At 35.5% G+C, this 72,089-nt stretch overlaps 3 protein-coding genes across 3 annotated transcripts; 2 read left to right on the top strand and 1 right to left on the bottom strand.

The window, feature by feature from the left end:
• Positions 1-16,987: 16,987 nt before the first annotated feature.
• On the bottom strand, positions 16,988-31,787 carry mfsd14ba (major facilitator superfamily domain containing 14Ba). The gene is made up of 12 exons (XM_052607628.1): positions 31,438-31,787; positions 28,472-28,570; positions 27,812-27,874; positions 27,599-27,726; positions 26,495-26,609; positions 26,127-26,345; positions 24,893-25,006; positions 24,269-24,340; positions 22,327-22,439; positions 22,075-22,172; positions 20,781-20,935; positions 16,988-19,676 (listed from the first exon to the last, which is right to left on the bottom strand). Exons 1-12 carry the CDS (start codon positions 31,552-31,554, stop codon positions 19,461-19,463), a joined length of 1,509 nt encoding a protein of 502 aa, XP_052463588.1. The 5' UTR covers positions 31,555-31,787; the 3' UTR covers positions 16,988-19,460.
• Positions 31,788-44,434: 12,647 nt separating this feature from the next.
• Positions 44,435-53,438, top strand: zmp:0000001301 (uncharacterized). The gene is made up of 18 exons (XM_052607627.1): positions 44,435-44,813; positions 44,876-44,948; positions 45,050-45,092; positions 45,183-45,261; positions 46,167-46,255; positions 46,345-46,491; positions 47,151-47,202; positions 47,385-47,485; positions 47,554-47,639; positions 49,214-49,295; positions 49,388-49,473; positions 50,641-50,728; positions 50,800-50,848; positions 50,951-51,038; positions 51,537-51,637; positions 51,728-51,812; positions 51,913-52,017; positions 53,127-53,438. The coding sequence occupies exons 1-18, from the start codon at positions 44,752-44,754 to the stop codon at positions 53,229-53,231; spliced, it is 1,521 nt and encodes a 506-aa protein (XP_052463587.1). The 5' UTR covers positions 44,435-44,751; the 3' UTR covers positions 53,232-53,438.
• A 990-nt stretch (positions 53,439-54,428) lies between these two features.
• On the top strand, positions 54,429-69,551 carry LOC128020868 (spindlin-Z). Its single transcript, XM_052607629.1, has 6 exons — positions 54,429-54,592; positions 60,429-60,758; positions 60,847-60,895; positions 62,154-62,407; positions 63,764-63,997; positions 64,956-69,551. The coding sequence occupies exons 2-6, from the start codon at positions 60,707-60,709 to the stop codon at positions 65,153-65,155; spliced, it is 789 nt and encodes a 262-aa protein (XP_052463589.1). The 5' UTR covers positions 54,429-54,592; positions 60,429-60,706; the 3' UTR covers positions 65,156-69,551.
• Positions 69,552-72,089: the final 2,538 nt, after the last annotated feature.

The raw sequence follows: 72,089 nt of genomic DNA, 5'->3' as shown, positions 1-72,089 counted from the left end.
TACTATATAGCAAATGTTAGAAGCACGTAACAAAATAGTAGTAATACTACTTTAATAATACTATAACTAAAATAAAATGTAATCCTATATAGCCATTTCATAAAAGCTAATAAATATGATAAAAGCACACAAACAATTACTTTACTATTTAAATCAAAATACAGAAAATAAGCCCTTAATTCTAAATATTAATTGAAAAAATGTATTAATTGAAATAAATATGTACTGAAACTAAATAGAACATAAAAAACAAAATAAAATAAAAACAAAATTACAACAACTTTATCTGAATATAAATGAAAATATAAAAATAAATACTATTTCAAAATATGAATAAAAAACTAAATTATTTGAAATAAATTAACTAAAATAAAATTTAATTTAATCTTGTTACCAATAAGCCATCTTTTACACCATTTACTTGATGTAATGCAATAAGAGTAAAACAGAAATAAATAATAATGCTATAGCCATTTTAAAAAAAAAATTATAAAAAATTAAAGATAATAACATTTACAATAGCATGCAACAATATTACTAAAATTGTTCATGAATGTAAATTAAAATATACAAATAAAAAATGATAAATAATAATAATATATTAATAAAAAAGAAAATAGCATCTCAGAAACTGTTTTATATTCCCACAGGTGAAAATGGTGCATCCGACCACTTAGTGAATTAAATCTCCTCAGCAACACTCATGATTAGAGGAAACACCATTAATTAATGACACTGACAAAGTTCACGTGTTAATTTTCTTTCATTGTCTTGTCTTTTAATAACTTGTTTAACCCGTACTGTGTATCTTGTGTCATTGTTTCCTCTTTACTCATCTGTTTCAGTTGTTGCATGACTCAGTTTCTATACAACAAAGTTCCCAGGAGTCTCATTAGAGACAGAAGTGTTTGGCATCATCTGGGAAAGTAATTAACGGCGTGAGTTTAACACGTTCTTGCCGTCTGCCGAGCACCGGGACGTTTCCTGCAGTATCACTGTCCCAAATCCCCACGCAGACGCTTCGCCAGCGACCCCCGACAGACTGCAGATGTCAGTGATAAAGGTAAATGTACTCAAAGACAACAGTTTAACATCACATACTGCACATTCTCATGGCTTGTTTGAGTGTGTGTGAGTCAAACACTCAGTCCTGCTACACTGTTTTGATTCCCATTGACTTCTGTTATATTGGACAAAAAATACAATGGAAGTCAGTGGGAACTAAAGCTGTTTGGTTAACAACAGGGGCGGCGTTAGGGGTGGGCTAAGGGGGCTGGAGCCCCGAATGTTTTTATTACCACCATGCCATCTATGAGTTTTCATGCCCAATAAAGTAATTTATATTATAATTTAAATAAATAAATAAATATCTCTCGACTCAAGTCCACAGTGTCTGTAAATTTACCCAAGTAAGTACGCGTTTTATTCACATCCGACGAAAACCGCCCACTTGATTCTAGTGCTTTTAACTGACATGTAAACTGGCCAACCATCGATGAGCGTCTGTACGATCCAGCCAATGAAGTGAGATCTTTTGGAGGCAGGCGGTTTGTTGGCGTGTAGTATTTTACTAGATCAATTTATTCGAAAATTAAAATGGATATTTCAAAATTAATCATCTTCTTCTTAAAAAAAGGAAGTAAAACCCCCCAGCCAAAACACTTGAATGCCAAGATACAACAGCTTACTTCAGGTATCTGTAACTTTTATATTTATTTTTCGGTTTAAAATTGTCAAAAATGTCTGATTTAAGGTCACATTTTGAACATCGAACAGTTAACGGTTGCGCAGCACAGTCTGTAGGACACATACACACACACACACACTTTTTTTCTGAATAAATCATCCGTTTCTAACGACTCCATTGATTAAATGACTGACCGACTCACTCATTAAGGCAGTGGCATGCCGCCACCTAGTGGCAAAGTACCATTCTAATTTTTTTTCATAATTTCATATTTCTGTAGCCTATTCGAAATTGTATATTTGATACATTATCCTTCTTATGATTATTTATGCAATTTGTAAGTGCTGTGTAAGTCCTCCTTCAAAAATATAAGTGTATAGAGCCCTGCTTTTATAATTATACTTGGCTTTAAACACAGAGATAAAGTCCTTTGACCGGTATATCTTTGTAGAGTAAGAGTATGTCAGTGCACTGCTTCATGTTTGCTTCTTATCCCTGTTCTACCAGGACGAGTGTAGCCAGTCAGGCTTGATTGGAAAATAAAATAAAACAGAGACAGAGACAAAAAAAAGAAAAAAAGAAAAGTGAGATCAGTGAGAACATCAGCATATGTGTCAGGATACAAGGGATAAACTTTAAATAAAATGTTTTAAATTAGTTTTTATTGTTTTTGTATATTTTAAACTAGGTAAATCTTTCTGATTTATTAAAATAAAAAGTCACATACATGGATCTCCACTCACCCTAGAACCAACCCTGCTTATGACAACAAACTGTTAGAAGAAAGGGATCATTGGGGTTCTACATAGAACCATAGGGTTCTTTACTCAACTCCAAAGAACCTTTCATGCTAAAAAGTTTCTATAATGACAAGAAAGAACCCTTTTGGCACAAAGGGTTCATATCTTGAATTTTGTGATCATTCACATGCATTCATAAATTAATTTGAATACACCGAATAATGCAGTGAAAGAACGCGCTTAAAATGCACACGCGCACTAGTATGACTTCATCATGTAACTTTATATTAGCCTAGATGCATGCACTTTTTACGCACGATTTGTTTAGTTTTTGAATATACTTGATACTGTTAAAAGGCACATCATTAAAACAAAAAATACGAGTTCACATATCACACCTAAACATGCGTGGAAAATGTTATTATAACTAGATACTAAATTAGTTACAAATGCCTATCCATATACAGCTATGATTTACGATCCCGATCTCAGGCCCGTCGTCAAGGGGGGGCATTGGGGTGTGGGCAGTGCCCCCCCAAATGACTTTTTGTGCCCCCCTAAACGTAACGCACAGAACAATTAACCAAACTTGGATTACTGTGCATTCACACCGCCGGCGTCGAGAGCGTCAAAGTGGCCGGAAGTCATTCATTTTCAATGTAAACCAGCGGCGAGGAGCGGCGCGGCGCGACTTTGCCTTTGAGAGCGTCGAGCAGAGTTTAAATCAAGGCAACTCTATGGTAATGAGCTATGACGCGGTTGGGCAGCAACCAATCGGAACGTAAAAGTCAACCGCTTGAGAGGATTCCAGAGGACGCAGCTCCGATCACATTAGTTCCCAAGCAAAATAGAGGACAGGTTGATTATTGCTGTTTCGCGTTTTCAGTAATCTATGATGTGTCCCTGTTTGCGTACAGGGACATAAGAAAATAATTAAAAGTGATACGTGGACCAAGGTGTCTGAGATCGTTCATTTTAAGTAAAGGATCTTAATATTTCGTCCACAACAACATTTAATGAGATCAACTTATAACGTTAACCTCCTTGTGGTTTGTCTGCATAAGATCAACAAGTCTGTTTGCTTTGCAGCCACTTTTATTACAAAATAAGAATTCGGTCTACGTGACTACGTCAGAGCATCTGAGCGCTCACGTCTCTTTCTGCAGTAGTGTCGCGAACAGTACAGCAAGGGCGATTTTTCACGCTCCCGACGCCGCCGGTGTGAACGTGCAGATAGATGTTTAATGTAGAATGTTATTGATTTAGATCATTGCCCTAATAACGTTGTTTTAGCAGAACTTGGATCACACGAACAGTAATCACTACAACGGTAACACTAGAAATGCATAACACATTACCTTCAGAAATGATTCAGAAGATTCATTATTCAACGCATTATTACACAGAACATAATTTTAAATATAATTATATTCATAAATGACTGTTAAAACATCCCAAAACAGCACCCAAACCTTGCAAAGACCTACCTCATTAATTATTAAAATACAACAGCCAATGGCAAGTCTCCAGCAGCAGACCTTTCAATATGTTATTTTTGTGTTAGTAGTTTTATTAATTCAAATTACAATATGCAGTTTGTGTGTAAGTATATGTATATGTATATATAAATCATGCAATTCATTTAGTTAAGCATACAGTATTGTATTGTTTATACGCAATTCCTTTGCGCAGCTGAGCTGCGCGTTGCATGCGATCTCAGAATAAATTTTTGGCGGTTTTGGAAATAAACAGAGACGTTGAGATCAAACGGTGAAGTATTTTATTTGAATAATTGAACAAAACAAGACTAGTGTGGTATATTTTAGTTATAGCCTAATATGGGTTTATGTTATGGTCTGTCTCAGATCATTAAAAAAAGTGTGCCCCCCTATGAAAATTAAATGCCCCCCCATTTGGTTTGTTCTGGCGACGGCCCTGCCCGAACTGATTCAAATGATTCGCGATCCTCAAACTGACAAATGATTCGCGAACCCGCTACGAACTCCCGAACTGACTCAAATGATTCGTGATCCTCAAAATGACTCAAATGATTCGCGATCCCGCTACGAACTCCCGAACTTATTCAAATGATTCGCGATCCCGCTCCAACTCCCAAACTGGAGTCAGATGACTCAAATGATTCGCGATCCCGCTACGCACTCCCGAACTGTTTCAAATAATTTGCGACCCCCAAACTTATTCAAATGATTCGCGATCCCCAAATTGACTCAAATGATTCGCGATCCCGCTACGAACTCCCGAACTTATTCAAATGATTCGCGATCCCCAAATTGACTCGAATGATTCGCGATCCCGCTATGAACTCCCGAACTTATTCAAATGAATCGCGATCCCGCTAAGAACTCCCGAACTTATTCAAATGATTCGCGATCCCCAAATTGACTCAAATGATTCGCGATCCCGCTACGAACTCCCGAACTTATTCAAATGATTCGCGATCCCCAAATTGACTCAAATGATTCGCGATCCCGCTACGAACTCCCGAACTTATTCAAATGAATCGCGATCCCGCTAAGAACTCCCGAACTGACTCAAATGATTTGCGATCCCAATACACATAATGCTATAAAAGTGAGCACATCCAGAGAAATAAACAGCAGATGTTCATGTTAACAACTTCTTTAACTTGAGCAAACGCTGCTAATACACATACATGTTAATAAAGTAAATAAAACAAAAAATGAATGTTTTAATGCTACTGAATAAAAATAAACGATACAGTCGAAAGTCTCTGCTCATCATGACAGGACCTGGATCAGTGAGCTGCATCTCGGGCCGATGACGTCACTTCCATGGAGTCATGTTGTACACGCCCCGTCCATTGACTCCGCCCCCACGTCAAAAACGGTGCCACAAAGAGTGACGTGCAGAAAAGTGAAGCGCAAAGGAAAAATGGTATTGCAAGCTCAAACTAGACTCACACACAAAATAAAAGCAGTGTTGCAAATAAATTAATAGATATGACCATGGAAAATATGTATTGCTAAATCATTGCTTTCGCGCCGTTTCATTTGTTTTGCAATTCTTAATTTTTGTTTGCAAAAAGCAAATGTATTTTCCTCAATACTTTAAATAAAATGTTTTAAATTTGTTTTTGTTTTTATTGTTTTTGTATATTTTAAATAAGGTAAATCTTTCTGATTTATTAAAATAAAAAGTCACATACATGGATTTTTCTGGGCTAAGCCCCGGATCTTCACTCACCCTAGAACCACCCCTGGTAAACAACATTAACATTAAAAAAGAATTTCATACCTTTTGTGGTGGACGGTTCCTGAAGTAGTATTGCACGTTTTAACTTGTGTAGAAACTTAGATTGATCTAATTTGAGACCGAAAGGTAAGACTAAGCACCCTTAGACTAATTGTTAGTTGGTCAGACTAGTCATTAACATGATGACTGCTGAAGCAACTCACCACGTCTGAGCAAAACTGTGTCCATTCCAATCATATAATCCATCCATCCATCATTCTATCAGTCTGTCCATCCATCCATCAATCCATCAGTCTATCTATTCATCCATCCATCCATCATTCTATCAGTCTGTCCATCCATCCATCAATCCATCAGTCTATCTATTCATCCATCCATCCATCATTCTATCAGTCTGTCCATCCATCCTTCAGTCTATATATTCATCCATCCATCCATCCATCCATCATTCTATCAGTCTGTCCATCCATCCTTCAGTCTATATATTCATCCATCCATCCATCCATCATTCTATCAGTCTGTCCATCCATCCATCCATCAGTCTATCTATTCATCCATCCATCCATCATTCTATCAGTCTGTCCATCCATCCATCCATCAGCCTATCTATTCATCCATCCATCCATCATTCTATCAGTCTGTCCATCCATCCATCCATCATTCTATCAGTCTGTCCATCCATCAGTCTATCTATTCATCCATCCATCCACCATTCTATCAGTCTGTCCATCCATCCATCCATCAGTCCATCTATTCATCCATCCATCCATCATTCTATCAGTCTGTCCATCCATCCATCCATCAGTCTATATATTCATCCATCCATCCATCCATCCATCATTCTATCAGTCTGTCCATCCATCCATCCATCAGTCTATCTATTCATCCATCCATCCATCATTCTATCAGTCTGTCCATCCATCCATCCATCATTTTATCAGTCTGTCCATCCATCCGTCAGTCTATCTATTCATCCATCCATCCATCATTCTATCAGTCTGTCCATCCATCCATCCATCAGTCTATATATTCATCCATCCATCATTTTATCAGTCTGTCCATCCATCCATCCATCCATCCATCATTCTATCAGTCTGTCCATCCATCCATCCATCAGTCTATATATTCATCCATCCATCATTTTATCAGTCTGTCCATCCATCCATCCATCCATCCATCATTCTATCAGTCTGTCCATCCATCCATCCATCAGTCTATATATTCATCCATCCATCATTTTATCAGTCTGTCCATCCATCCATCCATCAGCCTATCTATTCATCCATCCATCCATCATTCTATCAGTCTGTCTATTCATCCATCCATCATTCTAATAGTCTTTCCATCCATCCATCATTCTATCAGTCTATCTATTCATCCATCCATTCATCCTTCCATCCATAATTCTATCAGTCTGTCCATCCATCCATCCATCATTCTATCAGTCTGTCTATTCATCCACCCATCATTCTATGTCTGTCCATCCATCCATCAGTCTGTTTATTCATCCATCCATCCATTCATTCATCCCTCCATCCATAATTCTATCAGTCTGTCCATCCATCCATCCATCCATCATTCTATCAGTCTGTCTATCCATCCATCCATCATTCTATCAGTCGGTCTATACATCCCTCCATCCATCATTCTAGCAGTCTGTCTATCCATCCATTCATTCATCATTCATCTATCAATCTGTCCATCTATCTATCTATCTATCTATCTATCTATCTATCTTTCTGTCCATTCATCCATCATTCTATCAGTCTGTCCATCCATCCATCTGCCAGTCTGTCTATTCATCCATTGATCATTCTATATGTCCATCCTTCATTCTATCCATCCATCATTCTATCTGTCTGTCTATACATCCATCCATCGGTCATTCTATCTGTCTATTCCATCATTCTATCCATCCTTCTATCATTCCGTCTATCCATCCATGCATCCATCCATTATCCATCATTCCGTCCATCCATTCATCATCATTCTATCCATCATCCATCCATCCATCAATCATTCTATCCATCTGCCCATCCATCCATCCATCCATCCATCCATCATTCTATCCATACTTCATTCCGTCCATCCATTCATCATCATTCTATCCATCATCCATCCATCCATCAGTCAATCATTCTATCCATCTGTCCATCCATCCATCATTCTATCCATACTTCATTCCGTCCATCCATTCATCATCATTCTATCCATCATCCATCCATCCATCAGTCAATCATTCTATCCATCTGTCCATCCATCCATCATTCTATCCATACTTCATTCCGTCCATCCATTCATCATCATTCTATTCATCATCCATCCATCCATCAGTCAATCATTCTATCCATCTGTCCATCCATCCATCATTCTATCCATACTTCATTCCGTCCATCCATTCATCATCATTCTATCCATCATCCATCCATCCATCAGTCAATCATTCTATCCATCTGTCCATCCATCCATCATTCTATCCATACTTCATTCCATCCATCCATTCATCCATCATTCTATCCATCCATTATTCCATCCATCATTTTATCTATCCATCATTCATCCATCCATCCATCCATTCATCCATCCATCCATCCATCCATCCATCATTCTATCCATCTGTCTGTCCTTCTATTAATCCATCAGTCCGTTCATCCATCATTTCTTTCATGTGCAATTCTACCTTCTTTACATTCAAACTGTTATTACAGCACATTTATTTAATCAGCTGTTAGACAGAGCCTTACAACAACATTAACGTGTCTAAAGGTGCAATTTAAGGCTGAAGCAGAGAAAACTAGAAAGAACAAAGGGTTGACAGCGTGGATGAGACTGTAAACGCATCACTTCCTCTCCTTGGATGTGCTGTGATGTGTTTCTGTAGGTGGAAGAGAGTCGTCTTTTATCCTGCACTTACCTCACAGAGGAAGATGTTTCAAGAGCAGTATAGTTAAACTTTACTATGCCTTGACAATGCAGCCTGTTCATTATCAAAATAAAATACAGTCAGTCAAACATGAAAAAAAAAATGTGTTCAAAAATATGTATTAAAATCTGTTAAGCTGTTAAGTGTCACCGCTGTGACGAAAACATTTAGTTTTACTTTGAACGCGAGTGAAGTACATAATAAATAATATTTTCCATTCAAATACATGGCGAATACGGAAACATTTGATTTTGTGTCGAGTGAGAGACCCAACGTTGCTTTCAGTTTCGTTTTAGCCTAAATTAGTTGGTTTTGGCTCGTCATTTATATTGCTATAAGAAACTCTTGAAACTATCATGAATATATATTAAATATAACATTAATAATTCTAAATCTTGACAGAAGTGATTTAATATAATATAAAATATATTTTTTAATTTAATTACAATATTATTATATTTTATTTAATATAAAAAATATATATTTCATTAATATTTATTACATTTATTACTTTAAATATTATAAATTGAAACATAAAATAATATAAATACTGAACTATATTATAATTCTATTCAATATCTAATTTGAAATCAAATATTTTAGCCAATCAGTTTCAGGGACTGCTGTGACACACATCAGCCGTGTAGGAAAACAGTGAAGGCCTTTGATCCATGTGTGTCACTGAACCAATTATATTCCCATCTGCCGTCAAACGCTGTCAGAAAGGTCACGATCAGCGCTAAGAGACACTTCAGATCTTTTTAAACCATTTGATGGAGCAGAAAAAGAGCGTGTTAACGGCTCTCCAGGCTCTGAAGTCCTTCAGGATTATCCGTCGATTATCAGTCTGCTTTTCAGGTCCACGTTAACTTCTGCACATGACCCACAAAAGATATTTATAATAACCAAGTCAACGCTAAAACTGCACAATGGTTCCCGCGAGTCTGAACTCTGCTGCTGCAAGCAAAACAGTTTATAGATGTAAAATGAAGATTAAAAATGATGTTTTCTCCTGCACAGCTGGTGTAAAACTCTCTGAATGAAGGTGAAACTCCCTGATCTCTTCATTCGACCCACCGCAATTAATTTAGTTTCCCACAAACGTACGGCGCTAATGAACACTGGCTACATTAAAACACTGACTCCACAGCTTAGCAGGAAGCTAGTGCTGCTTAATGTTGAGCCACGCTAGCACTTCAATTCAAGTTGTGCAGCGTTGTAAAATACTTCTGCTCAATAAAAAGAAGAGTTTAAAGGATCCAGAGATTGAACATTTTAACATCTTTGTCCATGTTTCTTCATTTAGACTCCTGCAGCCACTGGATTGATATTAGATATTTTTTCTTTCAATTTCCAAGATCTGGTTTTGACCCGGGTTCATTTTCATTTTTTATTATATATTAAATATAAAATATTTATTTTGTGCATTAGATATAAAAGTAATATTTTATTATTTTTTAATATATAAAAAAAATAATATGTAATATTCAATAGCATATAAAATATAATATTGAGTAAGATATATTGTAAATAAATAACACATTTATTAAATAACTAATATAATCACACAAAAAAACGTGAAAATATACCATTAATAACAATAATCTTTTTAAATATAAAACTAATATAATGTGTTATTTTTAATAGATTGTATTGAATATGAATTTATATATTAAATTATATTATAATTATATTCAATGTCACTCGAATACTATTTTTTTATATATTTTTTTACTTAATATACAATATTGGATATTATATATTATATTTTTAAATAAAATCTAGCAAAAAAACAGGCAATGAAGTATATATATATATATGTATATATATATATATATATATATATATATATATATATATATATATATATATAAAAACTACAATGAATATATAGTAAGGATAATATTAATAATAGAGAAAAGATTAAATATCATATTAAACATATATCATATTAAATATAAAATGTTATATTTAATATATGGTATTAAATATATATTAGATATTTTAATATAATATTAATTTTAATATATTAAACAACTGGCAGTGAGGTCAACTAAAATTATCAAAAAAATATTGAAATTATCATAAATATTTAATGAGGATAATAATACTACGAATAATAATAATAATAATACATTTTGACAGATATTATTCAATATCATGTTAAATATATAAAACAATACTTTATATATTTAATATATTAATTTAAATATTATATATTATTTAAAGAATGAGGTAAACCCGTGAAGTAAACAAAAATCATTTAATAATTCTTAAAACTAGTCTAGTGGGCATAATATTACATTAAAAAAAATCCCAATCCTTTATAGAAACATTTTCAATTAAGTGCGTTTGTAAATATATGCTGAACTTTAAATATTAAGCTATTTCTTAGGTCCATTAATGTTTTGGCGGCTAAATATTGAAGTAATAACATCTAATGATAATAATAACAGCTGGCAGCTTTTTAAAATGTATTTATTTATTTATTTAGATGTAATAATATGCTCGTCAGTGTGCTTTGTAAATTCCTTGTTACAGCACAGAAGTGTGTTTTGATAATGCATGTGTTCAACATGATTTAACACATACTGTAAAAAGCAATGAAAAGTGATGCATTTTCCAGTGTTCGATATCTAGTACTTTTCTCTCTCATGTTCATGTAGATGTAGTTCAATGGCAGCTGTGTTAAAAACCTGCTGTAGGCTCTGCTGTCATCCCATATGAAATCTAGGTTTTGTGGTATCAGCACTCCTCTGTAGGCTTGCTCTTTAAAGCGGGTCAGTCTCATGCCTGTATCTTCCTCCAGCCGACAGACGCGAACGACTGCTGCCGTTTCCACAGCTGAAATCACCTGTGCTGCCCTGACAACGCAGATAAGCTCAGGCTTTTAGGAAATAGCGAGAGGGCTTCATCTGCTCAGCTTTAAGACAACACAAACAAAACTCCTTCATTCCTCCCAGAATGCACTGCACATGCTATCAAACATACTGCAGACCCTCACTGTCCTTCACAGACATTAAAGCAGCTCAAATGTGAACGTTTGTGTCATCATTTACTCCCCCTCGTGTCATTCCAAACCTATATGAGTTTCTTCTGCTCATGCTGCTCTTTCCATGTTATTAGTCTATATGACTCCAAGTCTTCTGAAAACACACAGTAATTTAAATTATTGGTCAATTAGCATCCTGTCAATATCTGATTTTTTAGATAAATAAAAGTCTGTCTCAAATTTACTGAGCAAAAATGTGTGCCTGTCAAGTACATCTGTAAGATGTCTGTTAAAGATCTGGAAAGCATCTTATGTATGCAAACATCTGAAAGCATCTGCTGTTACGAACATCTGATGGATGTCTGCAAGATGTCCTTTAAAGATCTGGAAAGCATCTGCTGTGTGCAAACATCTGATAGACGTCTGTAAGATGTCTTTTAAAGATCTGGAAAGCATCTTATGTATGCAAACATCTGAAAACATTTGCTGTGTGCAAACATCTGATAGACGTCTGCAAGATGTCCTTTAAAGATCTGGAAAGCATCTGCTGTATGCAAACATCTAAAATGCACCTGCTGTGTGCAAACATCTGATAGACGTCTGCAAAATGTCTGTTAAAGATCTGGAAAGCATCTGCTGTATGCAAACATCTGAAATGCATCTGCTGTGTGCAAACATCTGATAGACGTCTGCAATATGTCTGTTAAAGATCTGGAAAGCATCTGCTGTGTGCAAACATCTGATAGACGTCTGCAAGATTTCTGTTAAAGATCTGGAAAGCATCTGCTGTGTACAAACATCTGATACACGTCTGCAAGATGTCTGTTAAAGATCTGGAAAGCATCTGCTGTGTGCAAACATCTGATAGACGTCTGCAAGATGTCTGTTAAAGATCTGGAAAGCATCTGCTGTGTACAAACATCTGATAGACGTCTGCAAGATGTCTGTTAAAGATCTGGAAAGCATCTGTTGTATGCAAACATCTGATAGACGTCTGCAAGATGTCTGTTAAAGATCTGGAAAGCATCTGCTGTGTGCAAACATCTGATACACGTCTGCAAGATGTCTGTTAAAGATCTGGAAAGCATCTGCTGTGTGCAAACATCTGATACACGTCTGCAAGATGTCTGTTAAAGATCTGGAAAGCATCTGCTGTGTGCAAACATCTGATAGACGTCTGTAAGATGTCTTTTAAAGATCTGGAAAGCATCTTATGTATGCAAACATCTGAAAACATTTGCTGTGTGCAAACATCTGATAGACGTCTGCAATATGTCTGTTAAAGATCTGGAAAGCATCTGCTGTGTGCAAACATCTGATAGACGTCTGCAAGATTTCTGTTAAAGATCTGGAAAGCATCTGCTGTGTACAAACATCTGATACACGTCTGCAAGATGTCTGTTAAAGATCTGGAAAGCATCTGCTGTGTGCAAACATCTGATAGATGTCTGCAAGATGTCTGTTAAAGATCTGGAAAGCATCTGCTGTGTACAAACATCTGATAGACGTCTGCAAGATGTCTGTTAAAGATCTGGAAAGCATCTGTTGTATGCAAACATCTGATAGACGTCTGCAAGATGTCTGTTAAAGATCTGGAAAGCATCTGCTGTGTGCAAACATCTGATAGACGTCTGCAAGATGTCTGTTAAAGATCTGGAAAGCATCTGCTGTGTACAAACATCTGATACACGTCTGCAAGATGTCTGTTAAAGATCTGGAAAGCATCTGCTGTGTACAAACATCTGATAGACGTCTGCAAGATGTCTGTTAAAGATCTGGAAAGCATCTGTTGTATGCAAACATCTGAAATGCATCTGCTGTGTGCAAACATCTCATAGACATCTGTAAGATGTCTGTTAAAGATCTGGAAAGCATCTGCTGTGTACAAACATCTGATAGACGTCTGTAAGATGTATTTTAATGATCTGGAAAGCATCTGCTGTGTACAAACATCTGATAGACGTCTGTAAGATGTATTTTAAAGATCTGGAAAGCATCTGCTGTATACAAACATCTGATAGACATCTGTAAGATGTCAGTTTTAAATATATTCTAAATCATAAACATCTTAAAGACATCTTCTAAATGTCTATTTGACATCTGATAAAAAAAACGCCCTATAGATGTATTGAAGATTAGCAAAACTATAAAAAATTGTTTAGCAAAAGTCAAATAGATGTTATGTATGTGTGCTATCAGGGATCGGTTTCTGATATTTACTGTAGATCACCTCTCAAAAGAAGAAAACTTCTTTAAAAAACTGAAATTCTAAAAGGTTTAACATGAAAAAAATTTAATGTAGCCTAAAAGACAAGACTAGATTAAAAAAAATCTACTTTGGTATTAAGTTCAGTTCAAAATATGGATGTGATCCACTAAATTGCATATTAACCCAGTGCATGTACATCTGCAGGATATCGGTTAAAGATCTGGAAAGTATCTGCTGTGTAAAAACATCTGATAGATGTCTGTAAGATGTCAGTTTTAAATACATTCTAATCATAAACATCTTAAAGACATCTACTAAATGTCTATTTGACATCTACAGTACTAGGAAAAGTTTGTGTATGTCTTGTATGATGTATATATCTTACAGTAAAATGAAGTAAATGTCATGCTTTCAGGAAAGTATTGTCTTTATGATGAGTTTCTTTGGGAAAACAGTTAACATGTTGGTTTGTGCGGTGTGTTTATATTCTGTAAGTATATGTTTTATTAATAGCCTATAACAAATTTGGTCCACCCTATAGCACCATCTTAATGCATTAAACCACATTAAGAATTTTCTTTATAATTGTTTTCTATAAGGAAATGCTTACTGTGCGCACATTTCTTCTCATGAAGAAATTCATCTGTTTGTTTGTACGTAGCATGCTTTATTAATACTTTATATGGTCTTCTATTATCACTGTCTAATGCATTAATTAAATGCACTTAAACGTATGTTTATCTAAAGAGTTATAACTAATAATTTGGGTTTAACTCATATTTGTAGTCAGTCTATTTTCATTGTTGGTCTGTTTAAAAGAATGTTACGTTCTGTTGTTAAATCAATTCTGCTAAAGTTCTCTTTTTGTGTTTGACAGAAGAATGAAAGTCATGCAGGTTTGGAATGATGTGATGGTGAGTAAATGATGGCACAATAATCATTTTTGGCTAAACTAACCCTTTAACCTCTCATATAGTGTAAAAGACCATCATAAACTGGTGGAACCAAAATATACTCGGACAGGATGTGATTCAGTCTTGGATGGACCATAAAGGTGCTGTGAAGTGTAATTGCATGGTCAGAACTGAGAATTCCATTCACTATAGTGTGCACAAGTGAGAATGTTCTCCTCAAGTAACACATTGATATAACTCTGCTTTGGAGACATGCAGTTGATGCATAAAAATAAATGATGTAATCAATTCACTGCTCCCATGAGAGAGAGAGGACATGTCAAAACTACAACTATAAATATTTATGAACTACACAGATGCACTGTACAATGTCAAAATATGTTGCAAACTTGCCACATTGATTAAATTGACAACTATAGCAATATGGCATGGCCTTTAGTCCCTCAAAAGTAGATGGTGTGTCACATCACACTATTTTATGTGTTTTAGCACCACTTTAAAACTGCACCGAGCACTTCAAATTATATATTTTAGGATTGGCCAATAGATATTGCAAGACAGAAAGCTGTGGCAAATGGGAAAATTTCAGAGAATGATTTGTCAAATAAAGCATTGTATGACTTCACACTCTCAAAAACGTCTGTGAAAAAACAGTGTGCTGCATTAATATGAAGGATTTTTTTCCCGTATTGATTTTTCACAGGTGTTTTTGCTGTACATGGAGTTTTTTCATTGCACTGTTATGTCTGTAAACTAAACAAAAGAGTCCAAATGTATATTTATCTATTTATCTATTTGAGATGCAGAAAACTCAAAGGCCCTGTCACACTATAACTATAAAGTTTAAATAAATAATTATTTTCTATATGAATAGCAGGTTTAATGAAAGATATTTCGATTTGTCATAATGACTTTTTCCAGCTGATAAACAATAAAACTGGCAGCTGGTCAGAATCAATCCTGCTTTAACGAGCTTGATCTTTTGTAGTGGCAGACAACAAAACTGCAGTTTGTGATTATAATAATAAATGGTATTGTTATGTTTTAAGTTATGGTTCTTGGTGTAAACAGACCATTAGAATATAGTGTACTGTATATATAGACATACTGTACTATGTTTTGATGCACTGCCATTCACTGCCATTACATGGAGAATGAACATTTTACATATAATGATAATCAACTGAATAAATGCAAGTAAGTAAACAAGTTAATTAATTCATTTGTATGTGCATTGTTCATTTAGGTGGGTACAACACTGATGCAATCAATAGTAACGGCAGTGCTAATAATCTATCAAATTGAAAACTAAACCAATAGAGTTTTACTGGTATTTTCCTAATGAAACCATGTGTTTTTAATTCTATTTTGCACAGCTGAGGAAATTTTTGTAGCATCAGTAAACTGAACTGTATTAGAGGCATTTAGATACTGTGCTGAGGTTATTCTGATGAGATCAGACATCTCGGATACATCAACACTGCCATCCAGAGGAGATCTGAGGACTAGAGAAGAGAATGAGAGTGTTTCACATGCATTGAAACAAGGAAGGCTTGATGACTTTGCATCTGTTAATACATTGAGTTTTATTGATCAGGAATTTGTTGCATGTTGATTGGTTAATATTCTGAAATGAACTCCCAGTGTGCTTTACAATGAATGATCATGCATTTGGAATATTTACAGGTATTATTTCTATGCATGGTGCCAGTAATTTCCTCTGAACCATTTTTTATTTTACACATCATTGAAATGTTTGTGGTTAAAAGACTGCAAACTAGTTAACTGTGTAGCACTAAAAAAGAATAGCTATGATATGATATACCTGGGTTCTTTTAGATATTTCATGGTACTGATTATGGTATTCATGCACCATGCAGCACACCTAGATGTCTGTTAAAGATCTGGAAAGCATCTAATGTGTGCAAACATCTGATAGCCGTCTGTAAGATGTCAGTTTTAAATACATTCCAAATCAAAAACATCTTAAAGACATCTACTAAACGTCTGTGACATCTGAAAGACGTCCTATAGATGTATTGCATATAGGCAAACTCTTAAAAAAAAACATAATTAAAAAATACAACTTGCAGATGTAAATGCAGACGTCAAATAAACGTGTTGTACATCTGCTATTAGGGACAAAAACGAGGTAATGCGAAGTCATTGTTAATGTGCTTAGAAATCCCCCTACCTATAGCACAGCACTGCCATCAATTGGTCAAGAGAAATACTGATTACTTTAAGTGCTGAAATACTGATGAAATGCTAAGAAACACATCACGCCATGACTCCTAGTGCTCTTTATTAATTTGCACCTATTTAATAGATTCCCACAATACATGACAATAAATACATAAAGGTCCCTGTACATTTCATCTTCATCAGCTGCTCAATGTAATCGTTATTTACAATCAGACATGTTTTACACTTCAGGCACCGTGTGTATCCCATTGAAAGACACACAAATACTTGACAAGTTCAGAAAGAAAAGGTTAAAGATATTCTCGTGAACGCGCGCGTTGACGATCCATTGAACTTATTTGGAGCAGCACTGTTCCAACATTTACAGGTCTGGCAACATGTAAAAGTTTTTCTGTAATACTATTCAATACAAATACAATACTTTACAATCCTAAAATAATTAATATGACCGTCGCTATTTTACATTTTAATTAAACTGCCGTTACAAGCTGTTCGCGAATATATTCAAAACCCAAAAGCGCGGGAACTACGGCTGAGCCGTTACACACTTTTGAACGTCACGTTCCGGAATCGCACACACAAGCTTAAAGTTTCACATGGTTATAAATATGGAATAAATTATACAAACACATGGAAAAAGTGTCAAAGGTTGGAGAATAAATGACGGGAAACAAATATTCAGATTCTGTTTATGATCTCTGCTCGATTCACAGGTCACCAGAACTGTTCTGAATGGAATATCTGCCAAATTTGTATGGAATACTGGAGGAATTGATAAGCATGTGGAACAGGAAATGAGCACAGGTCAGTCAAACGATGACCTCAAACTCTAATGAGATGCTACACAAACAGTGTTCTACACACTAAAAAAAAAAAAAAACAGACAGAAGCCTCTGGGACACAAAACGCATTGTTCAGGAAATTCATTCTTTGCATACATTCGTTCATGCAAAAAAAAAAAAAAAAAAAAAAAAAAACATCAGCTTGGAAAACAATAATTGTATGATAAAATACAGAATTCATGAACAGACCAGTTCAATTATTATTTAATTCTAATGAATCTTTGAAGAATCCAAAATCTCATATTGAAAATGGAATGTGGCTAAAAAAAAGAAGATGCAGATAAAAATATAGTTAGAGCGAATCTCACTTCATTTCACAAAATCATTGAAACCTCCAAAAATGAGGTAGCTGGTAAATAGATGTTGGCTGATTTTTAAAAACACTAATTATCCTTAATGAAATATATAAATATTGTTGAGTAAAATAGTTTAATAAATGCACATTTCCAATTTTTTGCTTTAAAAGTACAAATGAAGATAAAATTTCACTTATATTTTAAGCAATACTGTGATTTTTAACCCATGTTTCTCAACATGAAATGGCATTCGCAACCCATTTTTGTTTTAAATTTAATGCCATTTTTTTTTATCACTACTGCATAGAACCTTGACACACACACACACACACACACACACACACTTCAAGAACTTCACAATCAAGCCATGTCCGAAACATCTAGCTAGTCTAAAAGAACTACATTATAATCAGTAACTACACCAAACCGCTGGTGCACTAGTGTTTCGGGTTTGGTTAACATCGCCACAAATACTGTTCATGCAACCGGATGCATCTCTGATCTATTAAACCTTGTCAGATGCCACAGGATATGTGACTTTAAGGCTTGCGTAAGGAAACTTCATCCAATTGCTCAAGAATAAAAATACTGTTGGGTGAATCTCATGAAATCGGTTTAAAATCACAAGATATTTGTTTTTTCTTAATGCAAATAAAGCCTGTTTTTAGCAGGGAGAAAATATGTTTGAAAATAATGAGGACAATATTTGACTGAGAAACAACTATTTTAAAATCGGGAATCTGAGGGTGCCTAAAAATCGAAATATAGAGAAAATCGCCCTCTAAAGTTGTCCAAATGAATTATTATCAATGCATATTACTGATCATAAATTAAGTTTTGATATACTTACACTAGGAAAAAAAAAAAAACATTGAATATGATCTTTACTTAATATACTAATGATTTTTGGCATAAAAGAAAATCAATAGTTTGACCCATATGTTGTAGTTTTGTATATATTGTGTATATTGCTACAAAAATACCCCAGCGACAAATAGGCTGCTTCTTTTTCTTCTTCAGGTTGTAATGACCTAAACCATGATTTCATGAAATTCACCCAGTTTATCTTCAATCTCACGACATGTTAATCTTCAAGCCACCACAAGCTCCGCATACAGTACAATACATTTTACTGCACTTTGCCCAAATATCTATATACATGAAGAGCTTTGCAATCAAACCCAACGCATACGATCCCACTGATCGAGCCCTTAGTGTGTTGATTCATTTAAACACAGAATGTCAAACGCTGTAAAAACGCTTCATAAAAAAGCCTCTGAGTTTAAAACCAATAACCGTTTCGGCATGATCAACAACAAAAAAACACACTAAATAAATACTGCACGCTCTCAAAGGTCAGGGGTTTGCGATGTGTTGACACCCTTTGAATTTTTTCCCAATGTGATTTAGTTTCAGAGTCAGACATTGCTGTCCTCGAGCAGCGGTTCGAAGTCCTCGTCGCTCCCGGGGAGTGGTGTGTTGGTGTGAGCTCCAGCCAGACTCGTGTTGCTCTTACTGGTTTGGCAGGGTGTCGCTGGAGGTGTTGGGTGATCAGGGATGAAAAGAGCCACTATGAACGCCACCACCACTGTACAGGCGCCCAGGAGGAACGGAGGACCGGGAATTAAGCTCTTCTACACAGAAAAATAGGCAGAAGGTGAGTGGCATTGGCACAATCATCATCACGGATTTATTACACTCTTAAAGCTACAATTGAGAATTCACTCCAATGTAGAAACAAAGCTGAGCTATATATAGATAATATACAGTATATATTGAATATATCAAGTGATGTGTGGCCAAGTATTATATTATGTATTAAATATAATAATATATACTGTATTCTCCACAATATGTCTAATTTTTGACAAACTATGTTTATTTGTATAGCGCATTTCCCACATGCTAGTAGATTGTTTTAATAGATGTTTATAAGAAATGTTGCTTATAATCAATGCCACTATAAATAATGTTTGTTTTTACACTTATATTTTTAATTCCTGTTCTGATTAACATACTATTTAAAGGGTCTGCTTTGGAGTGAAGGAAAATAAAATACATGTTTATAGTGCTTATAAAATACATGTTTATAGTGCTTATAAACATTTCGTTTTGTTTACTGGTATTTTACATTCCATATGATTGTAATAACATTCTACTTATAAGCAGATGATAAACTATATTATTATTTATTAATTGTAATTGATAAATATTAAAAATAAACACTGAAAATGCCATGCAGGGAGCACTTTTGAGTGAGGAAGATGAAAATTAATGATTGAATTAAAATGTTTTTATGCAAAATAATGTAGTTAAATATTTTTATTAAAATATATAAAATTTTTACACCATAAAGCAAAAGATTTGTGCAAATTAAATAATACATAGCAATATCATTTTTATTTTATATTATTTAAAAAAATATTAATAATAATTTTTTAATTGGTTATATTTTGTATATATTGATTTATATACATAAACATTTATATTTTTATTATTATTTTTATTATTATTATTATTTATTTATTTGCTCTTAAGTCACCTTAAAACTTCATTTTTAATTAATAAGTCATTGCAGCCAAATAGATTCAATAATTGCATTAATTTAAACAAACACATTTTAAGCATTAAAAATGCCATGCAGGGGTGCCTTTGAGTGATGATGTAAATGAATCACTGAATCCATGTTTGATCACTGAAGCAATTTCAGATAATAACAGACAGATTGATGCATGTACCTCTGTGGAGGGCTGTAGATGGATGGCATAGTCAGGCTGGATGGTGGTGATCCCACTCAACTCCACATTAAAGAGAAAGAAAACGAAGCCGTACAGTGCTGGACCCAGACCATTACAGAGCCCCCGGATCCCTGTTATCATGCCCTGAACCAGACCTGAGATAATGCAACACACACCAATTGATAAACAGCTCATATGCACAACATAAACTCCTAATACTTTAGTACAGTGGTCGCCAACCAATAAAACATCATGTCTGAGTCTGTAAACGGCCGTAAAAAGAGGCCAGAGTCGCTGAATATGGACACAAAGAGGAGAAAATATTGTAGTAGGCAGAGCAAACTCAGAAAATATGAATATCAAATTGGGGGTAAATGTATCACCGAAGGAAGCTTCAGAAAACTTTTGATGGCAATGGCATATTTTTTCCTCTTATCTCCATATTAAGTAGCATTTCTAAATGCAGCGCTAGTTTACAGCAGTCCCTGCTGTCAGAGATGTTCTCAATCAGCACATCTGCTGGTTTTGTTTAATGCAGATGCTTTATGCAGAATAATTTCATAAAGAGAAAGTCAGAGCGTCCTGTTCTTGCTTTAAATCATGAAATTATACAATCTAATTTAAATAAAAATAACTACTCATGATACATGTGTGTAGCATTTTGTGATTGGCTACAGATATTTATGCATTTAGTAGATGCTTTTATTCAAAGCAACTTAGGCTAATATTTAATTTTATTTTTCTACCTAACTTGTGTTCCCTGGGAACCGAACCCACAACCTTTTGCGCTGCTAATGCAATGCTCTACCATTGAGTCACGCATATTTTTGTTAAAGATATTTTTGTTGAAGACAAGTTTGCTTGTTATTTAGGAGAAAAAAACAATACATAAATGTGAATAGTTAAATAAATAAATTGGTAACAACTTTTGGAATCGTCCGAAAATATAAAATAAATCAGAATCCGGTTTGACCATGATAAGGGCATCAGTAATCTCAATACTAAATAAATGTATGCATTTATCCAAAGGAACTTACATTCAGGCTATACATTTTTTTTATTTTTTTTACCTAACATGTGTTTCCTGGGAATCGAACCCACAACCTTGCGCTGCTAATGCACTGAGCCACAGGAACGCTGTGTAAATACAAGGCCTCAGATTGGTAGTACAATCTAGAATGTCTCAATCAGTTCTTCCATAGGTAGGTCTTAGGTTAAGGATCTTGTAAAGTCAAGAGAGGTTGGTGACCACTGCGTTAGAAGAAACCAACATGAAATGCATGTAAGAGTTTACCCTGTTTATCTGGATCCGCGCTGCGTGACACTAAAGCGCTCACTGCAGGGAAGGTTATGCTGGACATGGCTGCCACCGCGCCGGCTGCCCACATCATCCTAAACCAGAACAAAAATAACATCAGCATAAACGCCAGTCGCTTCTGAACATAACAAGCATCAAACAGAAGAGACCAGCTCTTCTTAAACCATACGGTTGGTTTGTTTTATTCACATAAGCAGGGAATTTCTCCTGATCTAGATGTTAACTCACCACGGCTCAGACCCCAAACCGTACCAGGCCAGCTGGAGAATCTGGAAACCCAGACCCAGAAGAACCGTGTTCTTGTTCCCGATGGTCCTCATCAGTAAAGTCAGAAAAAGCGTCTGGCGGAAACAGGACAGAATGAATCTTTACATTGGCCTGCATCATATTTGCTGAACGAATACTTGTTTCGGACTAACTTTGGGTGCTGATTCCAAAAAAAGTGCACAATTTCTCACAAAACATGATGCATTTTGTAGCGTTTGTGTGTCTAATTGCAAATGCAGAAAATCTTAAATTCGTACTAATGGCTTTAAATGTTGCATGCACTGCAAAAAAATAATAATATCACATCTTCCTCAGTGTTGAAAAATAAAACTAAGAACAAATATCTGTCAATGGGGAACTAAAACTTATTTTTCCTTTGAATTAAGTTGATTTTTGTTCAACATAACAATCACTTTAAAACAAGGCAAACACTTTTTTGCAGAAAAAAGGATATTTCCATCATAGATGAGCTTTTTTTTGTAAAATGAATCAAAGAGTCTGTAGGAGGTTGTATTTTCAAACTCTGAAGTCTTGCTAATACAGCTCATTGTGCTTCCTAGACATTTGCATTTAAAGATCATATTGACAAATGATGATCCCTATAATTTATTCATTAAAAGTCTGTCTTTAAAAGGTCTTAAATTTATCTTCATAAAGCTTGCAGAAACTCTGCTGTGCAATTCTCAGCCCATTTTCACATGTATGACATTAATTCATGCCTATTCCTGGTTTTAAGGTTAGAAATAAAGCCAGTGACTAGAAAATGCAAACGTGAACATGTATTTTACTCAAAACAATGACTGACAATTACAGATTTCATGGGGGAAAAAAGCTTATTTAATCATAAACCTGTTTATGTAAAGTTCTGTGACTATTTGAATATATTTTTACACTCTTGCACATTGCAAGTTAAATTAAACATGTTAGATACTTGTTTTTATCATTAAAACCAAAGCATTTAACATTCAACAGCTTTTGTTATTTTGATAAGTGCATTAAACCTGATACATAAATGTGAACCTGTCTAAAGTCTCTGGGGTATATTTGTAGCAATAACCAAAAATACATTGTATGGGTCAAAATTATCCATTTCTATTTTATGCCAAAAATCATTAGGATATTATGTAAAGATCATGTTCCATGAAGATGTTTTGTAAATGTCTTACTGTAAATATATCAAAACTTAATTTTTGATTAGTAATATGCATTGCTAATAACTACATTTGGACAGCTTTAAAGATGATTTTATCATTATTTAGATTTTCTTTATACCCTCAGATTCCAGATTTTCAAACAGTTGTATCTAAGAAAATTTATTATCAATAGAAAAATTATATACTCAGCTTTCAGATGATGCATTAATCTCAATTTCAAAACATTTACTCTTAAGACGGTGGTTTTGTGGTATATATCACATATATAATCCGATTTTGTGAAAAAATATGATTTATTATTTTATATTTTAATTTATTATGTGATATTTATTTTTTATATTCATATATATAAATATATATATTATTAAACACCGCATCATCACTTAGGTAAAATAAGCCCTTTTTTTTGCAAATCAGCAGACATTTTTTTCCTACACGCAGGGCTGTGTAATTATTATTAAACTGAAACATGATTTTGTTCTCATTGCTGTGTCATATTGCATCAGAGCAAAGCTGCTAGAATTCACCTTGCTTATTGCAGGGCTGAAAATAAACCCCTCCACTTAAACAAACTAGCTAACACCATGCTATCTGCTCATTACAGCCCTGCCTATATATCATTACATTTACCGTTGAACCTTTAAAGGAATTCAATTTAATTAGAAAGCGTCTGCGAGAGCCACTTTCCTGAGACGGCTCGACGACACGAGTAATAAGGCAGAGCGAAGAATATTGCCTCAATTAAATACCTGCGCCAGGATGGAGAGGATTCCCACCACACCGATGAACACCGCGATCGTTTTGGGCGAGAAGTTAATGACCTGAAAGACACAGAGAAAGAGTGGCGTCATTATTCGTCTGCACCAGCACGCACGGATCCAATGAGCTCTGTTATGTCCAGTAATGAACGGTCACTGAACTCAACTCAACACTCAGACAGGATGCCACTAACAATCCAGAGAAGCTGAGAAGCTGAGTGTGACTCAGAATTCCGTAGAATGCAACAATGTTTCAAACTGCAGCTTGCTACATTCTTATCACAGGAACTTGTTACATTCCATGTTTAATCAAGCATGGGGAATCTAGCTATTACAATAAATCATTACAAAACTATCATCATGGAAAGAAAAATGAAAAAAATAATACCTTTATTCCACGAGGGCGCATTAACTTCATTCATTTCAAATAAATGCTGTTCTTTTGACATATAGAAGCTACTGTCTTTGTTTAGTTAATTAAAAGCGTATTGCTGCTAAAACCCTTTCAGTCTATCTGAGCTAAAGAATCATGGGACTGTTGAAAACACGAGGGAACATTCAATCTAGAATCTTTAACTTTTATTTTTATTAAAAACAGAGAAATAAACCGCTTACCTGTCGCAGGTAGAGGAAGAAGCTGGAGTACTGACCGGCCTCGGGCAGATAGGACAGAAACACTGTGATACAGATGAGCAGAACGGTCGTGTCCTGCCCAACTTTACGCAGAGACTGTGAAGAAACACAAGAAGCATCCAGTAAAAACCTTCAGTAAACCATGAAAGGAGTTTTGGATATTATACAGTTTATTTTTATCATCAGTACTAGTCTGATTAGGCCAGTATTGTAAGCAAGTTAGAGTTAGATTTATAAATACTGAACACTACAGATGGAGAACATGAATAAATACATAGTTATGAACAAACCAGTTATATTTAAATAACATTTACACTGCCATTCAAAAGATTTTAAATGTTTTTTAAAGAAGTCTCTTCTGCTCACTAAGCCTGGAGATATTTAATCCAAAATAAGCAGAAATATTGTGAAATATTTTTATTATTTAAAATAACTGCTTTCTATTCCAATATACTTTAAACTGTAATTTATTCCTGTGATCAAAGTTGAATTTTCAGCATCATTACTCCAGTCTAAACCTTCAGAAATCATTCTAATATGATGATTTGCTGCACATTTATTATTATTATTATTATCAATATTTAAAACAGTTGAGTTCATTTTTTAAGAATTCTTTGATGAATAGAAAGATCAGTATTTATCTGAAATAATAAGCTTTTGTAACATTATATGCTATACCATTCAAAAACATTTTCTTTTTTTTCGGGAAATAATTTATAGAAATTACTCACTTTATTTAGCTGATAAATAAAATATTTTTATTTGATGATAAAGACATTTATAATGTTGCAAAAGATTTCTATTTCAAATAAATGAAATGCTTCTGAAAATTCTATTCATCAAAGACACCTGAAAGAAATTCTACTCAACATAATAATAAAAATAAATGTTTCTTGAGCAGTATATTAGAATTATTTCTGAAGATCATGTGACACTGAAGACTGGAGGAATGATGCTGAAAATGTATCTTTGATCACAGAAATAAATTACATTTTAAAATATATTCAAACAGAAAACAGTTATTTTAAATAGTAAAAATATTTCACATTATTACTGCTTTTTCTGTATTTCTGATCAAATAAATGCAAGCTTGGTGAACAAAATAGACTTCTTTAAAAACATTAAAAATCTTACTGATCAAAAACCTTTGACTAGTAGTGTAAATATCCTAATAATGATAAAAAAATATACTGGAGAGCCTCCTTTAGTTCCTTACGGTGAAGGGGTCGGCCTGCTCCCAGGAGATGGGCGCTCCCCATGTGTTGGGCTTCATCTTGTCGGGCAGTGACTCTGGGACGGCCAGAAGGATGAAGCAGATGTCAGCCAGAGCGATGACCGTCGCCAGCAGCACCACCAGATTATCTCCGTAGCTGGCCGACAGGTACGCACCGATGGCCGGACTCGTGACCAGACTCGCTGCGAACGTCGCCGAAACCTGGAGGCGGACAGAAATAGATCTCATCTATCCAGCTGAGTCCAGGTCACGCAGGAGAACCTTGGACATAGAAATCTCCTTAAACAGCTCCACTGAGACTCTGAGATCCGTCCAAGATGCTGTTGATGTTTAATAAACGAGCCACTTACGAGTCCGTACGCCGTACTCCTCTCACGCACATCCGTGACGTCAGCGATGTACGCGAAGATGACGGAGAAAGTGACGGAGAAAGCGCCAGACACCGATATCATGGCGAAGTACCACCTGAACACAAGTGAAACTGGATTTAAACATATTAAGATGTTGATTTAAGAACAGAGAACACATCTTTCAGTTGATTTGTGATTGTTGGATAGAACATTTCAATCCCATCACGACGGACCGGAAAATCAAAGTTGAGTTTAACTAAAAAAAATTATTATATTGTTTATTAAATAACACTCATACATACACACACATATTTAATTTATATCATTTTGTCAATTTAAAAAAATATATTATATCAACATAATTCTTAACACTATATGATGTTATATGAAATATTATATTAAATATAATAAAAATTAATATTGTTCATTCACTTAATACATATGTAATTTTGTAAAAGTATTTAATATAAAAATATCAATTAGTTATGTATATGTATGCGTGAATCATTATATTACTTGTATAATAATAATTCTAACATTATATATCCATATCTTTCTATCTATATGCGCATATATATATATATATATATATATATATATATATATATATATATATATATATATAAATATTTATTACAGATATACTAAATATTATACAATCAAAATTATTAACTGTATTGTTGCCAATTGTTATATAAAATATTATTTTAAATATAAATATATTATAATTATATATTTATGAATGAATATATATATATATATATATATATATATATATATATATATATATATATAAAGGTTTATGTTTTTTAAGTATTTAAGTAATAAATAATAAATTGTTACAAATAGTATATTAATTATCATAATAATAAAAAATGTATACAAAGAAAAAAGGATAAATATTAAAATAATATATAATCATAATTATTAAGATTATGTAATGTAAAAAAAAAATTATATATTTTTTTAAATAATTAAATATACATAACATAACATAAATATTAACTCTCTCTCTCTCTCTCTCTATCTCTCTCTGTCCCTCTCTCTCTCTCTCTCTCTATCTATTTATATATAATTGTTATCTTCATGTCAGTGTGGTCTCACCATGGACTGAGTCTCATGAGGGGGATGGGCGCACACGTGAAGAACACAGTAACCAATAGAAACGATCGTCTGCCCCAAACGTCTGACAGAGCGCCGATTAACGGCGCGCTCATAAACGACAGCAGACCCTGACGAACCAAAGCAGAAACATCAGCGAGACAATAAAACCAAGACAGATGAACCAACCAGTCCAAGACATCCAAGAGCACGCACCTTCACTCCCTGAATCAGGCCGTTTATTAAGAACGTGTGTCTGGGGAACGTTTCATGCAAAACCTACAGATGAAAAATGCACATCTCAATAGACAGAACAAATACAATACAATTTAGATTTCATAATGACGTTATTTAATGTGTATTTTTCACTGGTGTAATTTGCCTTCCCAAACAGTCAGAGACTAGAGATGGCATTGACCTGTGTTATTGTAATATTATTCATGAACTACAATTTCATATATTTATCATTATTATGAATTTGCTTATATTTTTATATTTTACATTTAACATTTTGTTGTTATTTTGTTATTTTGTTGTTTTAATCAATTTTTTTATATTTTTAAATTTATTTATATTTAGTTTTAATTTTAGATCTTATTTTTAGTTGTCATTTCTTTTAATAATTTTTTTTTATTTTTGTTTCAGTCCATTTCAAATTATTTCATTTAACTGTCAAAGCAACATTTATTTATTTGTTTAGTTCAAGATGCATATATATATATATACACACACACTTTTTTTTTAAGGTTTAATTCTTTGAGAAGTTCCAGAAAAAAAAAAACTAGATAATGAAAAACAACAAATAGCACCTACAATAGAATCTTTTATCCTGATAAACGTGAACTATAAACAGGAATGAGCATTAAAGAAACTCACGGTGAGCATCGGTGTGGTCAGGAGACCCCAGGCGAAAAACTCCAGGAAGATGACCACGACAGCATGATAGACGCTCGGCTTCCCGATGCCCTGCTGGACCTGGAGCATCACACACATCCACAGCTCTTTATTAATAATGCTAATTATTATCGTGAAGGTGGCACATTTCCAGAATTCTCAGCTTTCAATGGGACTCGTCTCATTACTATTCCTCCGGGACGTTTGGACACACAAAAGACCCAAGAAATTCAAGGCTCTGTGAGCACTTCTAGTGTAATGTGATATAAGAGTTTCATATATATATATATATATATATATATATATATATATATATATATATATATATATATATATATATATATATATATATATATATATATCAATAATACAGTATAAACAAAGCACAAAGTGTTATGTGAGTTTCATGTATGAATTGATAACGTGCTGGTATATACAGTATTGTTCAAAATAATAGCAGTACAATGTGACTAACCAGAATAATCAAGGTTTTTAGTATATTTTTTATTGCTACGTGGCAAACAAGTTACCAGTAGGTTCAGTAGATTGTCAGAAAACAAACAAGACCCAGCATTCATGATATGCACGCTCTTAAGGCTGTGCAATTGGGCAATTAGTTGAAAGGGGTGTGTTCAAAAAAATAGCAGTGTCTACCTTTGACTGTACAAACTCAAAACTATTTTGTACAAACATTTTTTTTTCTGGGATTTAGCAATCCTGTGAATCACTAAACTAATATTTAGTTGTATGACCACAGTTTTTTAAAACTGCTTGACATCTGTGTGGCATGGAGTCAACCAACTTGTGGCACCTCTCAGCTGTTATTCCACTCCATGATTCTTTAACAACATTCCACAATTCATTCACATTTCTTGGTTTTGCTTCAGAAACAGCATTTTTTATATCACCCCACAAGTTCTCAATTGGATTAAGGTCTGGAGATTGGGCTGGCCACTCCATAACATTAATTTTGTTGGTTTGGAACCAAGACTTTGCCCGTTTACTAGTGTGTTTTGGGTCATTGTCTTGTTGAAACAACCATTTCAAGGGCATGTCCTCTTCAGCATAGGGCAACATGACCTCTTCAAGTATTTTAACATATGCAAACTGATCCATGATCCCTGGTATGCGATAAATAGGCCCAACACCATAGTAGGAGAAACATGCCCATATCATGATGCTTGCACCTCCATGCTTCACTGTCTTCACTGTGTACTGTGGCTTGAATTCAGAGTTTGGGGGTCGTCTCACAAACTGCCTGTGGCCCTTGGACCCAAAAAGAACAATTTTACTCTCATCAGTCCACAAAATGTTCCTCCATTTCTCTTTAGGCCAGTTGATGTGTTCTTTGGCAAATTGTAACCTCTTCTGCACATGCCTTTTTTTTAACAGAGGGACTTTGCGGGGGATTCTTGAAAATAGATTAGCTTCACACAGACGTCTTCTAACTGTCACAGTACTTACAGGTAACTCCAGACTGTCTTTGATCATCCTGGAGGTGATCATTGGCTGAGCCTTTGCCATTCTGGTTATTCTTCTATCCATTTTGATGGTTGTCTTCCGTTTTCTTCCACGTCTCTCTGGTTTTGCTCTCCATTTTAAGGCATTGGAGATCATTTAAGCTGAACAGCCTATCATTTTTTGCACCTCTTTATAGGTTTTCCCCTCTCTAATCAACTTTTTAATCAAAGTACGCTGTTCTTCTGAACAATGTCTTGAACGACCCATTTTCCTCAGCTTTCAAATGCATGTTCAACAAGTGTTGGCTTCATCCTTAAATAGGGGCCACCTGATTCACACCTGTTTCTTCACAAAATTTATGACCTCAGTGATTGAATGCCACACTGCTATTTTTTTGAACACACCCCTTTCAACTAATTCAACTAATTGCCCAATTGCACAGCCTTAAGAGCGTGCATATCATGAATGCTGGGTCTTGTTTGTTTTCTGAGAATCTACTGAACCTACTGGTAACTTGTTTGCCACGTAGCAATAAAAAAATATACGAAAAACCTTGATTATTCTGGTTAGTCACATTGTACTGCTATTATTTTGAACAATACTGTATATATATATATATATATATATATATATATATATATATATATATATATATATATATATATATATATATTTAATTCTTTAATTATTCTGCAGTGAAGTATTTTACATGACCATATGTTTAAAAAAAATGTGGAAAAGTATGGTATTTCCAAGTTAAATTCAATTTATTATTAAAAAAATAGACAACATGCATTTATAATAAAATCTAAAATACATCTATATAACTATTTAACTTTAAATACACATTCATCATTTATAGTAAAATAGAAAATATTAAGTTAATATATATATATATATATATATATATATATATATATATATATTAATATTTTATATTTTACTATAAATGCATGATGCATATGTGTACTTAAATTTAAATATTTTATGTATATTTCAATAAATTTTTATATGTAACAGACACCCACATATATAATACATGTATTACATATATAAAACGGTTTTTATACACAAAATTGTAGAAAATTATAAACAATCATATAATTTAAAAAAAAATATTTTATATAAAATACCTACACAATGTATAGCTAAATAAAACATCAAATTAGTCAATTAATATCCGTCTTATTAATAAATATACTAAATGCCTTATTGGAAGAATTCCCTTTTTGTCTTCAGATCAACAGGATGCGCAAATGACATCACAGACACGAAGTAATTCATTAATTAATGAGGATTTCGTCGTCCCCATATAGGCTAAAACAGACCTCGCGCGTGCGTCTGCGTCAGATAGGTGTCGTGCGCGCGCGTTTGCGTTAGTTACGTAACAACCGACAGCGGCGCTTCAATCGGCCCAATGTAACAAAGAGTGTGTCTCAATGGCATACTGATTTTGATACGTTTGTGTTAGGTATTTTTATTCTTACCGGAGTGTCATGCTTCATTATGATCCTCTTGACCAGTACAACTTGGCTGGTGTGTTTCGGCTCTTTCTCCCCTTGGGCCATCATCATCTTCTTCATCATCATTTCATCACATCTCATGTGAGCGATGTACAATCCGTCTTGCTGCGTGCATATCTGCGCTTCCAGCTTTACCGACGAGTTCAGCCGTGCGTGCAACCGGCCGAAAACGAGCTCCGATCGGTTGTTTAGGTCAACATCCAGTAATAAACAGACCGTACCGATGAAATGGTGCCGTTCTTGTCAAATCCCCGTTACGTGATCGCAGCGGAGCAGCTGTTCCTGGAGCAGCCTCGCGTGACGCAGCGGATTGACGCGCGGCGGAGGATGCTGGTCTCGACTGATCTGGAGTCAGGATGATGGTTCGGTTTCTCACTGGGCGAGCGACAGAGACGCGTCACGCTCTTTACCTTATCAGAGGATGTTACTAAGGCGCAAACCAATAGATCACTGTGGAGGATGACGCTTCACTATTATTACAGGGGACTATAAATAACTCTAATTAATCAATGATGTGATTTCACATGTAGCCTACAGTACTGAAATAATTGCGATTTTTTTTAATGTTTTTGCAAGAAATTTAACCAAAGCTGCATTTATGCAATTAAAAAACACAGTAGGCTATTGTGGAATAATATAACAGTGTGCTCTATTTGAATAGATTTTTAAATGTTATCTATATCTGTATTGGCAATGCTAAATTTGCTTAAAGTTATTGAAATTTGGAAAATGTTCCTGTGGCTGAGTGGTAGAGCATTGCATTACAAACACAAAAGGTTGTGGTTTCGATTCCCAGGGAAAACACATGTTAGGAAATAAATGTTAGCCTGAATGCACTGTAACTCTAGCTCTGCTAAATGCATACATTTTATTAAATATATATGTGCACATTATTGTTTTCTTAAAGGTATAGTTCACCCAAAATGAAAATTACCCCATGTTTTATGTACCCTCTAAAGCCATTCTAGATGTATTTGACTTTTTGATTTCAGACTACGATCTGAGTTATATTAAAAATGTCTTGGGTCTTCTGAGCTTTATAATGGCAGTGAATGGGTGTTGGGATTTTTAAGTTAAATAAAGTGCATCCGTCCATCATAAAAGTGCTCCACATGGCTCCTTGTCATAATGTTCACCTTGGAGATTGAAAATGTTTCTTTTTTGAGACTCCAGGAGCCCAAATTCAGACCCAGAACAATAAAACCCACAGAAGAGGTGGGAGTTCAAAGGAGGAGTCTTTATTATTACCAAACTGCAGGAAGAGGAAGAGTAGATATAAGTCATGATCTGCAAGATTAACCACAATCTGATGTGATCTGACCACCTCAGAGATCTGACCACCTGTTGAGCTGCTGCAAGAGCTTTTGGAGCACAGCAGCTGTGGTCAAAGAGTTCCCGTGTGTTCTGATTGGTGGATGATGATGATGAGTGGATAAAAACTAGAGCAATCAAATAGTGAGAGAGTGATCTGCTCACCTGGTTATGTTCGTGGATGTTTCAACGTGGAAAGCAGTTCAGAATGGAAATATTGATATTTTATTTGTTAACAACATACTTTTCGTACCTTAAATTCAGTAAATGTTATGAAATTAGAGAACTAAGCCAATGGCAGTTCAGAGCGTGAATCATTTGAATCAGTTCGGGGGTTCGGAGCGGGTTCGTGAATCATTTGATTCAGTTCGAGAGTTCGGAGCGGCGAATCATTTGAGTCAGTTCGGGAGTTCGGAGCGTGAATCATTTTAATCAATTCGGGAGTTCGGAGCGGCTTCGCGGATCATTTGAATCAGTTCGTGAGTTCGGAGCGGCTTCGCGGATCATTTGAGTCAGTTTGTCCAGTGTTGGGCAGTAACGGGTTATTGGTAACCTGTTTGCAGCAACGCATTTGTAGGATTGGTGGATGCCAACCACTGTAAACACGAAGACGCACTGTGGGCGTGTTTCCGTTTATTCAAGTAGCTATGCGGCAGTCATGGCGAGAGTAACACGAGTTTCTCAAAGTGGAAATATGCTCATTATTTCACTTTAGTTGAGCATAAAGACAAAAACCTTTTAGTCAAATGTAAGCTGTGTCTTTCTGGTTCGAATGTCCTATCCTAGCCCACGAATTTCCAATCCAAACCCTTGCGCTAAGGTTTTGTAAACCGTAACCTCAGTTTTTGAATCTGTACCCACAAATTCATAATCTACACGTTCACAATCCGTTCCCATGGATTTGGAAACTGTAGCCTTCTCACGGATTCATGCAGCAAGCTCCTATGTGTTAACATACAGTTTTAATGAATATTATATATAGAGAGACACTGAGAGAGTGATCTGCTCACCTGGTTATGTTCGTGGATGTTTTGACGTGGAAAGCAGTTCAGAATGGAAATATTGATATTTTATTTGTTGACAACATACTTTTCGTACCTTAAATTCAGTAAATGTTATGAAATTAGAGAACTAAGCCAATGGCAGTTCGGAGCGTGAATCATTTGAGTCAGTTCGGGAGTTCAGAGCGTGAATCATTTTAATCAATTCGGGGGTTCGGAGCGGGTTCGCGAATCATTTGATTCAGTTCGAGAGTTCGGAGCGGTGAATCATTTGAGTCAGTTCGGGAGTTCGGAGCGTGAATCATTTTAATCAATTCGGGAGTTCGGAGCGGCTTCGCGGATCATTTGAATCAGTTCGTGAGTTCGGAGCGGCGAATCATTTGAGTCAGTTTGGGAGTTCGGAGCGGCGAATCATTTGAGTCAGTTTGGGAGTTCGGGGCGGGATCGCGAATCATTTGAATCAGTTCGAGAGTTTGTAGCTAGTTCGCGAATCATTTGAGTCAATTCGGGAGTTCGGAGCGGCTTCGTGGATCATTTGAATCAGTTCGTGAGTTCGGAGCGGCGAATCATTTGAGTCAGTTCGGGAGTTCGGAGCGGGATCGCGAATCATTTGAGTCAGTTTGTCCGGTATTGGGCAGTAACGGGTTATTGGTAACCTGTTTGCAGCAACGCATTTGTAGGATTGGTGGATGCCAACCACTGTAAACACGAAGACGCACTGTTGGCGTGTTTCCGTTTATTCAAGTAGCTATGCGGCAGTCATGGCGAGAGTAACACGAGTTTCTCAAAGTGGAAATATGCTCATTATTTCACTTTAGTTGAGCATAAAGACAAAAACCTTTTAGTCAAATGTAAGCTGTGTCTTTCTGGTTCGAATGTCCTATCCTAGCCCACGAATTTCCAATCCAAACCCTTGCGCTAAGGTTTTGTAGACCGTACCCTCAGTTTTTGAATCTGTACTCACGAATTCATAATCTACACGTTCACAATCCGTTCCCATGGATTTGGAAACTGTAGCCTTCTCACGGATTCATGCAGCAAGCTCCTATGTGTTAACATACAGTTTTAATTAATATTATTAAATTATTATGATCGTAACATGAGGGTGAGAAAATTATGACAATTTTCATTTTTGTGTGAAAAATCCCTTAAACACATTACAGTTGTTTGGCTCATTTCTTGTAACCTCCACCCTCAGCTCTTCCTGGAGCGAGCTTCAGGTGTTCTGCCATCGCTGCATCCACTTCAGAGTCTCCACCTCTTCACAGTAGCTGAGGGAAGAGAATACATTTCTTTTTAAAATAAATAAAATAAAAAATTTGAGATATATGACATGCACTTATTTTCAAAATATCTTTATGGTCTACAGCTAAAAAAAAAAAAAAACTTGGAACAAGATGAATGAATCATGAATGAAACATTAGAAAAAGGTAATCAACATGCATTAGATTGTATTTTTATCGTATAAAAGATGTTATGCTTTAATGTGACGCCCTTGAGAGGTGTGTAACTGTGAGAAAGTGAACAGGACACTTCTGATAAGACAATTGGGATGTGATGTCCCCTGAATAATTAATTAAAGCGTACCAATAAAAATTACATCAATATAAGTAACTTTTAGCCTTCTAACGTTAGCTAATTTTAGCCATTCTCAGTGAATTTCAGTTGACAATGTGGGCATCATTTCTCTCGGTTCCTTCGTGTCAAACAAGTAAAACTCAAGCACGTTAATCAAATAATACAATATGTACTTACCCAACAGTAGATTTTATATCATATATATATATATATATATATATATATATATATATATATATATATATATATATATATATATAAATAATTCAGATTGTTTTCATTTATTTATTTCAAAATGTTTTGTGTTATGTTGTCCATTGTTGATAGTTTTCATACTTAAAGCTGTGAAAGGAATATTTTTAAGGGCTCAACACAACAGCTTTTATGATAAATTATTCAGGTGTTTTGTTATTTATTTCAGAAATCCTTGTGATATACAATATTCAGTTTGTGCTGGTCTGACTTAATCAAAATAGTGTTTAAAAATTACTTTCTGTTTTACTTTGTGTTGTATATACCATAACACATAAAAGCGCATTAATGGGAACATTAAAGAGGGTTCTTTTAAAAAGTAACTAAAAAGTTACTTTTAACAGTAATACATTACTTTTTGGTGTAATTAATCAACAAAGTAATTGAGTTACTTTTTGAATTAAGTAACTAGTAACTGTAGCTAGTTAATATTTCTTAGTAACTAGCACAACACTGGTGTTGTCATAACGTTCACCTTGGAGATTGAAAATGTTTCTTTTTTGAGACCCCAGGAGCCCAAGTTCAGACCCAGAACAATAAAACCCACAGAAGAGGTGGGAGTTCAAAGGAGGAATCTTTATTATTACCAAACTGCAGGAAGAGGAAGAGTAGATATAAGTCATGATCTGCAAGATTAACCACTATGTGATGTGATCTGACCACCTCAGAGATCTGACCACCTGTTGAGCTGCTGCAAGAGCTTTTGGAGCACAGCAGCTGTGGTCAAAGAGTTCCCGTGTGTTCTGATTGGTGGATGATGATGATGAGTGGATAAAAACTAGAGCAATCAAATAGTGAGAGAGTGATCTGCTCACCTGGTTATGTTCGTGGATGTTTCGACGTGGAAAGCAGTTCAGAATGGAAATATTGATATTTTATTTGTTAACAACATATTTTCGTACCTTAATTTAAGTAAATGTTATGAAATTAGAGAACTAAGCCAATGGCAGTTTGGAGCGTGAATCATTTGAGTCAGTTCGGGGTTCGGAGCGGGTTCGCGAATCATTTGATTCAGTTCGAGAGTTCGGAGCGGCGAATCATTTGAGTCAGTTCGGGAGTTCGGAGCGTGAATCATTTGAATCAGTTCGTGAGTTCGGAGCGGCGAATCATTTGAGTTTGTTGGGGAGTTCGGAGCGGCGAATCATTTGAGTCAGTTTTGGAGTTCGGGGCGGGATCGCGAATCATTTGAATCAGTTCGAGAGTTCGTAGCGGGTTCGCGAATCATTTGAGTCAACTCTGGAGTTCGGAGCGGCTTCGCGGATCATTTGAATCAGTTCGAGAGTTCGGAGCGGGATCGCGAATCATTTGAGTCAGTTTGTCCGGTATTGGGCAGTAACGGGTTATTGGTAACCTGTTTGCAGCTAAGCATTTGTAGGATCGGTGGATGCCAACTAGGGGTGTCAACAATAATCGATTCGGCAATGCATCGCGATGCGGGGCATGAACGATTCAACATCGATGCGGCAAAGTGCCATAATCGATTATGTCACTGTTTATTTTCTGGCAGACAATAAAGTTGTGAAGTTTAAATACTTCAGGTTCCGGGAGAATAACATAGACAGTAAAAGAAATGGACACAGCGACCCCATTTGTCATGATCCTGCCCTCGTGTCCTTGATTTTTCCTAGTCTTGAGGCAGGATCATGGCAGACCAGTGTTTTGTGTTCAAGCACATGGCCTTGTCTTTGGGCCATGTGCTTGTGTTGTCTCGTTCCCTTGCCCCGCCCCCCTTGTTAACCTAGTCGTGTCTTGATTGTCCCATCTGTGCCACCTGTCGTGTCTTGATTGTTCCCCCTATTTAGATCTCCTAGTGTGCTCTGTCTTGCGTTGGTTCATTGTACCTCTGTGTGATTTGTGTGTTCCTCACCTGTGATTGTGAAAGAAGTATTCCCCTTTGTGAGTTTGTATCCTGTATAGCCGTGAGTGTTTATTCGTAGTCAGTGTTCTCTAGTTTTGAGTCTTTGTTTATCTTACCTTCAGTCCTGTTTAGTTATTTTTGTATCTGCCCTAGTCCTTGTTTTCCCCCTCGTGGGTTTTTATTTTCCCCTTTTTGTAAATAAACCTGTTTGTGTTGTAAATCCTGTCTGCACCTGAGTTCCTCCCTTACCAAAACCGTGACACCATTGGAACTCAATTGAGACAAATGAAGCCCAGTTTTAGCGTTTTTTAGCACTTCCGTTTCTGACGCGCAGACTCAAACGAAGCTTGGCAACGTCAGCAACCTGTCTGACAGATGTAAATCTTCTAGTAGCTGTGCGTGCAAACTGCCATCGTTAATCTTGCAGAGACGGCGAGCTTGAGCGGGGAGTTCTTTGTCTTGAGTGAGCAGGAGTAAGTATTCTGATTAATTATTTTGTATAGTATTTTAAAATGTAACGCCAGTACGCCATATTAAGTTAATTGTCTGCGAGCTTCTCCACCTGTCTGTACGGTAATGCGACAGAGAGCCGAGTGGTTATGACGCAATCGTTAGCCTATTTTTACAAAAACTGTTTCTACGGGGCCATAATGTAACATAGAAGGTAATGGAGCCCTTTATACATTTTCGTGTATCTTTAGAAATAAATAATGGACAAACAGAGTCTTTAAACGCCTCAGATGTAAAGTTATTCGCTGTCAAAGTGACGCCAAAATGAATGGGAGTCGATGGGAATGCTAACGCAAGTGAAGTTCTGCTAAAAGATGGCAGCCCCCACCCGACTTCAACTTCCGGTCGAGTTCCTTGCCCCTTGGAGAATAACAACAACAACAACAAGCAAGATGGCTGAGGTGGAGGGAGATGACCGTGATAGACAGATTATTAAAAACGCGCCCAAAGCTTGGAAAGCGGACATCTGGGCACATTTCGGATTTTATGAAGTGAATGGGAAACTAGACACGTCTTACGCTGTGTGTAAAATCTGCCACACTAAAATGAAGCACGTTGGCAATACAACTAACTTCACGAACCATGTTGATCATTGGTATCCTGAGTTAGCTTCAACAACAACAACACAAAAAGTCGACACATCCCAGCCAAGAATTGACGAGTCGCTAGTGTCAACATTGCCACACAACTCCGAGAGAGCAAAGAGGATCACACGATCGGTGGCATGTTTTATAGCGAAGGATCTACGACCCTATTCTGTGGTAGAAAATGTGAGGTTTCGCCACATGCTTAAAACAATTGAGCCTCGGTATAAGCTACCGATTGTATGCAGCTGATGTGGTGGTAGGATCAGGGGGCAGGCATATATAATTGTCATTGTCATATAGCTGCTAAGCTGCTGTTTTGTTGAGAATAGTTTGCACTTTACTTAACTACTTGAAAAAAGTTTCACAGTAATAAGTGGTTACTGTGTGTTGTTGCACTGAATATTTTTATTCCTGGGTGGTTGTTGTTAAAATAGTGTTTTAATTTTAATATTTGCACAGGACTTAAGGAAGTGCCCTGTCTTAGAGCTGCTATTTTACTGTGTGTAAAAAAAAAAAGAAGAACTGAAAGCAGTGTTTTTTATTTTTTTCATTTTCAGGTATGAAAATGCCATATCCAATACCATGTACCATTTAATTTGATTTAATTATATTTGATTTAATTACATTTTATTTAATTACATTTAATTTAATTTAATAAATTTTATGTCAAAGATACAGGAGACACATAGCAGCCAATAAAATCTGTTGTTTAATATCTGCTTGTATTGCCTCATTACTGATGAAAAATTTACCTTGTGTGCAGTGGAATTTTGAAGCATCGAAGTGCATCTTAGAATCGAATTGAATCGAATCGTTACCTGGTGAATCGTAATCGATTCGTGAGGGCAGTGCCAATGCACACCCCTAATGCCAACCACTGTAAACACGAAGACGCACTGTTGGCGTGTTTCCGTTTATTCAAGTAGCTATGTGCGGCAGTCATGGCGAGAGTAACACGAGTTTCTCAAAGTGGAAATATGCTCATTATTTCACTTTAGTTGAGCATAAAGACAAAAACCTTTTAGTCAAACGTAAGTTGTGTCTTTCTGGTTCGAATGTCCTATCCTAGCCCACGAATTTCCAATCCATGCGCAAAGGTTTTGTAAACCGTACCCTCAGTTTTTGAATCTGTACTCACGAATTCATAATTTGCGCGCACACTTTTGCAATCCGTTCCCATGGATCTGGAAACTGTAGCCTTCTCACGGATTCATGCAGCAAGCTCCTATGTGTTAACATACAGTTTTAATGAATATTATTAATATTTGAACATGGCATATTGCAGGAGCCATTGTTGTCATGTGACAAAAAAATCATAAAACATAGAAGACCCTCATCATAAAATATGTTTGAAATCATTGCTATTTATAAAATCTAAGTGGTGTAAATGATTTTAAACTATGTAGAACCAACATGAATTCAAATACTACATTTCTGAGAATGCGTTCACATGTTTTCTACTAGAATGTTAAAAGATGGATACTTTTTATCATGTCTTTATTAATCTTGTCATTGACTTACACAGTTGTCTTATAAACACAAAGATATTTGGAAAAATATTTGTAACTAAACAGATCTCACAATCTATTAACTGCCATTGTAGGAAAAATTATTATGATCGTAACATGAGGGTGAGAAAATTATGACAATTTTCATTTTTGTGTGAAAAATCCCTTAAACACATTACAGTTGTTTGGCTCATTTCTTGTAACCTCCACCCTCAGCTCTTCCTGGAGCGAGCTTCAGGTGTTCTGCCATCGCTGCATCCACTTCAGAGTCTCCACCTCTTCACAGCAGCTGAGGGAAGAGAATACATTTCTTTTTAAAATAAATAAAATAAAAAATTTGAGATATATGACATGCACTTACTTTCAAAATATCTTTATGGTCTACAGCTAAAAAAAATAAAATTAAAACAAACTTGGAACAAGATGAATGAATCATGAATGAAACATTAGAAAAAGGTAATCAACATGCATTAGATTGTATTTTTATCGTATAAAAGATGTTATGCTTTAATGTGACGCCCTTGAGAGGTGTGTAACTGTGAGAAAGTGAACAGGACACTTCTGATAAGACAATTGGGATGTGATGTCCCCTGAAAAATTAATTAAAGCGTACCAATAAAAATTACATCAATATAAGTAACTTTTAGCCTTCTAACGTTAGCTAATTTTAGCCATTCTCAGTGAATTTCAGTTGACAATGTGGGCATCATTTCTCTCGGTTCCTTCGTGTCAAACAAGTAAAACTCAAGCACGTTAATCAAATAATACAATATGTACTTAACCAACAGTAGATTTTATATCATATATATATATATATATTTCAGATTGTTTTCATTTATTTATTTCAAAATGTTTTGTGTTATGTTTTCCATTGTTGATAGTTTTCATACTTAAAGCTGTGAAAGGAATATTTTTAAGGGCTCAACACAACAGCTTTTATGATGCAGAAGCAACTTTAGTTTTTGATTCTGAATAAATTATTCAGGTGTTTTGTTATTTATTTCAGAAATTCTTGTGATATACAATATTCAGTTTGTGCTGGTCTGACTTAATCAAAATAGTGTTTAAAAATTACTTGCTGTTTTATTTTGTGTTTGTAAAGACCATAACACATAAAAGCGCATTAATGGGAACATTAAAGAGGGTTCTTTTAAAAAGTAACAAAAAATTTACTTTTAACAGTAATGCATTACTTTTTGGTGTAATTAATCAACAAAGTAATTGAGTTACTTTTTGAATTAAGTAACTAGTAACTGTAAATAGCTACTATTTCTTAGTAACTAGCACAACACTGGTGTTGTCATAATGTTCACCTTGGAGATTGAAAATGTTTCTTTTTTGAAATCCCAGGAGCCCAAATTCAGACCCAGAACAATAAAACCCACAGAAGAGGTGGGAGTTCAAAGGAGGAATCTTTATTATTACCAAACTGCAGGGAGAAGAAGAGTAGATATAAGTCATGATCTGCAAGATTAACCACAATCTGATGTGATCTGACCACCTCAGAGATCTGACCACCTGTTGAGCTGCTGCAAGAGCTTTTGGAGCACAGCAGCTGTGGTCAAAGAGTTCCCGTGTGTTCTGATTGGTGGATGATGATGATGAGTGGATAAAAACTATCAAATAGTGAGAGAGTGATCTGCTCATCTGGTTATGTTCGTGGATGTTTCGACGTGGAAAGCAGTTCAGAATGGAAATATTGATATTTTATAACATACTTTTCGTACCTTCATTTCAGTAAATGTTATGAAATTAGAGAACTAAGCCATTGAGTCAGTTCGGGAGTTTGGAGCGTGAATCATTTTAATCAATTCGGGAGTTCGGAGCGGCGAATCATTTGAGTCAGTTCGGGAGTTCGGAGCGGCGAATCATTTGAGTCAGTTCGGGAGTTCGGAGCGGGATCGCGGATCATTTTAATCAGTTCGAGAGTTCGTAGCGGGTTCGCGAATCATTTGAGTCAATTCGGGAGTTCGGAGCGGCTTCGCGGATCATTTGAATCAGTTCGAGAGTTCAGAGCGGCGAATCATTTGAGTCAGTTCGGGAGTTCGGAGCGGCGAATCATTTGAGTCAGTTCGGGAGTTCGGAGCGGCGAATCATTTGAGTCAGTTTGGGAGTTCCGGGCGGGATCGCAAATCCTTTGAATCAGTTCGAGAGTTCGTAGCGGGTTCGCGAATCATTTGAGTCAATTCGGGAGTTCGGAGCGGCTTCGCGGATCATTTGAATCAGTTCGAGAGTTCAGAGCGGCGAATTATTTGATTCAGTTCGGGAGTTCGGAGCGGGATCGCGAATCATTTGAGTCAGTTTGTCCGGTGTTGGGCAGTAATGGGTTATTGGTAACCTGTTTGCAACAACGCATTTGTAAGATCGGTGGATGCCAACCACTGTAAACACGATCGCACTGTGGTTCCGTTTATTCAAGTAGCTATGTGCGGCAGTCATGGCGAGAGTAACACGAGTTTCTCAAAGTGGAAATATGCTCATTATTTCACTTTAGTTGAGCATAAAGACAAAAACCTTTTAGTCAAATGTAAGCTGTGTCTTTCTGGTTCGAATGTCCTATCCTAGCCCACGAATTTCCAATCCATGCGCTAAGATTTTGTAAACCGTACCCTCAGTTTTTGAATCTGTACCCACGAATTCATCATCTGCGCGCACACGTTCGCAATCCGTTCCCATGTATTTGGAAACTGTAGCCTTCTCACGGATTCATGCAGCAAGCTCCTATGTGTTAACATACAGTTTTAATGAATATTATTCTGTGGAATGGGTCTACAAACAGTATCTCAAACAGGTGAAATGTTGAAAACATGCAGCCTGTCTCTGTACTGTGGAGTCGCCGGCTTTCAGTCAGCTGCTCAGCATGATGATAGATTTCATTTTTAAACAGTATATATATATATATATCCGTGCGGCTTTTCTAACATTTTTATTAACTTTAAATAATACTTGTCTAAACATTTTTGCAGCTAATATATGAATGCATTAATGCTGGCAAACAAACAGGAATAGCAATCATTTATTATTAATCAGCTTCTTCCTTTCCCCGTGACAACGTTGAAAGCTCAGCCAATATGAAGGAACAACTGATCATAGCTGTATATGGATAGGCATTTTTAACTAATTTAGTAGCTAATTCTAATTACGTTTTCCACGCATGTTTAGGTGTGATATGTGAACTCGAATTTTTTATGATGTGCCTTTTAACAGTATCAAGTATATTTAAAAACTAAACAAATCGTGACTAAAAAGTGCAGGCATCTAGGCTAATGTAAAGTTACATGATGAAGTCATACTAGTGCGCGTGTGCATTTTGAGTGCATTCTTTCACTGCATTATTCGGTGTATTCAAATGCATTTATGAATGCATGTGAATGATCACAAAATTCAAGATATGGGGTTAGAAAATGTATATATTTATATCATTTTATGTAGTTAATCAATATCACAACGAAGAATGCCATTTCAGTTTTTCTCCAAAAATCAGCATGATTAAAATGTGATATTAAGTTACTACAAACAATAATTTAATTACAAATACAAAATGTTGCAGAATAATGTAAAATATGAATGAATAATATCCTAAAGAACCTTTGTGCCAAAAGAGTTCTTTCTTGTCATTATAGAACCTTTTTAGCATAAAAGGTTCTTTGGAGTTGAGTAAAGAACCCTATGGTTCTATATAGAACCCCAATGAACCCTTTTTTTCTAAAAGTGTGTTGTCATAACGTTCACCTTGGAAATTGAAAATGTAATTTTTTTGAGACCCCAGGAGCCCAAATTCAGACCCAGAACAATAAAACCAACAGAAGAGGTGGGAGTTCAAAGGAGGAATCTTTATATTACCAAACTAGAGGGAGAGGAAGAGTAGATATAAGTCATGATCTGCAAAATTAACCACAATCTGATGTGTTTGTGTTGAGCTGCTGCAAGAGCTTTTGAAGCATTCGAGTCAGTTTGGCAGTTCGGAGCGCGAATCATTTGAGTCTGTTCGGGAGTTCGCAGCGGGGTCGCGAATAATTTGACTCCATTTAGGAGTTCAAAGCGGGTTCGCGAATAATTTGAGTAAGTTTGGGAATTCGGAGCGTGAATCATTTGAGTCAGTTTGGGGATCGCGAATCATTTGACTCAGTTCGGGTGTTCGGAGCGTGAATCATTTGAGACAGTTCGGGAGTTCGGAGCGGGTTCATAATTACTTAGTTTTTTTAAGTGTGTTTAATTTGTAGCCTGTGATAAGGACATTTAATAAAATAAAAAATTGCAAATGATCTAGTCTTATCATTTGTTCTAAATAAATAAATATATATGTTTAATTTTTTATATTTAAAAGTAATTTTTAAAAAAAAAAGTATTTTATTGTGTCTGTGATTTAAGACATTTAAAAAAAACAGGCAGTAGTTTTATGAAATTGTTTTATAAAACAATATACTGTTGAAGCAATTTGACTTAAAACTTATTTAAAATTACAATTATTTGAAATAGCCTCCATTAAGTTAAATGGGTCTCTGCGGCGTTTGTTTATCTGTGTCACTAGGCAACACTTTTCTCATCTTACCTCTGCTGGAGACACTGAACCTGTGTGTGAACAGGAAAACATTCAGCACATGATCCATCACTGCTGATTATCTCAGGTCATAGATTAAAGAAATTAATTACAAGACAATAACTACACTAATATGGCTTTAGCGAGTGGACATTGGGTTGACAAGGACATCGCAGGAGTCCCACCAAGCCCAAGGTGAGTTCATTCTGCATGCAGATGTTTACGTAATGCCATAAGCATATACTGATCATTTACAGATATGGCCATGCGATGACTGTAGCAGGAAATATCGCTTTCTTGTTTGGAGGAGCTTCCAGTGCGATCACAGAGGTGTGTGAATCCAATAAACCGCTGAAAACTGCTCTTTGTGTTCATAAAGATTATTGATTTAAACATAGTGCCTTATGCAACTGTTTATTTTTTATATTTAGGACCATCCTCCGATATATCTGAATGACTTTTACATGATTACAGGTACCTTTGGTGATATATTTTGCTGTTAACACATAAGTGAATGCTTTATTGATTTCATGATAGAACATCAGTGCAACTTTTCTGTTTTAGTTTCACCTGATCGAGTTACATGGGAGCTGATGCCTCAGAAAGGTGACGTTCCCACAGCGAGAGAGGGACACACTTTATGGTAATTAGAGAGAACATGTATTAATATTTACAGCTAAAACTCCACTGTTTAAAATATGGGGTCACTAAGATGTGTGAGGTTTTTGAAGAAAAAATAACATTTATTTGATTAAAAATGCAGAAGAAATTGTTAAATATTATTACAATTTAAATTGCATGTTTTCTTTTAAATTGTAATTTATTCCTGTGATCAAAGCTGAATTTTCAGCATCAGTCTTCGGTATCACACGATCCTTCAGAAATCATTGTAATATATATATTTTCTAATTTATTTATTATATTTTAAAATATATATTTTATTTAAACATTTCTAAATGTATTTATTTATTTATTTAATTATGAGTGTAACGTTTTTTAACTGTGAAATTGTAAATTTAAACTGAAATTGTTTACTATTACATTTACTATTTACTAACATTTACTACTATATTAAAATGAAGCAAAAAAAAGAAAGCCAAACTAAATATTGCATTAAAAAACAAATATATTATTTATTACAAAAATTAAAATATAAAAACAAATAAATGAGTTTTGTTCATTTATTTAATAGCGTTTATATTTTATAATGAATTTATTTAATAAAATAAATACAGTAAACTTTTTTTTAATATGCTGATTTGCTGCTCAAGAAACATTTTGATCACTATTTATTTTGAAAATATTTTGCTGCTTAATGTTTTTGTGATTAACTGCAATACATTTAATTATTCAGGAATAATTTAATGAACAGAAAGTTCAAAAGAACAACATTTATTTGAAACAGAAGTCTTTTGTAACATTATACATGTCTTTGCTGTCACTTTTGATCAATTTAATGCATCCTTGATCAATAAAAGTATTAATTTCCTTTAAAAAAAATTATATAAAATTATATAAAAAAATCACCACATTTTCGTTTTCTTCTAGTGTCGTTAAAGGAAAACTCTACTTGTTTGGAGGTTCCTCACACCCTGAAGCTGGAGAGTGTCTCCCAGGCGTCTACTGCTTTGACATCGGTGAGACTTTTATTATGTGAATGCATGTGATTTCTAGATTCAGATGAACAGCTTGCGTTGAGACGCGTGTGGATTGATCTGTGCGTCAGTGACGTTGATGTGGGAGAAGCTGCAGACTGCAGGAGTGTGTCTGCGGACTCTGAGACACAGCGCAGCGGCTCTGGGAGACAACATCTATGTGTTCGGAGGGATTCTGGACAGCGTCTCTACAGATGACCTCATGATGTTCAACACCGGTCAGTACTGTGGGGACTGCATTATTAGACTAGTCCTTTCTAAGACTAGTCTTTCCAAGCTTCTGTCGTCTGATTGATAGTTTAGAGTTTATCCACTCAAAGTTATATAGAGCACAGACTCCTATTGAGATCAGTTTATAACATTATCTGTTATACTGCCATAAAGATCTCATTTATTTACATTACAAGCATTAGAATTTCATCTCTTTCTGGTCGTATAAACATCAGCATCTAAGAAACATTGCATATGCCTCTGAATACAAATGAGCTGTTTTTTTTCTCAATGCATTATACTTTATGAGCCATAAAAGCTTGATAGATCAACTATGATAATCAAAAGATAACACGTATGTGACTTATTATTTTAAATGTTGTTTAAAGGTTTCAATAATCTCTTACTGTTAAAAAATAAATAAATAAATACAATTCGAACTATGATTTCATGTCAGGCTTTACAGGGTTAAATCGTTTTCAAAATAAATAGTTAATGCAAAAAAAAAAAAAAAGCTAATTCTGTCATTAAATGCTAATTCACTCTAGTCATTCCAAAAATAATAAAAGCAGCATCCAAAATCAGATCCAAATGTAAGTTGTTATTCACTGGATTGAATATTTTGTTAACAGTAACTTCGATTATGTTGCTGCTTTACATCTTTCAGTGTCATTGAACTGGATGCCTATTAAAACCACAGGAGCTCTGCCTTCAGCGAGGTAAACACTGATCTGACTCTAGATTTACCTGTGTGTAGAAAACCATATAAAAGAGCATATATTGCACATTTATGACTGTTGGAAATAAAGCTGTAATTGTCAGCCGTCTGCTCAAAGTGTTTATTTGGTGCTTTTCCTCTTCCAGCGTCTGACCGTCTTCTTCTTCTGCTTCTCTTCTGTAGATACGGTCATTCATTAGCTGTGGTCGGGGAGCAGATATTTCTGTTTGGTGGATGTTCAGAGGACGGGTCTCAAGCCAAAGACATGTGTGCACTGAATACAGGTAATCTTACATAGTAAAGATTGAACGGCTGACTGTAATGAACTAGTGAATGTGTTTTTTCCCCGTAGAGACTCTGGTGTGGGAACAGTGTAAGGTAAAAGGAGAGGCTCCTGTTGTTTGTGCCGGTCAAACCTTTACATCACACCATGACAAGGTAAAACTGGTTTAGTTTACTAGTTCTTCTTTCTTTTCTTTTGGAAAGAAATTAATATTTGTATTCTACAAGGATGCATTAAATGAATCAAAAGTGACACAAAATGTTACAAAAGTAACTTAAATGCTGTTCTTTTGAACTTTCTATTCATCGAAGAATCCCGTTAAATAAAATGCATCGACATATTAACTGTTTCTAACATTGATGATAATCAGAAATGTTTCTTGAGCAGCCAATCAGCACATTAGAATGATTTCTGAAGATCATGTGACACTGAAGGCTGGAGGAATGATGCTGAAAATACAGCTGCGCATCACGGAAATAAATTACATTTGAATAGATATTGACATAGAAAACAGGAAATATAAATTGTAATAATATTTCACAATTTTTACAGAATTTTTGATCAAATAAATGCAGCCCTAGCAAGAATAAGCAAGGAAAAAGCAAAATATTTTTTGAACATTTTGGACTATCGTCTTTATCACGGTTACACGCACACGTAATGTTGCTGTGGTCACGGAAACTTCTAATTTCCGTGCATTTTAAAGCATTGTGGTTTAAAAAAGTGATTTTAAGCTTTTGAAATGCAATCAGCAGTGAAAGAGAACTTATTTCTGTATATGCGACAGAGACAGAGAGGCACACACATGTGAAGACAGTGCGCATAGAGTGTAGGAGTATTGAACGGTGTTATTTTTGACACTTTTTGTAGGCCAACAATTAAAAACAACCAACTTGTATGTGTCAAAATGCCAGTGTTTGCAAGTATCCTCATAAACACAGTAATTTAGGTCTTAAGTGTAAGCAAAACGAATGTGTGACAGTATATTGTATCCGGTTAGCTCTTAAAGTGACAGCAGTCTAATATTCCTGCTGTCTGTTATTCATGTTAATCAAGCAAAAAAAAAAAAAAAAAAAAAAATATATATATATATATATATATATATATATATATATATATATATATATATATATATATATATATATATATATATATATATATATATATATATATATATATATTTATTTATTTTTCTACTGTAGTTTTTTTTTTTTTTGGTCTATTGTTTTTAATTAGTTTCTTATTCATATGTAATCGCTGACAGTTTACTTGTCTTTAGTGAGCTTTTTTTTAGACTGGTATAATTTTTTTGTGATATTGACACTGGTGAATAATTATTAAATTTCTATGGTATCAAAAAACGTGAAATCATAAAGACCCTATTAAAAGCAAAAAAAAAAATTTATAAACTATATAAAACTATATATGATTACCATGAAATAAAATACTGTTCATATCGCCCAGCACACAGGAATAAATAACATTTTTAAATTAAACACTTATTTTAAAATTGTAATAATAATTCACAAAGTTTTTTTTTTTTTTGCTCAGTAAATTCAGTGTTGATAAGCAGAAGAGACAAAACGTAAAAAAAAACGCAATTCTGAAATAAATCTGAATAAATGAAGAAAAAAATCTCAAACTGAGGTTTAATTACTTAGCATTTTAGAATAAACTTCAAATATGACCCAAAGGTAATAATGATGCTTGAACAAATGTTTTGATTCAGGATATTTACTTATTCGGAGGAACCATCACTAATCCAGACGGAGTGGTATCATCAACAAATGAAATTCACAAATTAAGCATCGGTAAGATGAGAAGCGACACTGAGAGTGAACTGTTTTCTCACAGAAGAGAATGAACAGACACTAACTCTCTTAAACTCTTCCTGTTTCACCAGGAAAGATGAAATGGAAAGTACCACTGTATGTCGGCATCCCTCCCTCCAGACGTCACACACACACAGCTTTCATCATCCACAGTCATGTATGTGTCAAACATATATGCACTTTTACATAATTCAAAAGTTTAGACAATCAGCTGTTTCTAATCATCACAAAAATGCACTTAAATGACTGAATTTGCATTATATATTTTTTTAAATGGAGAAGAGATTGAAGGGAGGTTTCATAAAGTATCCCATGATGCACCTCGTGAAACTGATGAATGTCCAGAATGAGCAGAGCTGGAATATATAATCAAAGAAATTTAAATATGAGTTTTTGTCACAAATGTATTTCTTGTCTAACATCTATGTTAATTTTTTTCATCCCTTTACTACTGAAGCCTGATTCTAAACATCGATTCTAAATTTTTACCTGCATTTACAAATGAATAAACAATGTTTTGATATTTTAAACAAAACATCGAAAACTGATGTTTGAAATTATAAAAGGAACCTTAAATGTGAAGTTAAAATGGCCAGTAGGTGGCAGTGAGTCACTGTTAATAAGCGAGTCATTGCGGTTGAACCGAGTCATTTAAACGGTTGATTCATTCAGGCGCGAAACTCTATCATGTTATTCAGAGACGCAAAACGGTGGCTGTGTTTGGAAAGATTTCTGTTCTTAGAAATAGAGCAAAAACAGGTAATATGTTGTCTAAAACGTAAGATTTGATTTTGATATTAACTTCTTGTTTATTGAGCTGTTGTATAAAATCGATATCACATTTGTAATTATGCTGACTTTTAAAGAAAGACGTAACTCTTTATTTGTGTGATAGTAACTATACGAAACTACATAAATTATAGATCTATACATTTTCTGTCCCATATCTTTAAAAATGTGATCATTATACATTTCCAGTGACAGAACGCACTATAAATGCGTAACATTATATGCGAACTAGAACATCACGTGATGTATTATAACGTTAACTTTTTTCGTCAGTTTTAGTAATTTAACTTATTTTAGTTTTAGATAAGGCAACATTTCGAATTATATATATATATATATATATTTTTTTTTTTTTTATTTATTTTTTTTTTTTTTAATTATTTTATTTTATTTCAGCTTTTATTTCATTTATGATAATTACCAAAACTATTTTTAAAAGCATTACTTTAACAATAAAAAGACGCGTCCAACCTGTGTTCAGTATCTCAAATCTAACTTTTTGCTTTTAACTGAGTGTTTTTCTGCTTGGTTGCAGCTTTATGTGTTTGGAGGCAAAAATGAGGAACAAGATTTTAATGACTTGAAAATAATGAAATTAATAAACCCCTCAGAAAGACAGCCAGGTAAATAAAGCTCCTGTAAATACAGTCATCTGTGTTCAACTCTTCTGAGTCTGATCCATGATTGTCTGCAGTGATGAAGGAGATCTTGTCAGAGTTTGGACTGCAGGGGGCCAGTAACAGGTGTGTGTGTGTGTGTGTGTGTGTCTGACTAAAACAGGGCTTTCGTTACCAGTTTCACATGAAAGTAACGTTCTGTTATTCAAATAATTTCCACTTGATCAGCTTCGCCCCAACAAAGATTCCCAACGTGAAATACGAGCTGAGTCAGTCTCCAGTGACCGTGAAGAGCTACAGAAGTGAAAACATTCAGGTGATGGACGTCACACTTTACATTGATCGCATGGAGACAGTTACAAAAGATTTCTGTTGCAAACAGATGACACTTCAATTCATTAAATAATCCCGAAACAACTAAATGTGTCACGGTTTCCACAAAAACATGAAGTTGCACAACTGTTTTCAAAGATTGATGATGAGCAGTAAATCATCATATTATTCTGATTTCTGAAGATCATGTGACACTGAAGACTGGAGGAATGATGCTGGAAATTCATCCGTGCATCACAGAAATAAATTACATCTTAACAGATATTCACAAAGAAGAAAGTTATTTTAAATCATAATAATATTTCAGAATTTTACTGTATTTTTTATCAAATAAATGCACCGTTGGTGAGCAGAAGAGAGTTTTTTTTATCTTACCGACCCTAAACTTTGAACAGTGGAGATTTCAGCCGTAAATATGAATCTTTATATGCAAGGAAATGTATGATTTTGTAACGAATGCATCATGTGGCTTTCTCTCCAGGTGAGCGTTCATAGAGATTTCAGCGCCGTTCGTGACGAGGCCATGAACATGATCCACAAAGCTTTCGCCATGTTAGATGAGGAATTCCAAAAACTAGACCGGTAGAGGTCATGCCGTGTTGTATATTTCACATTAATTGTCTTAACAAACATCTTATAAACCAAAACTGAATGAGCTCTCATCTGAAACAGAGAAAAGGAAGCACTTGCACGGGACGCGGAGGCTCTACAGAAAGAGCGCGAGGCTCAAAACCAGCATCTGCTGAGACAGAAACAGGTGCCGCTGCTCAAATCGTCCCATTCCAGTGATTTTCTTGGATGTGTTTGCTCTTGTTCTTCACAATGACTGAAGGAAGCTTGCGGTTGTGACCGGACAGGAACTTGAGGATATGCTGGAGAGACACCGGAGTCAGAACGAGGCCTGGCTGCGTGCGCGAGCGGACGAGAACGACAGGGAGAGGAAGGAGCTGTGGAAACTGAGGGTGTGTGACCTGAAAATAACCGCAAACATGCACTTCAGACAAACCACTGTCGGATGGAGACACCAGCTTGTTTTGAGCAGTTTAGTTAGTCTGATTGTTGCATTCACTGTCTGTAAGTTATTAGTGACTGAATTCTTTTTTTATTTAATTTTTTTAATTTAAATTTTCCTTTTAAATAAAATCACATATACAAAATTGTATTTGACATGAATTTATATATATATATATATATATATATATATATATATGCATATATATATAAATGTCGTGTGTATGAAACATTGACATGCATTACAGTCTATTTTTTCACATGTTAGAAAAATAGAAAAAAAACATTTAATATGTGTATATATATTGTAGAAAATTGTTAGCCTGAATGCAATGTAAGTCGCTTTGGATAAAAGCGTCTGCTAAATGCATAAATGTAAATTTATTTATATATATATATATATATATATATATATATATATATATATATGAAATATACATTTTTTTTTCTATTTTTACAACACTGTAATGCATGTCGATGTTTAATTTGCATACAATTATAAAATATATTAATAGTTTGAGATTTTATTTTTCTATTTTTAGTTTTTTTATTTCTTTTCCACCTTATTTTATTTCAATTGTAGTTATTTTAATACTTCAGCTTTTAATTCACCTTATTATGTTTCAGTTAATTTTCACCTCATATTTAATTTTATTTGTTTTGATTTTCATTTCATTGTATTATTCAGATGACCACATCAGATAGAAAGTGTAGACAATTTATTTTTGTATTTATAGTATATATTTAATTAAATTATATATTTGTAATAACGTTTTTTTCATAATACAGGAAAATTGTATGAAACATTGTAAATTTTTTGTATACAATATATGTATATATAATTTTTTTTATACAAATATTAATATATATTTTTTTATATTTTTATATTTTAGAAAAACACTTTTTATCTGACATGTTAATAATCTAAAAAAAGCCTTTCTATGTGAGCTCTTCACACTGAACTCTGGCAAACGTCTCATTTCATGCGTGGAGTGAGTGATGGCTGTTCGTCATTTCAACATGCGGGTCTTTATTCATTGATTGGATGTGGATCTTCCAGGAGGAGGTGCTCCAGGAGCAGGAGAAGCTGAAAGAGGAGCAGTGCAACATCCAGAAACGCAGCGAGCAGCTCCTGTCCATAATGCAGCAGTTCAAAGGCATGTGAAGACACTGTCTCCATGGCAACCGCAGAGAGACAGCGTCATCATTGATGCCACTCCCTTACTGAGAAATATCTGTCTGATGATGCTTTGGTTATTTCAGTGTGTGTGTGTGTGCACGTGTGTGTGTGTGAATTAGATTACCTCATCACCAGAGATACCTGTAGAGCACAGGATGATTTGTGACGCATGTGAAAAGATTTTTCTGAAACATGAAGGTTTACCACCAAGACCCATGTCGTTTATTTTCATGTTACTCCACAAGCTTGTGTTTTATATCAGTTGAGAGAAACTTGAGGCCCTCAGGTCTCTAACATTAACTTTGACCTGATATCAGTTATGAAAAAATAATGTTAGTACAGGATTTATAACATAATAACATTCAACTTTGTACAATTACATTTGATCATATATATATATATATATATATATATATATATATATATATATATATATATATATATACACAAATATATGTAAAGTGCAAACTTTACAATCAGTCGTAAACAAATATAACTTTAATTTTATATTTATTTTATTTGTTTTTAATTATTCTAGAAATATACTTTATCTGAACTTACAGAGTTAAACATCTATAAATATAAAACACAAATATAAAATAAATATATAATTTACCTATAATATGTATTTATGTACGTATAAATGTATAAAAATAGTAAAACTATAAGGTTTGTATATTATATATTTATTATATAATAATTTATCTGTCGAGGTCGTCTTCATATTCTTTTATTTTTTTTAAGATCTCTTACAAAAGTTTACAAAAAAATTTTTTTATCAACGAATGTTAATCTTAATTAAGAAAAAAAATCTAATTGTAATAAACATCTTGATAAATAATATTGAAGAACAGCGCAACAGTGAGTTGTCATCATATTTAAGTGTTCTAGTAAAAAAAAAAAAAAAATACACAGCCGTTCATGATATATAAAACAGACTGCGCATGCTATTAGTGAATTAAACTAATTCTAGCCCATCGAATTACAGACTTTATTGTCTATTTTCACTGGGTTTTTGAGGGGGACAGTCATGTCTACCAACTCATGTCGCAGTGCTTGCGCATGCGCATACATTCTCCCCCAGCCGCGCCGAAACCTGCCGAAGAAAGCCGAAGGGAAACGGTCGGCGGCGCACTATTTGGCAGGAAAGATTCGCGCGCAGAGCCAGCGCTGTCCGGCAGCGGAGCACTATTTGGCAGCGGAGGAGGGGAGGGCAAGAGCTCGGCCGCATTCGGGGCCGCCTGCGCTCATCAAACGCTGCTCATTGAACACACAGTGAGGCAGAGCTGGAGTGGAAATATTTTTTTTATGCCGCAATATGCGTGAATTTCTAAAATAAACCCGGGGTAAGCGAGCATCCATGCCACAAATACCACATGTATGTATTGCACTTGAATAAAAGAGCGAAATGCGACATGATTGAGCTCAAAGCTGCAGTGGAGGGAGTGAAGGGGGTTTCGGGGCGACGCTTGATCCAGACGTTTCTGTTGAAAATGTGTTTCTTGTGCTTCCTTTGTTTCTGCTGCGGGATTGTAAATAAGAGCTTGAGCCAAAATGGCGGCTGAAACCGTCGAGCTACGAGCTATTGCGTTGCGTTTAGTCACATTTAACTCTCTTTCATGCCTTTATCGACCCTCTTGGATGATTTGTATGCAGTCGTAGCATTCACAAAAACACCCGGTTGCGCTGGTGGTGGATATGTAGCCTTTAATGAACAGACCCTGTGAGATTGAATCAGTTAGCCAGACAGATTTGAATGTTTCTAATGACAAATTGCAATTTCGTGTTCACAGATCGCGCGCTTATTGCTCTTTTCTGTCTTGTTTTGATTGCTAAACGGCTAAACACTGGTGTTCTGCAATGCAATGCTTTCTTTAGTCATCTATGTAGCTGGTATCTCTCTGTAATGCCCTTCTTTTTTCCCCAAAAGGATGCTTTTGTAGACATGCAAGCTGTTCATGAGTGTATATTTAGTCGTTTTCACTATAACTAGACAACTTGCAGTGCTTCTTGTCATCTTGATTGCTAATGGCATCCCTGAAACCCAGTCTGGCCAGTTGATCTCACTGCATTGTTGAAGGATCTGGCCAGGTCTTGAATTCATTAGTCTCATCTGATGCTCGATGATCAGGTTGCATTGAGAAAGTCTGCTGAATTTCCATGAGGTACAAGGACATGAATCATTCTGGGGTTTGTTTGGAAGTGGGCGGTTCATTTGTATTTCATGACAGTCTGCTGAAGAGTTTTGTAAGGCACCTCTGGAGGATTAATTGATCAATTAGGCTTGCAAAGAAGAGATTACAGCAGAGAAACAGCCTCTGCGGTGGGTTTCATTTAAGTCTGCCTTTAGCTTCTGAATTGCACTCTTTTTGTGGACCAACCACTACAAACAAACTGAAACGTGATCATATCTGTGATGTTTGTGCATGCATATATAATTTTGTCTTGTCTGGTCAATTTACATAAACATATTGCTCAAAATAAATTTTCCGTTTTCCTTTTGTATCCTTGGTTTCACTTGATACGAACACCATTTTTCTGCATCATTGAGCTGTAAATTCCCTGGCTTTAATTGCATTCAGCATTGTCAGATGTTGTCATTACAGCAGCCACTGGCCAACATTTGATACAGCTCAGTACTTTTGCTTCTACAGCCGATATATATTAGATTCTCATACGCTTGTAAATGCATATACAGAATTGCTCCATCATCCATGCGCAGGTTTAAAGCAACGCCATCGAGTTCAGTTATAGCTATGATTTTGACTGCGTTGGCGAGCCGTTATCATGAGTGTAGGTGTATGTAAATAAAATATAGATAACTTCTTCAACCACAGTATATAAGCCAGTGGAAAGTCTAGGCCAGACCTGGGTCTAATTTCATCCCAGAAAATAAGAAGTAATGCTTGCTTTTGTGTGTGTGTGTGTGTGTGTGTGTGTGTGTGATTTGATATGGTTTTCATGGCAGTTAAACAATTTCTCTTCTAGATTTTAATGAGAAAACAAAGAATATAGCGTATTTGTGCATTGCAATGGCATTTGTGTTGCATTTAATTGATGTTGCATTGCAGTATATCAGTGTAATTCAGCAAAAATACTGTCATTCAGAGCAAGAATCACCATTAAAAATAATAACACCAAAATATACTTGTGTGCATACATTTGGAAGCAGTTTAATCTTAATTTATTTTATGCAAAATTCTAGAATTCTTCTATTGTTGGAGTGAAATGTGTCTTTTGATGTTGTTTAATATTATGAAAAAGACCAGCGGAGACTGAAATGAGAGTTAATTTGAAAAGTGCATGAGGGATGTTTTACATATATTGAGGACAAATACTTGGGTCAAGTGACTCAAACTTTGGCATCATCTCACCATCTTTATCTAAAAGTAATGTGGAAGGATGCCATAAAAAAAAGAGGATTGACCTTGAGTTAATGTTCCTGTCTTGTTTGTTATTGAAAATGGAAGCCATGTTATTATTATTATTTGAATCCAGCGGTGTTGGAGAATAGCAATAAATGCATGGTGTATTTTAATGCGTTTTGCGCATTTTAAAAAGACATTGCTGTTAGATTGCACTAGGTCATGTTCATGTGCAGTGGCCTGTTTTATAAAATATGTTATGGTTTTGATTCAGTTGGACAGTGTGGCAGAATAAATGAGTTTGTCGTCGTCTGGCCGGCTGACGTGATGTAAGGAAGCCCAGAGCTCCCTGCGCTTGTAGCGTACTCCTGTTGTGTTGTATAACAGCGTCTGCTTGGCTTCCTGAATAATGTTAGACTCATGTCATTGCTCATCTGCTCTGCTTTTCTTTGGGGTTTTGAGTTTTGGGACGTCAGATGGGAATCGGTGATGTGCATCTTTTAATGTATGCCAATTTGCAAAGCATATACCTTCACAACAGGGTTGAAATGTCATGTCATTAATCACATTTGAGTCTGTTTACCATGTTTTTTACATATTAGGATTCAACTTCTTTGAGTTATCTTCTGAAATATATTTCACTTAAAGGAAGTTCATTCATAAAAGAAGATTCTGTCATTGTTTACTCACCTCCATCTTGTTCCAAACCTGAATGACTTGCTCTGCTCTTTGTTCTGTGGAATATAAAAGAAGATATTTTGAAGAATGTTGGCATCCATACCGTTTCAGCTTCCATTGACTTGCATTGAGAAACAGTGGGAACTAAAATGTTTTTTTTTCTTTTTTTACCAACATTCATCATGACGTTTGTTTGTTTGGAAATCCGAATGTAATTGTACTCTTGTGGCTCATTAACATGAAGGTTATTCAGTCTTATTGAATGCATAATTAAACTGTTTTGTAAACATTTTAAGCAAGACGCCACATGTTAATAAAAAAGGAAAAATAAAAATTACTTGCATAAGGAATTTCATTAAAAAAAATTATTACACGTTTTCATATGCAAACAAGGCATTATCTATTTGAATGAATCTCAGTGAATCTGAACATTACATAAAGCAAATTTGTTGTTTTTTTGTTGACATTAGAATTCAGTCACTCCATAAATCAGAAAATACTGCCGACAGTCAAATACAATTTAGGAATAAAATATTAAATAAGTCAAAGTGAATGATATATGAATGGACAAATCTATAAAAACCTTCAGAATATAGATATGAATAAAAAGTCTATTTTGGTCTAAGTGCTGCTGAGGTGAAGAAACAAACTCATTTTTAGAAAACATCCTTTAAAAATATTTATTTTTTATCTATATCTACAAACATAAAATTAGTTTTTGGATGTTTTTATTGAAAGAATGACCAGTGTATTAAAAGGTTTTTGCTTGTTGTGTCTTGCCTTAGAGACAGGTCACCTAAAAATGAAAATTGTTGTCATTTGCTCACCTTTAATTTATCCCAATGTATGTTCGTTTGCCATAAAGATATTTTTTGAATGAGAATTTTTGTAACCAAACGGTTGCTGGTCCCCAATGACTCCCATAGTATGGAAAAAATACTGTAGAAGTCAATAGATGCCGGAAATTCATAGAGGTTTGAATTTGATGGAGAGTAAATGTTGACGCAATTAAAACATTTGGGTAAACTATCCTTTTAATGTCAACATAATCACATTTGACCCCATTTTCCATTTTGTTTAAATATTTTTTTGTTTGTTTTCAGCTTAGTATTTTCATGATTTCATCCAGTTGAAAATAGATAAAAATAAGTGATGATTCAAATCTGTTGAGGTGCTAAACAAATAGTGACTCAATTAGGGTTAGGAGTTTATATGAATGTGTGTCTTTAGAAAAGTTTAAATGGTATTTTTTCTTTTCGTCTTGCATCTGTAAAATGCATATTAAAGTTCATAAGTGCAGTGCTACTTTGTTTACGGCAGTAACCAAGGAAACACTTTAAGCTCCGACTGCTGCATTGTTAACAAGTGCTTTGTTTACGGCAGTAACCAAGGAGACACTTTAAGCTCCACCTGCTGCGTTGTTCACGAGTGCTTTGTTTACGGCAGTAACCAAGGAGACACTTTAAGCTCCACCTGCTGCGTTGTTCACAAGTGCTTTGTTTACGGCAGTAACCAAGGAGACACTTTAAGCTCCACCTGCTGCGTTGTTCACAAGTGCTTTGTTTACGGCAGTAACCAAGGAGACACTTTAAGCTCCACCTGCTGCGTTGTTCACAAGTCCTTTGTTTACGGCGGTAACCAAGGAGACACTTTAAGCTCCACCTGCTGCGTTGTTCACAAGTCCTTTGTTTACGGCAGTAACCAAGGAGACACTTTAAGCTCCACCTGCTGCGTTGTTCACAAGTGCTTTGTTTACGGCAGTAACCAAGGAGACACTTTAAGCTCCACCTGCTGCGTTGTTCACAAGTGCTTTGTTTACGGCAGTAACCAAGGAGACACTTTAAGCTCCACCTGCTGCGTTGTTCACAAGTGCTTTGTTTACGGCAGTAACCAAGGAGACACTTTAAGCTCCACCTGCTGCGTTGTTCACAAGTCCTTTGTTTACGGCGGTAACCAAGGAAACATTTTAAGCTCCACCTGCTGGCAGAGAGTGAATCTGCGTCTTGTTCAGATCGTCTACACTGTAAAACCGAACAGTGAAATTAATCAAATGAAATTAGTTAATTGCACTCAATAACGAAAGTTCATTGGACCTAATTTAAATAAGTTCTGTTAACTCAAAACTTTCTTGTAGTGAGGTGAACTTAAAATGATTGTGTTTTCTAGTTCCCAGCATGCTTTGCATCAGAAAACAAGGAAAATAAATTTAGAAATTAAGTGTTATTTTGTGTGTTTTTACACAAGATTAACATAGAGGGACATAAGTAAATACATAAATGTTGTGTTATATTAGATTTTACAAAGGTTTATGTTATGTTGGATTTGTAGTGTTACCGTTGTGGTGAAGAGTAGAGCCTGTGGTTAGACTGAGGATGGACAGCAAAAGCCTAATTTTGAGTGTATTTCCCACATTACAGGAGTTGAAAAATAGATAAAATTATGAGTGAATTACTGCCTAACTATAAGTTCAGAAATATAATTATTTAATATAACTCTGAGATAATTTAAGGCAACTGGAATTAAATTTTTTAAGTTTATGTAAACTTAAAACATTTAAAAACATCACTTAAATGTTTTTGTGTAATCTGTTACAAAATATTTTTTGAGTTCTGTGAACTTATCAGGGTTTACAGTGTACTGTTTCTGTTTCATGCTAATATTTTTTATGTATAGTTTCACAAAACTGAAGTCAAATCATTCTGTAATTTGTAATTTGGGGTGGTGTTGGCGCAGTGTATGAGACACATGCCTTTGGTGCGAGAGACCCAGGTTTCGAATTGACTGTGAAACACCAAGTCACTTAACCCCTAGTTGCTCCAGAGGCGTGCGACCTCTGACATATATAGCAATTGTAAGTCGCTTTGGATAAAAGTGTCAGCTAAATGAATAAATGTAATTTAGATTAAAAACTGCTCATGTTGCATGTCTGCAGCATCTTTGTTTGTTATCCAAAGCGACTTACAAATGAGGACAATAGAAGCAATCAAAACCAACAAAAGAGTTTTAATATACAAGTGCTATATTTAAATTTTACTAAGAAACATGCAGTTATGAATTAAACAAGCATTTAACTTATTATTTGTTTATAATCTGTTTGCACTCAAGATCCTAAATCTTGATATGTTGTTGAATTTTTTAGGTTGCTGGAGCCCTTCTGAAGGAGGTCTGGATCAGTACTCATTGGCGCGGGCCCTGAGAGGCCGACCCATCCCCCCGACTCTCTCCTGAGCCCCAGTCATTCCACAGCGTCAGACGGGCATCAGGCGAGCTCCTTACATGCCAGCGTTTTTTGTTTTATTTTGACTGCCTCCTTTAGGTTGAGTCCCCTCTCCCCCGAAACTCTTTCATTCAGCAGAAAGAGTAGAGGATATTTTGACCCTAGTGCGGCAGCCGGGCTGCTCCCACACACACAGATGAATGAAGACCCCATTCGGGAAGAACGCGGCCCAGAGATCCAGAGCTGATGCAGGTCAGAGCGGCTGTTTGATTTCTGACCAGCCTTCTGAGGATCACAGTGTCTTTAATAATAACCGTGTGTGCTGTCTGTGTGATTGAAGGGCATGCTGGTGTCTCTGCAAATATGATGAAGAAAAAGAACTCTCATAAGTAAGTTTGTACTTGCTTGTGTTTTTTTGCTGAATTGAAAAATATTAATTATTGTTTTATGTTACATTATATCATGTTTATAGCATTTATAAATAATAATAATTATTATGTAGTGGTGAATGTGTGAATTATATTAATAATGATCATCAATACAACATTTTAAGCATTTAATAATTATAATTTTTGGAGTTAAATATTTTGCAAACATTTTTTGGCTTGTATTTTAGGGATTAATTTGTGGATATTATTACATTATAATTAATATTTTGTTTAGATTGATTGCAATACATATTTATGTATTTAATATCGTTATCAGAGTTAATTATTATGCGAAGCATCATTTTTAATTGATTGCATAATATTTACATTGATTTGAGGCAGAATATACAAATTTAATTCTATAAATATTTTATATTAAAAAAATGTAAATGTTTAGTTCATACTGTTCATAAAAAGTGTTTTATTATCAGAGTTAAAAATCAGGTGAAGTGTATTTGATGAATATGATAAATACAATTTTATTATATTAATATTTTGAAAGTTTAGCTAATTTTGATCATATGTATTTAATAATCATTTTCAAAGTGAAGTAGGTAAAGCATTTTTTTTGTTTTCTTGTGTTTTAAGGCTGAATGTATAAATATGGATTATTACATTATATTTACGTTTAAAAAAAAAGTTTAGTTCTTATTGATCAAAATAACATTTCTTAATGTAATATATCATCATAGTTAAATATTAGATGAAGTATATTTTTGTATTTAATTGTGTATTAGGATTGAACACTTGAATATAAATTATATTATTAAATTATAATATATTCTTTAAATGTTTAGTTCATATTAATTGTAAAAATAAATAATTATTAAACATTAAGCATTTTTAAATTTTCTTGCATATGGCTGAATCTGTAAATATGTATTAAATTATTATATATACTATATTTAATATTTTTTTGAAATGTTCAATCATGATAAACACATCATATATTAAATGAATAATCATTATAAATATTAATTTTTTATAATGTTACAGATTAGGTGAAGCATAAAACGAATTAAGGATTAAAGCTTAAGTGTGCATTTCTTTATTTAAATGTTAAACACTTTCTCTCAATCTGAGTCTTAAGCATCAAGAGTTTTTGATGTTGTTGAAAAGACACACTTCACCTTGATCCTGATTCAGAATTCATCGTCCAGAAAATGTAAGCGCTCTCCTTTCAGAGCGATGTTAATGCTGATCTGTGATCATCTGACAGGAAACACAAAAGCAGCGTAGGCCCCACTAAAGCAGTGGCTCAGCCGCGGAGGAACATCGTGGGCTGTCGAATCCAGCACATCTGGAAGGAGGGCAGCGGCGCGGCGTCGCAGTGGAAAGGCACAGTTTTAGACCAGGTGCCCGTCAACCCCTCGCTCTACCTGATCAAATACGACGGCTTCGACTGTGTCTACGGCCTGGAGCTGCATAAAGACGAGCGCGTGCAAGGACTCGAGGTCCTGCCAGACAGACTCGGTACTCGCTCACTTCATTTCACTGAAAGAAGAGTGCAAACCATTTCAACTGGGCTGCGTTATTAGTGACAGAAACGGCATTTTATTCAATTATTAAATTAGTTTAAATATTGCACTCGTGTTGCTCAAATACAGTGCATGCATAATTATTATGCAAGTTGATATTACGATCAAATTTTATTTGACCAATTCCAAACCACGTCAATCTTAACTGCTATTCATTGTTTTTTTAATCATTTATAAGTGATATATAATTGTCTACGAAGGATGGAAGTTAAAAACGGCTAATGCTCAGGTGTGCAGAAGCTCACAAGCTTTTACGGCTTTTTGTGTTTTCACTGTTATACACTGGAGGGCGCTATTATACATCTTATGAACGAGTACAAAACCTCCAGAACAAAAAACACACATGAACAGGATGAAAAAACTCTATGTAAACTGATGCATATGATCAATAATGCGATCATCAGCTAAAAACTTCATAATGTTACGTGATGATCTAGGAAGTGGTATGTGTCTGTGCAAGCGGTTTACTGGATTTATGCTTTGATAATCTTACTGAATATAATTATCCAGATGTAGTTTTTGTAAAAAAAAAAATAAAAAATTGATTTTCTCACCTTTTTGATGATATAAGTGTTGATAAAAAAAAGAATGCTTCAAGCTAGAATAAAACTGATATTTTTGTTTAAAAGTAGAGGATCTGATCTTTATTTACTTTTTGGTGTATTGCATATTCAAATATTCATACAACAAAATATACTGGAGGCCATCAAATTTTAGTGAAAATCATAAAAATCGCTGGCAGCGTTTTTAAAAAATGCTGGCGGGGAAAGAGTTAAGCAGGTTTTCTTTTACAGCTGAAATGAGCCAAAAAAGAAATTTAATTAATAAATGGATGCAATACTAGAATTTGCTAAGTTATGGCATGACCATTGGAGAGTGAAAATGTTCATTGGGTCAAAAATAACGGCTTGAGAAGAAAAGACACATGAAATGAAAAAGAATTGGGTCTGAAACCGTCAAGAAACATTTAGCCTCCAATTTACCAAAACTACAATTTAAAAAAGTGCACCGTGTCAGGTTCTCAGAGACTATGGTTAGGTGAAGATTCCTAAAAAATGAACCTTGCTTAATAATAATAATAACATGCTGATGTGCCAAAAACATTTATGACTCTTAAAGCACTAGCAACACATCCTCTTGTACCACTGTTTTAAAGATTTATCTTCAGGAATCTGGCAGTAAATTCTAGAAGGTCCATCTCGAAAAGATTAAAAATGAGCTCCTTAACTATTATTGGTCCCAGATTTGCTGCCGTGGAGGATGTTTCCACTCACACCCGTGTGTTTTTCAGCCTCGACGCGCATCAGCGACGCTCACCTGGCCGACACCATGATCGGGAAAGCCGTGGAGCACATGTTCGAGACGGAGGATGGCACTAAGAACGAGTGGAGGGGAATGGTTCTGGCCCGGGCGCCCATCATGAACACCTGGTTCTACATCACGTATGAGAAGGACCCGGTGCTCTACATGTATCAGCTGCTGGATGACTATAAAGACGGAGATCTGAGGATCATGCCAGACTCCAGTGAGTGTCTTCAGTGCTCGTGTGTTCTGATGCTCACTGCTCTTTACATTTCACCACTTCAAACCTCTAGACCAATATGGGTTTTCATTGTTTTTATGCAATTTTTATTTATTTTTTTACAGCAAGGACGCATTATATTATTAAGTGACAGTAAAGACATTTATAAAGTCACAAAAGATTTCTATTTCAAATAAATGCTGTTCATGTGACAATGAAGACTGAGTAATGATGCTGAAAATACAGCTGCGCATCACAGAAATAAATTACATCTTAACAGATATTCACATAGAAAACTGCTATTTTTAATTGCAATAATATTTAACAATTTTACTGTTTTTATTTTTGATCAAATAAATGTCGCTTTGGTGAGCAGGAAAGACATTCAAAAACATCTCACTGACAAAAATAACACAAACTTGTATGTGCACAAATTTTTGTAGTAATACTGTACAATAATTAATTACTAATTAATTACAAAAATAAATAAAAATAATATATATATATATATATATATATATATATATATATATATATATATATATATATATATATATATATATGTGTGTGTGTGTGTGTGTGTGTGTGTGTGTGTGTGTGTGATGATTTATAGTAATATTTAAATAAAATAGTGTACTTTCTAATATAATAATTAAAATAATTAATTTCATTATTAATAAAAAATTTAACAAGTTTATATTTATAACTTGTGATTTTTAATATTGAACTTTTTTCAGAATTGCAAAGAAAATACAGTTAGAATTATGTTCAATAACTCCCATTATATTCACAAAAACTAATTAAAAACTGAAACTACCAAAAGCTGTCGATTAGTATTTTTTTTTCTAAATAGAAAATGCGATTACATTTAATTTGTGCTTTTTTTTTTTTGCATCGTATTTGAGTCGTTTTTCTCATTCAAAGAGTCATGTGCTATTATAATGGTTTGTTTGTGTTTCAGACGACTCGCCCCCAGCGGAGCGTGAGCCCGGAGAAGTGGTGGACAGCCTCGTGGGGAAGCAGGTGGAATACGCCAAAGAGGACGGCTCTAAACGAACTGGGATGGTTATCCATCAGGTGGAAGCCAAGCCCTCCGTCTACTTCATCAAGTTTGATGACGACTTTCACATTTACGTCTATGACCTGGTGAAAACATCGTAAGGCGGCGACACGGGACGAGGAGAGGGGGAGGAGTTTCACCTAACCATGTGATCCACACAAACGTTTTTTTTTTTTTTTGCCAAAAGTTCTCTCAAAACATTTCTCGTAACATCATTTGGAAATGGAACGCTGGATATTTCGGTGGATTAGTGGATAGTCGGGTGTCTCTTATCGCTGTAGGATGAACGAACATCCGTCCCCCGACATACACACGTAGCTTCATATTTCAGAGGTTCGTCTCGAGAATTTCCCATTCCTGGTTGGTTGTTACGAAGACGTTCGTCGGGAGAATCCAGTTTGGCTGTTGTGGAACGTTTAAGTGTTCATCTGTTGGACTGTTACAATCCCGTCATGGGTTGAGATTCAAGCTAGCTTTGTGCGCCGATGTTTCGGGAAACGGTGGAAACGAAACGCGCGGGCCGTTTATCTTTCAAACCTGAGAAACACGTCGGTCTGTGAAGGATGGGGAGCGTTCGGGACGTCCTAAACCTCTTAAAGTGCCAGGAGGTGGAGGGCGGGAGAAAATGTCTGTAAATAAGACATCATTCTGTTTTTGATGTCTTTGAGTCGGTTGCCAGATGTTTCATGTTTTATCCCTCCGTCTTCTGGTCCTCGCCAGAATTTGCGCACAGAAGCTCCACTGTCAATCAAATGTAGGCATTTGTTGCGTGAATCTCATCACCACAAGTAAACGCTAATGCAGATTTTTCAATCTTAAGCACTAAATTTAGAGACCTGTTTGTTTTCAATGAATTTCAAAAAACATTTTTGCATTTCATGTTTGGAACGTTGATTTAACGTTTGCCTAATGTTGATATAACGTTCATTTCACTCCATTTACTTAATGGGCTTCATAACATCTACAAAATGCCTACGTATTGTATCATGTTGCATAGTGTGAACATTTCCTCTTGGGTTATTGTTGTTATGGTGTAGATTAATGGGTTTATTGTGTCTTAGCACATGATTTTGACTCTTTAAGCACTAAAAATCATACGGTTACCCAATTCCCCCAAAGTATTTAGAGATGTTACATAAAACTAATTGCACAAAGTGTTTAATCCTGTACTGGTTAGAAAATGCTGATGCAATAATGAAGAAAGTATTCAGGAATTTCTTTGCACCCCGTGACATTAGCGTTGTTTTTCTTTGATCAGCCTCGGAGAGATTTCTCTGACGCTCTGCGAGCATAAACGTCTGTGCCTGGATATTGACTTCTGTATGTTTTTTTACGTGTGTGTTTCGTCTGAAGGTTTGAGTGTTCCCATTAGACTAAATGACATGAAGGCCCCCTCCGAGGAATGTTACGGTGTCTCAAGAAGCCCTCGCAGCTCCATGTGTTTTGCATTATTTCAGCGTTTTGTGCTGCTTCGAGTTACAGCGCTCCTGTTTTTCACACTTACATAAAGAGTTTCTCTTGTTCTCAAGCCGCTGTCGACTGCATTCGATGCACAACACTAGAAGAGTGACATGAAGAAATGCACAGGTCAGATTTCACTCCAAAATCACGTCAAAAATATTAGATGTTATATTTTGCACACACAAAAAAGAATCTATTATTTTCATGACATTCAAGCATTCTCATTACCTAATACTAAAATACTTTAACTGTAATACATTTGTGTAATGCATCATGTAATCCTGTAAAATGCATTCATTTAAATCTTTCTATGATTTATTAATCCTTTCAACTTTTTTTTGGGGGGGGTGCATGGCAGTGATGAGAAAATGGGGTTTAAATATGTTAACTGATTAATAAATGGGAAAAAAGTATAATATTATGTGGTAATTGTCATACATAAGTTATTTATTTATTTATGTGTGTGTGTGTTTGTTTGTGTGTGTGTGTGTGTGTGTCTGTGTGAAGATAGTGTGTGCGTGTGAGAGAGTGTGTGTGTGAGTGTGTTTGTGTGAGAGAGAGTCTGAGAGTGAGTCTGTGAGTGAGTATGTGAGAGAGTGTGTGTTTGTGCAAGAGTGTGCGAGAGAGTGAGAGTGAGCGAGAGATTGTGTGTGTGTGAGAGAGTGTGTGTGTGTGTGTGTGTGACAGAGTGAGCGAGATAGTGAATAAGTGAGCGACAGTGTGCGAGTGAGCGAGAGAGAGAGTGTGTGTGTGTGTGTGCGAAAGTGAGGGAGAGAGATAATGTGAGAGTGAGCAAGAGTGTGTGAGTGAGAGAGAGAGTGTGTGTGTGTGCGAGGGTGAGGGAGAGAGATAATGTGAGAGTGAGCAAGAGTGTGTGAGTGACCGAGAGAGTGTAAATGAGAGAGTGTGTGTGTGCGAGAGTGAGGGAGAGAGATAATGTGAGAGTGAGCAAGAGTGTGAGTGAGAGAGTGTGTGCGAGAGTGAGGGAGAGAGATAATGTGTGAGTGAGCGAGAGAGTGTGAGTGAGAGTGTGTGTGTGTGTGTGCGAGAGTGAGGGAGAGAGATAATGTAAGAGTGAGCAAGAGTGTGTGAGTGAGCGAGAGAGTGTGTGTGTGTGAGAGAGAGAGAGAGTGTGTGTGTGCGCGTGTGTGTATGTGTGCTCTTGTTTTTGTGACATATCAGGACACAACTCTGTATAATGTCATGGGTATGACACAGGTATTACAACTTATGAGGACATAACCATGTCCCCATTTTTCAAAACACTTATAAATCATCCAGAATGAGTTTTTTTGAGAAAGTAAAAATGCACAAAGTTTCCTGTGAGGGTTAGGTGTAGGGTTGGTGAAGGGACATAGAATATACAGTTTCTACAGTATAAAAACCATTACACAAAAAAACAAACGTGTGTGTGTGTGAGAGAGAGAGAGAGTGTGTGTGTATTTAAATTTTTGACTTTTAAATCACAATTACCATACAATATTTAGCCATTTTGGCATTTTTTTAATTAATTGTATATGTTTTGGATTTCACTAATATATCAGGAAATGTAAAAAAAAAAAAAAAAGGTATATTTTATAAATATAAAACATATATTATGTCTCTTTTAATATATTTGAAATATATAATACATATTTTTTTAGCCCATCTGACATTTCCATACATGTTAATTGTTATTAAAAATCTAATATGCAATTTATCCTTTTTTTTTTTTTTTTACATTTTTCCTGACAATTTCCATATATATGAATGAAAACATAAAGACTGCATATATTCCATATTGTCTTCATGCAAATTATATACATTTAGTTTCTTCTCATGATTTCGGGGTGAAGTGTGACCTGGATATTTCCAGATGCTTTTCAGAAGTTTGAAGATGTCTGTGATTCTCCATGTCTTGCCCTTGAAACATTAATGCAGGCGTCCTGCTCTGCTTCTAAATAAACCAGCGTCCCAAACGCAGAGGTCAAGCTTCGTCCCGGGACCGATGATCTACTTCTCCTTTCCAGTCGAGAGCTTGTTGACTTTTGCGAGGCATCGCTTGAGTCGTGTTTTATCGAATGGACAGCAGACGTGTCAGTATGCAATCGGATCTCTTTAGAAAGACATGCTCATGGGATTGGCCTTCTACATGTACCTACTGTAGTATTGTACTGTGTTTTGATGTCAGGTCGACATGGGAAATTAAAAAAAACTACGAAAACTAGACCGTTCTTTTTGCATGATCCGAGTAGATTTGTTATCGTACGTTAGTGTGATGCATGTGTACCTGTCTTTTTATTTCAGCTATTCGTTCCCTAAATGAAAGATTGTTTATTGTGTTGCAAATTGTGACATTTCTGTTCTGGTTTTTGAATCCATTTCTAAGTAAAAACTAAAGTTGAACTAAGTATTTTCTTTTCTGCTATGCTCTGTAAGAACAAACGCACTGGTGTTGTGTGGCGTGCCAATCCAAGGCAAGAAACCAGTGTTAAAAACAGCATTTGAGGGATCATATACTTTTGACACAGTACCATTGTTCTGTTACAGGACAAACTTACTATGTTTCTATGAAGAGTGCCATATTTAATGACGAAACAGGCCTTAGGCGACGAAATCACGTACAGATCTTTATGTAAAGCGGGATAATGTGTGCATGTATTGAATATGTCATATCTAATTCAATCATATAGATGCAGAATTAGAGCAAACGCACACTTTAAACTGCGTGGAGAGAATTGAATGTATGGTCCCTTTAAGATGCTGTTGCTCTTTAATTACTTTGTATAAAAAAAGAAAAGATCAACGCAAATGCAGTGCAATTTGATGATTGTTGCAGATACATGTATAGTTCAAATTTCATGTTCTTTCACGTTGAGGTAAATGGCTTTTATTGGACCGAATCCGTTTTTTTTTCTCCTTTTTTAACATGTAGATAGTTCATTTTGTTTTCATTTAAGTATAAACACATTTTAAAACCTGTTACTTAATTCATTAAGTAATTTTTATAATTATTATGTGAGTCTATCCTTATAAGATTAAAAAAAGTTAATGTGACTGTGTGTGTCTGAATCTTTATCCGAATAATTGCCTCCTTATGCCATGTAATTTGAGAAAAAGATTTTTAGAATTGTTTTTTTTTTTTTTTTTTGATGTATTTTTTAGAATTAAATAAATATTTTTTATATAATATATATATAATAAAATACAATCTCTGATTTAAATGGTTATTGAGTTTGGCCGCAAGCTAATGGCTAATATTAATAATTAACATTACCTGAGATTACCCTTATCTAATTAATATTAATTTCGTAGCTTCTCGTTGCTCGGCAACCTTCCTCGAGCGTCTACTGCTTACCTATTTTATATTCATGAGTTAAACCATCGCTTTCCAACGGAGCTCTCAGCAAATCAGTAGTCGAACGTCTCTGTGCGTCATTAATATTCATGAGCAGAACTCACCGCAGCAGGAAGCACACACTTTTAAGACTTTCACAGTGAGTTAGGTACTTTATCCAGGTGCACAGAAACTCCTGAGGGCACAGGTCAGATCTCCAGCGATGGTCGAGGTGTTTTCAGGCCGGACTCTGGTGAATAAAGAAGGAGATCTGGTGGATCCAGAGGAAGCGATCCTGCCCTGGACGGATCCATACAAACAGTGAGTTGCATTGCGTTTGGATGCATGCATGCAGGGGCGGATCTACCAGGGTGGCATACGGTGGCAAATGAAAAAAGAAAGCCTTGCCACCCCAGTTGGCAGCAACGAATTAAAGGTTATGGCCAATTTGAAAATTTACGAGCGCGAATCTTTCGTGATTCGTGATCCCGCTCCGAACTCATTCAAATGATTTGCGATCCCCAAACTGCCTCAAATGATTCGCGAACCCGCTACGAACTCTCGAATTGATTCAAATGATCTGCGAAGCCGCTCCGAACTCCCGAACTGATACAAATGATTCGATCCCGCTCCGAACTCCCGAACTGATACAAATGATTCGATCCCGCTCCGAACTCCCGAACTGACTCAAATGATTCGCGAACCCGCTCCGAACTCTCGAATTGATTCAAATGATCTGCGAAGCCGCTCCGAACTCCCGAACTGATTCAAATGATTCGATCCCGCTCCGAACTCCCGAACTGACTCAAATGATTCGCGATCCCCATAACTGACTCAGATGATTCGCGAACCCGCTCCGAACTCTCGAATTGATTCAAATGATCCGCGAAGCCGCTCCGAACTCCCGAACTGATTCAAATGATTCGATCCCGCTCCGAACTCCCGAACTGACTCAAATGATTCGCGAACCCGCTACGAACTCTCGAATTGATTCAAATGATCTGCGAAGCCGCTCCGAACTCCCAAACTGATTCAAATGATTCGATCCCGCTCCGAACTCCCGAACTGACTCAAATGATTCGCGAACCTGCTACGAACTCTTGAATTGATTCAAATGATCTGCGAAGCCGCTCCGAACTCCCGAACTGATTCAAATGATTCGATCCCGCTCCGAACTCCCGAACTGACTCAAATGATTCGCGATCCCCATAACTGACTCAGATGATTCGCGATCCCGCTATGAACTCCCGAACTGACTCAAATGATTTCGCGATCCCCAAACTGACTCAAATGATTTCGCGAACCCGCTCCGAACTCTGACATATATTCAGATATAAATGTAATTTAAAAAAATAAATTAATAATTTTCGATTTCTCCCTCTGTGTCACCTACAGTAGCAGCAGCGTGCCAGCAACCTCTAGCGAAGTCAATAAGGAAGTGACTAAAACTGCAATTCATCGACTGGCTGCTTGAGGCTGGCTGCAAAAGGTATTCAGTCCCATAGACTCCCCATGTTAAACTCAAGGGGCAAGGAACTCGACCGGAAGTTGAAGTCGGGTGGGGGCTGCCATCTTTTAGCAGAACTTCACTTGTGTTAGCATTCCCATTGACTCCCATTCATTTTGGCGTCACTTTGACAGCGAATAACTTTACATCTGAGGCGTTTAAAGACTCTGTTTGTCCATTATTTATTTCGAAAGATACACGACAATGTATAAAGGGCTCCATTACCTTCTATGTTACATTATGGCCCCGTATAAACAGTTTTTGTAAAAAATAGGCTAACGATTGCGTCATAACCACTCGGCTCTCTGTCGCATTACCGTACAGACAGGAGGAGAAGCTCGCAGGCAATTAACTTAATATGGCGTACGGGCGTTACATTTTAAAATACTATACAAAATAATTAATCAGATTACTTACTCCTGCTCACTCACGACAAAGAACTCCCCGCTCAAGCTCGCCGTCTCTGCAAGATTAACGATGGCAGTTTGCACACACAGCTACTAGAAGATTTACATCTGCCAGACAGGTTGCTGACGTCGTCAAGCTTCGTTTGAGTCTGCGCGTCAGAAACGGAAGTGCTAAAAAACGCTAAAACTGGGCTTCATTCGTCTAAATTGAGTTCCAATGGGGTCGCTGTGTCCATTTCTTTTACTGTCTATGGTTAAACTGCCCAACTTTACAGCAGAAAAAAACATGTTTACAGCCTGGTTAAAAAAATGATTTTGGTCTATATTGCTAATTTTGCCCTTCA

The sequence above is a fragment of the Carassius gibelio genome, chromosome A10 (assembly GCF_023724105.1).
Source record: "Carassius gibelio isolate Cgi1373 ecotype wild population from Czech Republic chromosome A10, carGib1.2-hapl.c, whole genome shotgun sequence".
Lineage (NCBI taxonomy): Eukaryota > Metazoa > Chordata > Actinopteri > Cypriniformes > Cyprinidae > Carassius > Carassius gibelio.
The sequence above is the reverse complement of the archived record's forward strand: the minus strand, read 5'-3'. Positions and strand labels throughout refer to the sequence as shown.

Coding starts and splice junctions, on each gene's coding strand:
- mfsd14ba (XM_052607628.1), bottom strand. CDS start 31,554: ATGAGATGTGATGAAATGATGATGAAGAAGATGATGATGGCCCAAGGG. Junction 24,341..24,892: donor TCTTCCTCTACCTGCGACAG/GTAAGCGGTTTA, acceptor TGTGTCTTTCAG/GTCATTAACTTCTCGCCCAA. Junction 22,173..22,326: donor GGTTTGGGGTCTGAGCCGTG/GTGAGTTAACAT, acceptor GTTCTGGTTTAG/GATGATGTGGGCAGCCGGCG.
- zmp:0000001301 (XM_052607627.1), top strand. CDS start 44,752: ATGGCTTTAGCGAGTGGACATTGGGTTGACAAGGACATCGCAGGAGTC. Junction 45,093..45,182: donor TGACTTTTACATGATTACAG/GTACCTTTGGTG, acceptor TTTCTGTTTTAG/TTTCACCTGATCGAGTTACA. Junction 50,729..50,799: donor CCCCTCAGAAAGACAGCCAG/GTAAATAAAGCT, acceptor GATTGTCTGCAG/TGATGAAGGAGATCTTGTCA.
- LOC128020868 (XM_052607629.1), top strand. CDS start 60,707: ATGAAGACCCCATTCGGGAAGAACGCGGCCCAGAGATCCAGAGCTGAT. Junction 60,896..62,153: donor AAGAAAAAGAACTCTCATAA/GTAAGTTTGTAC, acceptor ATCATCTGACAG/GAAACACAAAAGCAGCGTAG. Junction 63,998..64,955: donor GAGGATCATGCCAGACTCCA/GTGAGTGTCTTC, acceptor TTTGTGTTTCAG/ACGACTCGCCCCCAGCGGAG.